This window comes from Hordeum vulgare, chromosome 6H (genome assembly GCF_904849725.1).
Source record: "Hordeum vulgare subsp. vulgare chromosome 6H, MorexV3_pseudomolecules_assembly, whole genome shotgun sequence".
NCBI classification, from domain to species: domain Eukaryota; kingdom Viridiplantae; phylum Streptophyta; class Magnoliopsida; order Poales; family Poaceae; genus Hordeum; species Hordeum vulgare.
The window spans coordinates 10,214,499-10,286,587 of NC_058523.1; the positions used below are offsets into that span (position 1 = coordinate 10,214,499).

The 72,089-nt window shown below is 43.4% G+C and overlaps 1 protein-coding gene and 1 pseudogene across 2 annotated transcripts in view; one reads left to right on the top strand and one right to left on the bottom strand.

Moving 5' to 3' along the window:
* The first annotated feature begins 34,558 nt into the window (after nucleotides 1-34,558).
* Nucleotides 34,559-42,420, top strand: LOC123401531 (DExH-box ATP-dependent RNA helicase DExH12). Its single transcript, XM_045095359.1, has 4 exons — nucleotides 34,559-35,304; nucleotides 35,426-37,675; nucleotides 38,522-38,911; nucleotides 39,013-42,420. Exons 1-4 carry the CDS (start codon nucleotides 34,588-34,590, stop codon nucleotides 42,184-42,186), a joined length of 6,531 nt encoding a protein of 2,176 aa, XP_044951294.1. The 5' UTR covers nucleotides 34,559-34,587; the 3' UTR covers nucleotides 42,187-42,420.
* A 29,640-nt stretch (nucleotides 42,421-72,060) lies between these two features.
* Nucleotides 72,061-72,089, bottom strand: part of LOC123404557 — a 4,728-nt pseudogene continuing 4,699 nt past the window's right edge. The window contains exon 4 of the transcript XR_006611841.1: nucleotides 72,061-72,089. This exon is cut by the window's right edge and continues 1,359 nt beyond it. The product of XR_006611841.1 is annotated as a wall-associated receptor kinase 3-like (transcript).

Consider the following 72,089-nt stretch of genomic DNA (forward strand, 5'->3'; position numbering starts at 1 on the left):
GAAGAAGGATTATGTCCTTAATGCTGCGCTAGGAGATGAACCACCCGCTACGGCTGACCAGGATGTTAAGAACGCTTGGTTAACACGTAAGGAGGACTACTCAGTAGTTCAATGTGCAGTCTTGTATGGCTTAGAACCGGGACTTCAACGTTGCTTTGAGCGTCATGGAGCATATGAGATGTTCCAGGAGTTGAAGTTTATCTTTCAGAAGAACGCCCGGATCGAGAGGTATGAGACCTTGCAAGATGGAGGAGAATTCGTCTGTCAGTGAACATGTGCTCAAAATGTCTGGGTACTCAAACCGTCTAGCTGAGCTGGGGATTGAACTCCCGCAAGAAGCTATCACTGACAGAATCCTTCAATCACTGTCACCAAGCTATAAGGGCTTTGTGTTGAACTACAACATGCAAGGGATGAACAAGTCACCCGTCGAGTTGTTTGCGATGCTGAAAGTCGCAGAGTCTGAACTCCGTAAAGAGCATCAAGTGTTGATGGTGAATAAGACCACTAGTTTCAAGAGAAACGGCAAAGGCAAGAAGGATAATTCAAAGAAGAGCGGCAAGCCTGTTGCCAATCCGACGAAGAAACTCAAAGCTGGACCTAAGCCTAAAACAGAGTGCTACTATTGCAAGGGTATGGGTCACTGGAAGCGCAACTACCCCAAGTATCTGGCTGATAAGAAGGCGGCCAAAGAAAAATCAGGTATATTTGATATACATGTTATTGATGTGTACTTAACCGGCTCTCGTAGTAGTGCCTGGGTATTCGATACCGGTTCTGTTGCTCATATTTGCAACTCGAAACAGAAACTGCGGAATAGACGAAGGCTGGCGAAAGATGAAGTGACGATGCGCGTAGGAAATGGTTCCAAGGTTGATGCAATCGCCGTCGGCACAGTTTCACTTCAGTTACCATCAGGATAAGTTATGAACTTGAATAATTGTTATTTAGTGTCTGCGTTGAGCATGAACATTATATCTGGATCTTGTTTATTGCGAGACGGTTACTCTTTTAAGTCAGAGAATAATGGTTGTTCTATTTCTATGAGTAACATCTTTTATGGTCATGCACCCAATGTGAGAGGATTGTTCATATTGAATCTTGATAGTGATACACATATACATAACATTGAGACCAAAAGAGTTAGAGTTAACAATGATAGCGCCATATTTTTGTGGCACTGCCGCTTAGGTCATATTGGTGTAAAGCGCATGAAGAAACTCCATGCCGATGGACTTTTGGAGTCACTTGACTTTGATTCACTTGACACGTGCGAACCATGCCTCATGGGCAAGATGACTAAAACTCCGTTCTCCAGAACAATGGAGCGTGCCAGTGACTTGTTGGAAATCATACATACCGATGTGTGCGGTCCGATGAGCGTAGAGGCACGCGGCGGATATCGTTATTTTCTCACCTTCACTAACGATTTGAGTAGATATGGTTATGTCTACTTAATGAAGCACAAGTCTGAAACATTTGAAAAGTTCAAGCAATTTTAGAGTGAAGTTGAAAATCATCGTAACAAGAAGATCAAGTTCCTACGGTCTGATCGTGGGGGTGAATATCTGATTTCGAGTTTGGTGCTCACTTAAGACAATATGGAATTGTTTCACAGTTGACACCGCCTGGAACACCACAGCGTAATGGTGTGTCCGAACGTCGTAATCGTACTTTATTAGAGATGGTGCGATCTATGATGTCTCTTACCGATTTGCCGTTATCGTTTTGGGGTTATGCATTAGACACAGCTACATTGACTTTAAATAGGGCACCATCAAAATCCGTTGAGACGACGCCATACGAACTGTGGTATGGCAAAAGGCCAAAGTTGTCGTTTCTTAAAGTTTGAGGATGTGATGCTTATGTCAAAAAGCTTCAGCCTGAAAAGCTGGAACCCAAAGCGGAAAAGTGCATCTTCATAGATTACCCAAAAGAGACAGTTGGGTACACCTTCTATCTCAAATCCGAGGGCAAAGTGTTTGTTGCTAAAAGCGGAGCTTTTCTCAAGAATGAGTTTCTCTCGAGAGAATTGAGTGGGAGGAAGATAGAACTTGATGAGGTTGTCGAACCTCTCATCCCTCTAGATGGTGGCGCAGGGCAAGGGGAAACCTCTGTCGTTGCGACGCCCGTTGAGGAGGAAGTTAATGATGATGATCATGAAACTACGGTTCATGTTCCTGTCGAACCACGCAGGTCGACGAGACCACGTGCTGCTCCAGAGTGGTACGGTAATCCCGTTTTGTCAATCATGTTGTTAGACAACAATGAACCTGCAAATTATGAAGAAGCAATGGTGGGCCCAGATTCCAACAAATGGCTAGAGGCCATGAAGTCCGAGATAGGATCCATGTATGAAAACAAAGTGTGGACTTTAGAAGTACTACCTGAGGGCCGCAAGGCTATTAAGAACAAATGGATCTTTAAGAAGAAGACGGACGCTGACGGCAATGTGACCTTTTATAAAGCTCGACTTGTGGCAAAGGGTTTTTCACAAGTTCAAGGAGTTGACTACGATGAGAAATTATCACCCGTAGCGATGCTTAAGTCCGTCAGAATCATGTTAGCAATAGCTGCATTTTTCGATTATGAAATCTGGCGGATGGATGTCAAAACGGCGTTCCATAACGGTTTCCTTAAGGAAGAGTTGTATATGATGCAACCCGAAGGTTTTGTCGATCCTAAGAATGCTGACAAGGTGTGCAAGCTCCAGCGATCCATTTATGGACTGGTGCAAGCATCTCAGAGTTGGAACAAACGCTTTGATGAGGTGATCAAAGCATTTGGGTTTATACAAGTGGTTGGAGAATCTTGTATTTACAAGAAAGTGAGTGGGAGCTCTGTGGCGTTTCTAATATTATATGTGGATGACATATTGCTGATTGGAAACAACGTAGAGTTTTTGGAGAGCATAAAGGATTACTTGAATAAAAGTTTCTCTATGAAGGACCTAGGAGAAGCTGCTTACATTCTAGGCATTAAGATCTACAGGGATAGATCAAAACGCCTGATAGGACTTTCACAAAGCACATACCTTGATAAAGTTTTGAAGAGGTTCAAAATGGAACAGTCCAAGAAAGGGTTCTTGCCAGTTTTACAAGGTACGAGATTGAGTAAGACTCAGTGCCCAGCAACTGATAAGGATAGAGAGCGTATGAGCACCGTCCCCTATGCTTCAGCCATAGGTTTTATCATGTATGCAATGCTGTGCACTAGACCGGACGTTAGCCTGGCCATAAGTATGGCAGGCAGGTTCCAGAGTAATCCAGGAGTGGATCACTGGACGGCGGTCAAGAATATCCTGAAGTACCTGAAAAGGACTAAGGAGATGTTTCTCGTGTATGGAGGTGACGAAGAGCTCGCCGTAAAGGGTTACGTCGATGCAAGCTTTGACACAGATCCGGACGACTCTAAGTCGCAGACCAGATACGTATTTATTCTTAATGGGGGTGCGGTAAGCTGGTGCAGTTCCAAGCAAAGCGTCGTAGCAGATTCTACATGTGAAGCGGAGTACATGGCTGCCTCGGAGGCGGCTAAGGAGGGTGTCTGGATGAAGCAGTTCATGACGGATCTTGGAGTGGTGCCAAGCGCACTGAATCCAATAACCTTGTTCTGTGACAACACGGGTGCCATTGCCTTAGCAAAGGAACCATGGTTTCACAAGAAGACCAGACACATCAAACGACGCTTCAACCTCATCCGCGACTACGTCGAAGGGGAGGACGTAAATATATGCAAAGTGCACACGGATCTGAATGTAGCAGACCCGCTGACTAAACCTCTTCCACGGGCAAAGCATGATCAACACCAGAACTGTGTGGGTGTTAGATTTATTACAATGTAATTCGCATGATGATGTGAGGGCTAGATTATTGACTCTAGTGCAAGTTGGAGACTGTTGGAATTATGCCCTAGAGGCAATAATAAATATAGTTATTATTATAATTCCTGTATCAAGATAATCGTTTATTATCCATGCTATAATTGTATTGAATGAAGACTTATATACATGTGTGGATACATAGACAAAACATTGTCCCTAGCAAGCCTCTAGTTGGCTAGCCAGTTGATCAAAGATAGTCAGGGTCTTCTGATTATGAATAAGGTGTTGTTGCTTGATAACTGGATCACGTCATTAGGAGAATCACGTGATGGACTAGACCCAAACTAATAGACGTAGCATGTTGATCGTGTCATTTTGTTGCTACTGTTTTCTGCGTGTCAAGTATTTGTTCCTATGACCATGAGATCATATAACTCACTGACACCGGAGGAATGCTTTGTGTGTATCAAACGTCGCAACGTAACTGGGTGACTATAAAGATGCTCTACAGGTATCTCCGAAGGTGCTAGTTGAGTTAGTATGGATCGAGACTGGGATTTGTCACTCCGTGTGACGGAGAGGTATCTCGGGGCCCACTCGGTAATACAACATCACACACAAGCCTTGCAAGCAATGTGACTTAGTGTAAGTTGCGGGATCTTGTATTACGGAACGAGTAAAGAGACTTGCCGGTAAACGAGATTGAAATAGGTATGCGGATACTAACGATCGAATCTCGGGCAAGTAACATACGGAAGGACAAAGGGAATGACATACGGGATTATATGAATCCTTGGCACTGAGGTTCAAACGATAAGATCTTCGTAGAATATGTGGGATCCAATATGGGCATCTAGGTCCCGCTATTGGATATTGACCGAGAAGTCTCTCGGGTCATGTCTACATAGTTCTCGAACCCACAGGGTCTGCACACTTAAGGTTCGACGTTGTTTTATGCGTATTTGAGTTATATGGTTGGTTACCGAATGTTGTTCGGAGTCCCGGATGAGATCACGGACGTCACGAGGGTTTCCGAAATGGTCCGGAAACGAAGATTGATATATAGGATGACCTCATTTGATTACCGGAAGGTTTTCGGAGTTACCGGAAATGTACCGGGAAAGACGAATGGGTTCCGGGTGTTCACCGGGGGGGCAACCCACCCCGGGGAAGCCCATAGGCCTTGGGGGTGGCGCACCAGCCCTTGGTGGGCTGGTGGGACAGCCCAAGAAGGCTCTATGCGCCATAGGAAGAAAATCAAAGAGAAAAGAAAAAAAAATAGGAGGTGGGAAAGGAGAGAAGGACTCCACCTTCCAAACCTAGTTGGATTTGGTTTGGAAGGGGAGGAGTCTCCCCCTTAGCTCGGCCGACCCCCTTGGGGCTCCTTGAGCCTCAAGGCAAGGCCCCCCTATCCCACCTATATATACGGAGGTTTTAGAGCTGATTTGAGATAACTTTGTCACGGCAGCCCGACCACATACCTCCACGGTTTTGCCTCTAGATCGCGTTTATGCGGAGCTCGGGCGGAGCCCTGCTGAGATTAGATCACCACCAACCTCCGGAGCGCCGTCACGCTGCCGGAGAACTCATCTACCCCCTCCGTCTCTCTTGCTGGATCAAGAATGCCGAGATCATCGTCGAGTTGTACGTGTGCTGAACGCGGAGGTGCCGTCCGTTCGGCACTAGATCGTGGGACGGATCGCGGAACGGTTCGCGGGGCGGATCGAGGGACGTGAGGACGTTCCACTACATCAACCGCGTTCACTAACACTTCTGTTGTGCGATCTACAAGGGTACGTAGATCGAATATCCCCTCTCGTAGATGGACATCACCATGATAGGTCTTCGTGCGCGTAGGAAATTTTTTGTTTCCCATGCGACGTTCCCCAACATGAAATTCCTTCAACTTTCAGACAGGCAGTCAAGGAAGAGCGGTGATGTTGAGTTCAGGTAACTCTTATGTGTGACATCCAATATGAGTTATTCATTTTGACGCAGGTCAGTGATCGGTGTGTGATAGTGATGGATACTCTGGAAGTTGGGAGCGTAATTAGAGTAATGTGGAGCTTAATTTTGCTCGAGGGTTGATTGTGAAGAAGACGAGACGGGACTACAGTTGCAGGTGGAGCCACATGGAGTCTGGAAGTAGCAGTGGTGCTCATGGCGTATCTCAAGTCCAATGTACATAAAAGTTTGACGCATGGATGAACTCAAGGTGGTGGAGAATATTCGCTAAGGTGGAGTTTGTTAGAGTTGTGTCGAATATGGTGTACACGGTAGGTTACAGTTGGACTCTGAGTAGTATTGTGTTTAGACAGGATATGGAGTCGTGTCCTGATAGGACACTTGTATCCTAGGCCTCTCATATATAGCGGGGCTAGACACAAGATGTAACTTATGCCAGCATAATAGCATAGGTACGCGGGGGAGCCGGCGGCGTGTGCCGGTGCCCGGACAGCCGGGGTGCGGTATTGTGACGGTGTCACGGGGAGGAGCGCCCGTAGTCAAGCCCCGGGGATGTAGCCATATCGGTGAACCTCGTTAACAAATCTCGGTATTGTGCTTGTGTGATTGCTTGGTCCTCGGTAGATCGACGAAGTACCTCGGATTAATTCTAACAAAAACACGGATCATCACAACATTGAAAAAAAAAGAGGACGGATGATGCCCATAGTAGATCCAACGATGCCAACGATGCGGCCTGAGACAAAGGGTTCTACGCTTCGTCATATGGTCATCAGAGCCCTTCCTCTCGACGCCTAGCTACCGAGAAGAGAACTAGCTCCATCGATCGTGAAGAGAGGCGACGATGTCAGGCCGCACGCTTTCCACCGTTGCATCTACCCCGATTGCATCTGCTGCGCCCACATCCTCCTCCAACACCTCGCCCTCTCTCGGTCCACCTCCATCGGAGAAGCTCACCAGAACGAACTTCCTCCTCTGAAAGGCCGTCGTGCTACCCGAGATAAGGAAGCACAGATGAAACACTTCCTCTGGAAGGCGTGGCGGACACGGCCCGTGTGCGGGTCAGACGGGCCAAGGATGTCGTTGCCGTGCTCCTCCTTGATCTTCTCTGAGAGTAGGTAGCCGAGCTCGTGCTCGAGCTTTGGCAGGAGGATGACACGGTCGGTGCGGTTGGTGTAGGGCACGGTCTCCTTGTACCAACTGCGTGCACGGTGGCTCGACTGGGCATGTAAAAATGCTAGACGTACCCAATCGGAAGCCGAATCTGGGAAGGAAGCCGGCAGTGGCGGCGCCGGGGTTCGAGAGAAGGCTGCGGGTCGGAAGAGAAGCCCTCGGATGGAGTCAAGGACGTCGGAGCTGGATCGAGGAGCCGGCGAGGTGTGCGTGGGGTTGAGGTAGCGGCGGAGGGTCATGAGCCGGGAGAAGACGGACCGGGAGTTCCTCAGGCAGTTCATGCCGGCCGGCGATCACCTGCACATGTAGCAGCGGCGGCGGTGTCTGAAGCTCGATCGATGGATACGGCGCATAGCTATGGCGTTTTATGAGAGACCCACCCGACGCACGTACGAAGTAGACCCGGATTCGCCTCCCGTTTGGGTACGAGAGAAGTAGACCCGGACGCAGGTACGATCAATCAACGCTGGCACCTCATCTTGCAGTCACTCAATCCGATTCTCCCTAATAAACTTTTGCTTGCGTGCATGAATGAATGCATACTGCATTAGTGCAGTTGCACAATCTTTAACTTCCTTTTGTCATGTAAAATTTCCAGTAGGCGACTGGGCATGCATAAACCTCTTTCGTTCATCTTTGTTTTGGGTTCACAAAAATGCTAGACGTATGGATAATTTCGGAGGTTCTACAAATTAAATCTGCACACACCAGTCCGTCTGTAATTCTCTGTAAAATATTTCCGTATGTCTAGCCAAGCTCGTTTCATAAGGGAATGCAATGCCCCCTTATCTTCACCGTTTGCGAGTGATTAACAGAGAAAGCTCCTTTGATAAACCTTGGCCGGCCACGTGACATGCTGCCTTCGAACGTCCACGTAAAATCGTTCCGCACGAGACGCGTGCTGTTGTGCGTCTGTCTGAACATTATCTACTTTCCCCGTACATTATCTACAACCACCTGTCGGGTGAAGCTGCATCCATCTGCGGCTCACAACGGAGAGCTGCAACCATGCACATGGCAAGGCGCGGCACATGACATGACTCATCTTTTACTCTCACAATGTTAGAACTGGCTCTTAACTAAGAATTCGTTTACCTTCTTTCTCCTCTTCTATTTTCTTCAACTAAGCAAAAATATACTATTTTATTTTTTATAACTGACTGACTTAGTTTTATTGTACTTGCTCTAAGATGAACGGAGCGGCTAGCGATGCCATGGGCGAAGGTGCAGGCAAGGTGGCCGCCGACGGATTTGGGTGCGAAGGTGCGGCAACCACCGGTGGAGGAGGGTGCTACAACCACCTGTCGGGTGAAGCTGCATCCATCTGCGTCTAACGACGGAGAGCTGCAACCATGCACATGGCACGGCGCGGCAGGTTCTCCGACCATGGGAGCGCCACCATCCACACCCTCTGCATTGTTCCCGTCGACGGTGACAAGTGTTGCAATCAGCAATTGCGGGTGCTGGAGATCTGGCAACGTTTTCTTCTTTTCTTTTTCTTTTTTGCTGGAACCCGCTCTAAGTTTTGCCACCAACGTCTTCTGTTTTTGTTAGAACCAACCCAGATTCTGCTACCACGTTCTTTTGGCTGGAAGAAGAGAACCAATTTGGTACCATATTCTTCTTCGGTTTTGGTGGAACTAACCAAAATTTTGCTGCCATATAGTTTTCCTGGTACTATTTTGTACCACTTTTGTTACAACTGCTTCTTGGTTTTGCTACTACAGGCGTTGTCAATCGTTGCGTCGATTTTTATGAGGTTGCCGAGACCCACGACTATGTTTATTTTTGCTGCAACAGTTGTCGATATTTGTTTTTAAATATAAGTTTTTTTACAGGTTTCAGTATGAACTACACACAAATGTATATAAATATACTTTAGAGAGTAGATTCACTTATTTTGCTCCGTATGTAGTTCGTAGTGGAATCTCTAAAAATACTTATATTTAGGAACAAAGGAAGTATATATTTGGGCCACTAGCTGGTCTGGTTGTATTCTGACCGTCTCTTGTGTTTTTTTTGCCGTTTTCCCCAAATGATGATATATATAAACAACAAACGAATCTGATGAAACATCTGTCTGCGATTGTATCTCAAACACACGACTGCGCCGGACTAACCGTGTGTGATGTCCGTTGCCCTGTATAATCAGCTTAGCGTGTGCTACTTGTAAACTATGTTGGGGTTTTCCTTGAAGGGGGAGAGGAGATGCAACACAAAAATGATAAGATTTTCTTAGTGAGAACCAAGGTTATCGAACCAATAGGACAATCATACAAACTCCCGTCGTCATCAGCACCTACAAAGAGAATCAAACACTTGCACCCAACGCGGACAAGACGGTTTTTATGCCCCTTGAACTCATTACTTGCAAGGATTAAATATTGATAGTTGGTAGATATATATAAATATAAAATAAAATAACAGTAAATAAAAGGCATCAATATTTTTAGGGTTTTAGTAGTAATATTTATGTAGACTCAGGGGCATAGTTTTTACTAGAGGTGTCTCTCAAGAAGATAGCATACGGTGATAGACAAATTACTGTTGGAAAATTGATAGAAAAGTGCATAGTTACTCAATATTTATTCATGGCAATGATCATGTCTATAGGCATCACGTTCATAAACAAATAGACCGACTCCTGCCTGCATCTACTACTATTAATCTACTCAACGACGACTATCTAGCATGCATGTAGAATATTGAGAGTATTAAGTATGAAACAGAGTAATACTTGGAGCAACATAACACGATGTAGACAAAGTAAACTAAACTAATATGAATAAACTCCATCATTTTATCCTTAATAGCAGCAATATAATGTGTGTCATGTCTCCTTCTGTTACTGGGATTGAGCACCGTAAGATTGAACCCGTCATAAGCATCACTCACACTGAAGATAAATCAATCTAGTTGGTCAAACCTAATGATAGATCTGAAAGAAGTACAAAGCTATAACAATCATGCATAAAATAATTGAGAGGTGACTCAATTAATATTCATGAATAATCTGATCATAAACCCACAATTCATCGAATCCCAACAAACACACAGCAAAGAAGATTACATCGAATAGATCACCGCGGGAATCGCGGTGAGCTTTGTATAAGATAAAAGAGAGAGAGAGAGACATATCGGTACTAGCTATGGACCCGTAGGCCTGTGATGAACTACTCACACATCATCATTGGAGCAACAAGGTTGATGTAGAGGCCCCTTCGTGGTTTATCCCCTCTCCAGCAAGCACATTAGTACAGCATCGCGCGTCAGCACAACAACAATCTTCCAAAAATTACTAGTGGCACGCTCAACTAAGTAGTGTTTAGTTCATCCCACAATGAATTGTCGTCAGACCAAAACACAATATGCATCATGATATAAGCTAGAATTTGCTTGTTTGATCGGTGTGTCAGAGACGAATAAGTGATGACGGATGGTTGGTTAGGCTGTCACGGACGAGAGTTCCTATTTCCCGCATTCTGTGGCAAATAGTTGGAGCAACGCACATAGCTGCCTCCACTGGACCGGCCCATCAGCAGACCACGGGCGCATCACTAAAAAAAGATGTAAAAATAGAGATATTACAAGGATTCAAACTCGTGACTTTGGATTGGAGGTGAATGCCGCAAGCCACTAGACCAAACGTGCGCAACTTATTATAGGTAGCGTGATAACTATAAGAACTCGAACCCGTCTTCACATATGAAACCATATTTGGAAAAAATCAAAACATTTCCTGAAAATATGATTTTTTTTTGACTTACGAATATTTTTAAAACAGGAGCATTTTTTGAAAATGATGAACATTTGTTTTTGAAATGGAACATTTTTTGAAAATGTTGAACAATTGCTTTTTACATGGGAACAATTTTTACAATATAGAAAAAACAAATACGCACATACTTTGGTACGCACGAACAAAACTCGAAAACATGAATATTTTTTAAATTTGTGAACAATTTTTAAAACTGGAACATTTTTAAACTCCCAAAAAACTGAAACTGTGCACATTTTGTTAGAAACTTGAACATTTTTTGATACTCCTAGAAAAGTGCAAATGTGAAGATTTTATAGAATTTGTGAACAATTTCTTTATATGAGAACATTTTTAGAAAAGTTGTGAAAATCGACCTAAAACATTCCAAAGATTTTTTGTAAAATAGAACATTTATATATTCCCAAATTTTGAAAACACGGACATTTTTTAGGAAATTTAACGTTTTCCAAATGCAGGAACAGTTTTTAAAAGTTCTGAACCATTTTCGACACATGAACCTTTCTAAAAATAAAAGTAAAGTTGAAAAAAAATGAACCGTGAAAACTAAACTAAATAAAAATAAAGTTGGGCCAATAACGCTTGTCTTCCCTTCCTACGAAACAAATTGTGTGGGAAGGCCCACAGATTGCGCTGCTCTCGGTTGCTATTTCTCAGAAACAAATAGTACCACATTGCCTAAGGAAAGGAAAGGAGAGCAGCTTATATACCGGCCTACGGGCGTGGTTGTCACCCCATGATACATGAGGTTAGCAAAATCAAAAATTCATATAGAATTAAGATTTCTCCAAAGGCATGCTTGTTTCGGTCATTAGGTTGGTTGTCTCATTACATGCCTGTTAACCACTGGATAGCATCTATTTATCAACCATCAAATCTTATGTCTACCTAATTTGGCCCATTAGGAAGTGTTTGCAAACACTCCGACATGGAGTGCTTGCTTTTCTTGGCGCTTTTACCTATATATTTAATCATAATTACCTAATTTTGCACATTTATCCGGAGAAGTTTTTACGGATAGCATCTTTTTTTCAACCATCAAATCTTATGTCTACCTAATTTGGCCCATTAGGAAGTGTTATAAACACTCCGACATGGAGTGCTTGCTTTTTTCTGACGCTTTAACCTATATATTCAATCATAATTACCTAATTTCGCCCATTTATCCGGGGAAGTTTTTACGGATAGCATCTATTTTTAGCATCTATTTATCAACCATCAAATCTTATGTCTACCTAATTTGGCCCATTAGGAAGTGTTTGCAAACACTCCGATATGGAGTGCTTGCTTTTATTGGCGCTTTTACCTATATATTTAATCATAATTACCTAATTTTGCCCATTTAACCGGAGAAGTTTTTACGGATAGCATCTTTTTTTTCAACCAGCAAATCTTATGTCTACCTAATTTGGCCCATTAGGAATTGTTATAGACACTCCGACATGGAGTGCTTGCTTTTTTCTGGCGCTTTAACCTATATATTCAATCATAATTACCTAATTTCGCCCATTTATCCGGGGAAGTTTTTACGGATAGCATCTATTTATCAACCATCAAATCTTATGTCTACCTAATTTGGCCCATTAGGAAGTGTTTGCAAACACTCCGACATGGAGTGCTTGCTTTTCTTGGCGCTTTTACCTATATATTTAATCATAATTACCTAATTTTGCCCATTTAACCGGAGAAGTTTTTACGGATAGCATCTTTTTTTTCAACCAGCAAATCTTATGTCTACCTAATTTGGCCCATTAGGAAGTGTTATATACACTCCGACATGGAGTGCTTGCTTTTTTCTGGCGCTTTAACCTATATATTCAATCATAATTACCTAATTTCGCCCATTTATCCGGGGAAGTTTTTACGGATAGCATCTATTTTTCAACCATCAAATCTTATGTCTACCTAATTTGGCCCATTAGGAAGTGTTTACAGACACTCCAACATGGAGTGCTTGCTTTTTTTGGTGCTTTTACCTATATAATCAATCATAATTACCTAATTTTGCCTATTTATCCGGAGAAGCTTTTACGTATAGCATCTATTTTTCAACCATCAAATTTATGTCTACCTAATTTGGCCCATTGGGAAGTGTTTACAGACACTCCGACATGGAGTGCTTGCTTTTTTTGGCGCTTGAACCTATATATTCAATCATAATTACCTAATTTCGCCCATTTATCCGGAGAAGTTTTTACGGATAGCATCTATTTTTCAACCATCAAATCTTATGTTTACCTAATTTGGCCCATTAGGAAGTGTTTACAGACACTTCGACATGGAGTGCTTGCTTTTTTTTGGCGCTTTTACCTATATATTCAATCATAATTACCTAATTTTGCCCATTTATCCGTAGAAGTTTTTATGGATAGCATCTATTTTTCAACCATCAAATCTTATGTCTACCTAATTTGGCCCATTAGAAAGTGTTTACAGATAGTATGAACTCGAAGCCAAATTATTAGTTGAACACCAGCTTTTGTGTGAAATGCTGAAATGCAGGCGCATAGTGTTCACATCTCATGCGTTGATTTATCTGGGCGCCTTGCTTATGGGAATCAACACATAATTATTCGCCCGCGCAACCGCGTGGCATCTAGTACTTCCAAATCGTCAAATCTCAAATGTGCTTAATTTAGTCTATTTATCATTTTTTGGTGCTTTTTTTTGCATCTCTTCTATTATTCTTTGGAAAAGACAGCCGCAAGATGATAGTACCTTAAAGCATCTTCAATTATAATAACCTAATTTGGCCCATTTATCCGGGGAAGTTTTTATGGATAGCAGGCCTTTTATTCTCTGGCCCATCCATGGCATCTATTTTTCAACCATCAAATCTTACACTTACCTAATTTGGCCAATTAGAACGTGTTTACAAACAGTGGGATCTCGACGCTATTTATTCATTGAACACCGGATTTTGTGTGAAATGCGGAAATGCAGGCACCCTTTGGATTGTCGGGTTGTGATGGGGGTAGCTTTCCGATGCATAAGTTAACTATATATACATCATACATTTGGAAAAAAGTGTGGCATCTGCATAAAACTATGGACTTACGATAATCGAAGTCACTTGTTTTATGTGTTCTCTGATAGACTGAGTCTTGATAAAGTCTTTGTTACATGTTGTTGCTTTCTTCTATTTGGTAATTGTTTTCTTGAGATTTTATAAACATACAATTTGATAAGGGTAATACGGGTGTTACTTTTGATCTATAGGACGTGTTTGGTTGTGTGTATTAGGCCCAATCAGGCCCGGGTAGCAAGAAACTTGGTTATTTGGTTACCTGCATTTACTGTTGGGCCTGCATCGTATGGAAGTTAAATTGACCCTGGGCTTGGCTCACTAGACACACTCAGATTGGCAGTTTCTTGCGAGTCAGGCTGAGCTGAGCCACAAGGAGCGCACATTGGTGGGCCCTTTGCACGAGAGGAGGCTAGAGGGATGTAAGATCTCTACGTGCTTCTTCTTCTTCTACCTATACTAAGTTCCTTCCTAATCTTCTTTCTTCCTTCTCCCTTCTAATCTACATAACGGTGCTTCGATCGAGATAATCTCTGATACGTCTCAAATGTATCTAAACTATTTGATTATTCCATACTATTATATTATCATTTAACCTCTCAACAAGAGGGTCGGTTGGAATTTCCGGTTCACATACCTCATAGATAAAAACACTCATGTCACGTTGGTCGGCATAATTGTCATAAACACTAAATGAAACAAATAGGTATAAAAGATAATATACCACGTCCGAATCATAGGCCGGACGAGGGCCGACGTGGGCGGATACCAAAATCATCGCACTATATAATAACAAACAATAATAAAAAAGTAAGAAATTTATACAAGTATCTATCTAAATCATACAAGTAAGATTTTTTTTCTTTTTAAAAGAAGATAAGAACAAGAGGCCGGCCATGGTGGTGCCGGCGACGAGATCGGCGCAGGCAATGGACAACGGTGAGGACGGGGACGGGACGACACCCTACACATGTGCAGACTCTAAGAAGTTAATTTGAGCTCAAATTATGCATCTAAATCAAAAAAAACTCCCACATACACTCCTACACTAAAACCCATAAACCACTCTACTTCTAGAGCATTTGAAATGAGCTAAACTAGCAGTGAGAGATGAAAGGATGAAGTAGATAACCTTTTAGGACACTTGTGTAGTTGGTGCATCGCCAAACTATACAAATCTTGAGGAAAATGGAGATTGGAGGTCGAGCTTGGAGAGGATAAAGCTTAAGTGTGACTCGGGCATTTCATCGAACACCTCATGTACATGCATAGAACGGTGAACAGAGCAGGGCAGGCACACCTCCCACATGGCCAAAAAACAAAGGAGAGGTTGGACAAGGGCGAGGGTATATATATGCATCTCTTTGGTCCCGGTTGATGGCCAGAACCGGGACAGAAGACTGACCTTTAGTCCTGGTTCGAGCCACCAACCGAGACTAAAGGTGCTTGATACGTTTATTTTGCATCATGTTTTCATGTTGATATTTATCGCTTCTTGGGCTGTTATTTCACTTCACGATACAATACTTATGTCTTTTCTCTATTATTTTGCAAGGTTTACATGAAGAAGGAGAATGCCGGCACCTGGAATTCTGGCCTGAAAGTGGAGCAAGTTTGAGATACCTATTCTGCGCAACTCCAAACGCCGTAAAAATCAACGAGGATTTTTTTCCGGATTTATAAAAAATACTGGGCCGAAGAAGCGTCAGAGGGGTGCTACTGCAACAAAAGACCTTCCAACGGCGCCAGAAATAGGAGTGTTACTTGATACTCCTCAGCAACGGCACCAGAAATACTTCTGATGTCAGTTGTGCTTCCCTGGCAACGGCGCCAGGAATAGTCGTGTCGACGGCACCAGGAATCCTTCTGCTGCGGCTACGCCTTAAGGGACTTCCTAGGCAAATATGCAAAGGATTTCCCCCGTGGCCTTGGAGCCTTGCGTTGGTGTTCCCTCAAAGCGGAAAGGGTGATGTAGCACAACGGTGGTAAGTATTTCCCTCAGTTTGAGAACCAAGGTATCAATCCAGTGGAGGAGTATCTCAAGATCCTGCACAAACACAAAAGCTTGCTCCCAACGCTATGAAGGGGTTGTCAATCCCTTATAGATTGTTTGCCAAGTGAGAACTGAAAGCAACAAAGTAACAAAGCAAAGTAAAAGCGGAGATGTAAACGATGGATGTGAATAGACCCGGGGGTCGTAGTGTTTACTAGTGGCTTCTCTCATGAAAGCAAGTAGACGGTGGGTGAACAAATTACTGTCGAGCAATTGATAGAACCGCGCAAAGTCGTGACAATATCTAAGGCAATGATTATATCTATAGGCATCACGTCCAAAACAAGTAGACCGATACTTTCTGCATCTACTACTATTACTCCACACATCGATCGCTATCCAGCATGCATCTAGTTTATTAAGTCCAAAAGAACAGAGTAACGCCTTAAGCAAGATGACATGATGTAGAGGGATAATCTCAAACCAATGATGAAAACCCCATCTTTTTACCCTTGATGGCAACTACTTAATGTGTGCCTTGCTGCCCCTACTGTCACTGGGAAAGGTCACCACATGGTAGAACCCAAAACCAAACACTTCTCCCATTGCAAGAATCATAGATCTAGTTGGCCAAACAAAACCCAAGACTCGGAGAGACTTACAAGGATATCAAATCATGCATATAAGAAATCAGCAAAGACTCAAATATATATCATAGATAATCTGATCACAAATCCACAATTCATCGGATCTCGACAAACACACCGCTAAAGAAGATTACATCAGATAGATCTCCATGAAGATCATGGAGAACTTTGTATTGAAGATCAAAGAGAGAGAAGAAGCCATCTAGCTACTAACTACGGACCCGTAGGTCTGAAGTGAACTGCTCATGAGTCATTGGACGGGCGATGCTGATGATGAAGAAGCCCTCCAACTCCAAAGTCCCCTCCGGCAGGGTGCCGGGAAGGGTCTCCAGATGATATCTCCCAGAAACAGAAGCTTGCGGCGGCGGAAAAGTATTTTCGAGGCTCCCCTGATTTTTTGCTGAATATTTGGGAATATATAGGCCAAGGATCTAGGTCAGGGGGCGGCCAGGGAGGCCACAAGCCCTGACACCGCCGCCTCGCCCCTCGTGGTGGAGTGGGAGCTTGTGGGCTCCCTGGAGCACACCTGGCTTGGCCAAGAGGCCCCTTGATCTTCTTCCGTTCGGGAAAAAATCATTTCAGGATTTTTATTCCGTTTGGACTCCGTTCCAAAATCAGATCTGAAAAGAGTCAAAAACACAGAAAAAATAGGAACTAACGCTTGGCACTGAATTAATAAGTTAGTCCCAAAAAATATATAAAAGGTACATAAAACATACAAAGAAGACAAGATAACAGCGTCAACCATCAAAAAATTTAGATACGTTTGAGACGTATCAAGGGGCGCCAACAGGTGGCCACAAGCCTGCTAGGCGCGGCCACCCCCTGGTCGCGTCTAGGGGGCTTGTTGGCAGGCTGTTGGCCCACTGGCCCCCCTCTTCTGCTATATGAAGGGTTTCGTCCGGAAAAAAAATCAAGGAGGAGCTTTTTCGTGGATTCGCCGCCGGCACGAGGCGGAACTTGAGCAGAACCAATCTAGAGCTCCGGCAGGATGATCTTGCCGGGGAAACTCCCTCCCAGAGGGGGAAATCGTCGCCATCGTCATCACCAACACTCCTCTCGTCGGAGGGGACTCATCACCATCAACATCTTCATCAGCACCATCTCATCTCCAAACCCTAGTTCATCACTTGTAACCAATCTCCTTCTCGCGACTCCGATTGGTGCTTGTAAGGTTGCTAGTAGTGTTGATTACTCTTTGTAGTTGATGATAGTTGGATTATGCTACTGCAACAAAAGACCTTTCAACGGCGCCAGAAACAAGCGTGCTGACGGGAGACTCTTCTTGTCTTGATACTCCTCAGCAATGGCACCAGGAATCCTTCTGCTACGGCTACGCCTTTAGGGACTTCCTTGACAAATATGCAAAGGATTCCCCCGTGGCCTTGGAGCCTTGCGTTGGTGTTCCCTCGAAGCGGAAAGGGTGATGTAGCACAGCGGTTGTAACTATTTCCCTCACTTTTGTGAACCAAGGTATCGATCCAGTGAAGGATTATCACAAGTACGTGCACAAACACAAAGAGCTTGCACCCAACGCTATGAAGGGGTTGTCAATCCCTTATAGATTGTTTGCCAAGTGAGAACTGAAAGCAAAAAAGAAACAAAGCAAAGTAAAAGCGAAAATGGAAACGATATGTGTGAATAGACCCGGGGGCCGTAGTGTTCACTAGTGGCTTCTCTCATGAAAGCAAGTAGACGGTGGGTGAATGAATTACTGTCGACCAATTGATAGAACCGCGCAAAGTCGTGACGTTATCTAAGGCAATGATTATATCTATAGGCATCACGTCCAAAACAAGTAGACCGATACTTTCTGCATCTACTACTATTACTCCACACGTCGACCGCTATCTAGCATGCATCTAGTGTATTAAGTCAAAAAGAACATAGTAACGCCCTAAGCAAAACGACATGATGTAGATGGACAATCTCATATCTACGATAAAAGCCCATCTTGTTACCCTTGATGGCAACAACACGATGCGTGCCTTGCTGCCCCTTCTGTCACTGGGAAAGGTCACCACACGGTATGAACCCAAAACCAAGCACTTCTCCCATTGCAAGAATCATAGATCTAGTTGGCCAAACAAAACCCAAGACTCGGAGAGACTTACAAGGATATCAAATCATGCATATAAGAAATCAGCAAAGACTCAAATATATATCATAGATAATCTGATCACAAATCCACAATTCATCGGATCTCGACAAACACACCGCCAAAGAGGATTACATCAGATAGATCTCCATGAAGATCATGGAGAACTTTGTATTGAAGATACAAGAGAGAGAAGAAGCCATCTAGCTACTAACTATGGACCCGTAGGTCTGAAGTGAACTACTCACGAGTCATTGGAGGGGCGATGATGTTGATGTAGAAGCCCTCCAACTCTAAAGTCCCCTCCGGCAGGGCACCAGGAAGGGTCTCCACATGAGATCTCGCGGAAACGGAAGCTTGCGGCGGCGGAAAAGTGTTTTCGTGTATTCCCTCATTTTTTCTGTATTTTAGGGAGCTAGGTGAGGGGGGCGCCAGGGAGGGGGGCGCCAGGGAGGCCACAAGCCTGGTAGCCGCCCCCCTGGTGGCGGCTACAGGGCTTGTGGGCCCCCTGTGGCTCTCCTACCTTGGCCTCAAGTCCCTTGATCTTCTTTCGTTCTGGAAAAATTTATTTTGGGGATTTTATTCCGTTTGGACTCCGTTCCAAAATCAGATCTGAAAAGAGTCAAGAACACAGAAAAAACAGGAACTGGCACTTGGCACTGAATTAATAAGTTAGTCCCAAAAAATATATAAAAGGTACATAAAACAACCAAAGATGACAAGATAACAGCATGAAACCGTAAAAAATTATAGATACGTTGAGACGTATCAAGCATCCCCAAGCTTAATTCCTGCTCGTCCTCGAGTAGGGAAGTGATAAAGAATGAATTTTTGATGCTTTCATGCTACCTAGCATAGATGTCCTTTGTAACTCCTCTTATGTGACGTGAATGTTCAGATCCATTAGATTCAAAACAATAGTTTGCTATTGACGTGGAAACAATAATACTTCAAGCAAACTAGCAAGGTAATCATGAACTTTCAAAATAGCAAGGCCAAAAGAAAGTTATCCCTACAAAATCATATAGTCTGGCTATGCTCTATCATCATTGCACAATGAATTTAAATCACGCACAACCCCGGTATTGGCCAAGTAATTGTTTTCACACCTTTACTTTCTCAAACCTTTTCAACTCTCACGCAATACATGAGCGTGAGCCATGGTTTTAGCACTATAAGTGGTGTGGGTGTGGTGGAGGTTGCAAGACAAACAAGGAAAAGATGATCACATTAACTAGGCATATCAATGAGCCGTGGAGATGCTCATCAATAGATATCAATGTGAATGAGTAGGGATTTCCATACAAATGATGCACTAGAGCTAAGAGTATGTGAAAGCTCTTAAAGAAAACTAGTGGGTGTGCATCCAACTTGCTTGCTCACGAAGATCTAAGGCAAATTTGAGGAAGCCTATCATTGGAATATACAAGCCAAGTTATATAATGAAAATTTCCCACTAGCTATATGGTGGTGACTAAACGAGAGACTCTCAATCATGAAGATCATGGTGCTTAATAAGCACAAGTGTGGAAGGATAGTAGCATTGTCCCTTCTCTCTTTTTCTCTCATCATTTTTTTTGGTGGGCTCTTTGGCCTCTTTTTTTTTGGTGGGCATCTTTGGCCTCTTTTTGTATATGGGATTCGTTGGCCTCTTTTATTTCCGCACATGGGACAATGCTCCATCAATGATGATCATCACGCTTTCAACTCAAAACTTAGAACAATAATGACTCTATATGGAATGCCTTCGGTAGTGTACCGTGGCAATGATCTAGCATGGCATAGACATTAATGGAAACATCATGCTAGCTATCTTACGATCATGCAATGGCAATGTAGAAGTGGTGGCACATGTCATGGTGGTAGTTGCATGGCAATATATCTCGAAATGACTTTGAAAAAGCCATAGTAGGTAGGTATGGTGGCTGTTTTGAGGGAGGCTAATGGTGGGTTTTGTGCACTGATGACCCACAAGTATAGGGGATCAATCATAGTCCTTTCGATAAGTAAGAGTGTCGAACCCAACGAAGAGCAGAAGGCTCTGATAAACGGAATTGAGCAAGGTAATAACTACAAGCACTGAAAGTAGCGGTAACAAGTGATTGTGTAGCGAGGTGAAATGTAGCAAGCAAAAAGTAACAAGTAACAAGTAATAGCAATGGTGCAGCCAGTGGCCCAATCCCTTTTGTAGCAAGGGACAAGCCTGGACAAAGTCTTATAGGAGGAAAAACGCTCCCAAGGACACACGGGAATTTCTGTCATGCTAGTTTCATCATGTTCATATGATTCGCGTTTGTTACTTTGATAGTTTGATATGTGGGTGGACTGGCGCTTGGGTACTGCCCTTACTTGGACAAGCATCCCACTTATGATTAACCTCTCTCGCAAGCATCCACAACTACAAAAGAAGAATTAAGACAAAGTCTAACCATAGCATTAAACTAGTAGATCCAAATCAGCCCCTCACCAGCAACCCGTCATCTACTTACTACTTCCCAATGCCTTCCTCTAGGCCCAAATATGGTGAAGTGTTATGTAGTCGACGTTCACATAACACCACTAGAGGAAAAACAACATACAACATATCAAAATGCCGAACGAATATCAAATTCAAATGACTATTATCAGCATGACTTATCCCATGTCCTCAGGAACAAAAGTAACTACTCACAAAACATAATCATAATCATGATCAGAGGTGTAATGAATAGCATCAAGGATCTGAACATAAACTCTTCCACCAAGTAATCCAACTAGCATCAACTACAAAGAGTAATCAACACTACTAGCAACCTTACAAGTACCAATCGGAGTTGCGAGAAGAAGATTGGTTACAAGAGATGAACTAGGGATTGGAGAGGAGATGATGCTGATGAAGATGTTGATGAAGATGCCTCCCCTCCGACGAGAGGAGTGTTGGTGATGACGATGGCGACGATTTCCCCCTCCGGGAGGGAAGTTTCCCCGGCAGGATCGTCCTGCCGGAGCTCTAGATTGGATCTGCTCAAGTTCCGCCTCGTGGCGGTGGCGAAACCACGAAAAAGCTCTTGTCTGATTTTTTCTGGACCAAGACGCTTCATATAGCAAAAGAGGGGGCTAGTGGGCCGTCAGGGAGCCCACAAGCCCCCACTCCGCCACCAGGAGGGTGGCGGTGTCAGGGCTTGTGGCGCCCTGGCAGCCCCCCTCCGGTAGTTCTTTCGCCCAGTATTTTTTATATAATCCCAAAAAAATCCATGTAACTTTTCAGGGCATTTGGAGATGTGCAGAATAGTGGACTAAGATTTGCTCCTTTTTCAGTCCAGAATTCCACCTGCCTGAATTCTCCCTCTTCAAAGAAACCTTGCAAAATAAGAGAGAAAAGGCATAAATATGGTACCACAAGTAATATAACAGCCCCAAAAGCAATAAATATCAACATGAAAGCATGATGCAAAATGGACGTATCATGCACCGGCGAAAGTTGCACGACACTAAGAAGATAGTGATGGTGGAAGGTAAAAGTGCATCTAAACCATGGACTCAACATTAGTCATGAAGAACTCATATACTTGTTGCAAAAGTTTTAGTAGTAATCGAAACAAAGTATTCAACGCATACTCTTAGGGGAAGGGTTGGTAGGTATAAACCATCGCGCGATCCCGAACGCCACACAAAGGATGACAATCAATAGACTAATCATGCTCAGACTTCATCACATAGCGGTTCACCATACGCGCATGCTACGGGAATCACTAACTTCAACACAAATATTTCTAGATCCACAACACCTTACTACCATAAATTCAATATTACCACAACCACAACTCAAAACTAATTGAGATGAATCAAACTTCTCTAACTATTCAATGCACATGAAGGTGGAAGTCTTCATATCCCTTTGGATAACTACCCCTTTTGAGACTACATTCAAAGCATAGATCAACTACCAAGCCACGCACCGCCGTGCTCTAAAATATATAAGTGAAGCACATAGAGCGAAATCAACTAGCTCAAAAGATATAAGTGAAGCACATGTGAGCTGAATTGTTTACCAAAGGATATAAGTGAAGCTCGACAAAATCACGGTGAGTGCATGTCTCTCTCTCTAGGCGTGCAGCAAGGATGATTGTGACACAACAAAAATAAAAGACTCCTACGATACAAGACGCTCAAAGCAAAACACATAACATGTGGTGAATAAAAATATAGCCCCAAGTAACGTTACCGATGGATTGAAGACGAAAGAGGGGATGCCTTCCCTGGGCATCCCCAAGCTTAGGCTTTTACGACATCCTTGAATCATCTTGGGTGCCTTGGCCATCCCCAAGCTTGAGCTCTTGCCACTCTTTATCTCTTTGTCCATAAGAACTTCACCCAAAACTTGAAAACTTCACAACACGAAACTTAAACAGAAACTCGTGATAACATTAGTATAAGAAAGCAAACAACCACTTCCTTAGATACTGTAGAAAACTTAAATTCTACTTATGTTGATGTTGGGTTACTGTATTTTCACTCTTCCATGGCTAATACCCCCAATACTATCCATAGTTTCATCAAAATAAGCAACCAACTCAACAAAAACAGAATCTGTTAACAGCAGACCAGTCTGTAGCAATATGTATACTTCGTATACTTCTCGTACTTCACAAATTCTGAAAACTTACGACAGTTTGAAGAATTTGCGGAGCAATCAGCAGAAAAAAGAATCAACTCAAAAGCTCTTACAGAAAAAAAATGAAAATTCTTTTCGTGAGCAGAAAGTTTCTGTCTTTTCCAGCATGACCAAACGATCATCCCCAAGACTAATCATAACGGTTTTTCTTGGCACAAACGCAAAAAGAAACATAAAAAACACAATAATAACATAATTATGAAAGTGTGGAAAACACAAAACAGAAAGAAAAATGATAGATTCATTGGGTTGCCTCCCAACAAGCGCTAATGTTTAACGCCCTTAGCTAGGCAAAAGGTGATGAAATCACCTATAGTCATCTTTGGTGCTCAAACCATAAGTAGCGTGATCATTTACCATCTTAAGATCTTCATCTTTATTGGATGACTCACCACTAGCTTTAGGAACAAAAACAGACTTGACGGTCTTTTTGAGAGTGAGATTTGGAGTATTTTGCACAACGGCAAAACCGGAACCCAAGTTGGTTATGACATCTTCTAGTTTGCCAATTCTAGAGGAATCATTAACTATAGGTTCCTTCTCCCTTAAATTTTTCAACACCATTCCCACTTTGGATCCTGATACGTCTCAAACGTATCTATAATTTTTGATGGTTTCACGCTGTTATCTTGTCTTCTTTGGTTGTTTTATGTACCTTTTATATCTTTTTTGGGACTAACTTATTAATTCAGTGCCAAGTGCCAGTTCCTGTTTTTTTCCGTGTTTTTGACTCTTTTCAGATCTGATTTTGGAATGGAGTCCAAACGGAAGAAAAACCCCGAAATGATTTTTTTTTCGAACGGAAGAAGATCAGGGGGCCTTAGGGCCAAGACAGCTGGGCTCCAGGGAGCCCACAAGCCCCCACTCTGCCACCAGGGGGAGGCGGCGGTGGGCAGGCTTGTGGCCTCCCTGGCCGCCCCCTGACCTATAAATTCCCAAATATTTCGCAAAAAATCAGGGGAGCCTCGAAAATACTTTTCCACCGTCGCAAGCTTCCGTTTCCGCGAGATCTCATCTGGAGACCCTTCCCGACACCTTGTCGGAGGGGACTTTGGAGTTGGAGGGCTTCTTCATCATCATCATCGCCCCTCCAATGACTCGTGAGTAGTTCACTTCAGACCTACGGGTCCGTAGTTAGTAGCTAGATGGCTTCTTCTCTCTCTTGGATCTTCAATACAAAGTTCTTCATGATCTTCATGGCGATCTATCTGATGTAATCTTCTTTGGCGGTGTGTTTGTCAAGATCCAATGAATTGTGGATTTGTGATCAGATTATCTATGATATATATTTGAGTCTTTGTTGATTTCTTATATGCATGATTTGATATCCTTGTAAGTCTCTCCGAGTCTTGGGTTTTGTTTGGCCAACTAGATCTATGATTCTTGCAATGGGAGAAGTGCTTGGTTTTGGGTTCTGCCATGTGGTGACCTTTTCCACTGACAGTAGGGGCAGCAAGGCACACCTCAAGTAGTTGCCATCAAGGGTAAAAAGATGGGGTTTTTATCATTGGTTTGAGATTATCCCTCTACATCATGTCATCTTGCTTAAGGCGTTACTCTGTTCTTATGGACTTAATACACTAGATGCATGCTGGATAGCGGTCGACGTGTGGAGTAATAGTAGTAGATGCAGACAGTATCGGTCTACTTGTTTTGGACGTGATGCCTATAGAAATAATCATTGCATAGATATCGTCACGACTTTGCGCGGTTCTATCAATTGCTCGACAGTAATTTGTTGACCCACCGTCTACTTGCTTTCATGAGAGAAGCCACTAGTAAACACTACGGCCCCCAGGTCTATTCACATCCATCGTTTACATCTCTGCTTTTACATTGCTTTGTTACTTTGTTGCTTTCAGTTCTCACTTGACAAACAATCTATAAGGGATTGACAACCCCTTCATAGCGTTGGGAGCAAGTTTTTGTGTTTGTGCAGGATCTTGAGATACTCCTCCACTGGATTGATATCTTGGTTCTCAAACTGAGGGGAATACTTACCACCGCTACGCTACATCACCCTCTCCGCTTCGAGGGAACACCAACGCAAGGCTCCAAGGCCACGGGGGAAATCATTTGCACACTTGCCTAAGAAGTCCCTTAAGGCGTAGCCGGAGCAGAAAGATCAAGCCAAGTATTCTCCCGTCGACGTGCCTATTTCTGGCGCCGTTGGAAGGTCTTTTGTTACAGTAGCATAAGTATTTCTGGCGCCGTTGCCGGGGAGGAGAAATCAAGTTCTATCCAAGTAGGTCTCACAAACTCTTCTCTTGCATTTACTTTTGTTGCCATTTGCCTCTTGTTTTCCTCTCCCCCACTTCACATTTGTCGTTTTCATTCGCCTTTCGCCTTCGCCGTTTTCTTTTGCCTTTGCCGGTTTTCTTGCTTGCTTGTGTGCTTGTTTGTTTGTTGAAGTCATCATGGCTGAAAACACCAAACTTTGCGACTTCTCGAGCACTAATAATAATGATTTTATTAGTACTCCGATTGCTCCTGCCACTAGTGCGGAATCGTATGAAATCAACGCATCTTTGCTGAATCTTGTTATGAAAGAGCAATTCTCTGGCCTTCCTAGTGAAGATGCCGCATCCCATATCAATACCTTCATTGAGCTTTGCGATATGCAAAATAAAAGAGATGTGGATAATGACGTGGTTAAGTTGAAACTTTTTCCTTTCTCGTTGCAAGATCGCGCAAAAACTTGGTTTTCTTCTTTGCCTAAAAATAGTATCGATTCTTGGGATAAGTGCAAAGATGCTTACATATCCAAGTATTTTCCGTCGGCTAAGATCATCTCCTTACGTATCGATATCATGAATTTCAAGCAACTTGATCATGAACACGTTGCACAATCTTGGGAGAGGATGAAGCTTATGATTAGAAATTGTCCCGCTCATGGCTTGAGTTTGTGGATGATTATACAAATCTTTTACGCTGGCTTGAATTTCTCTTCTCGCAATATCTTGGACTCCGCCTCAGGTGGAACGTTCATGGAAATCACGTTAGGATATGCTACAAAACTCCTAGACAATATCATGACCAACTACTCTCAGTGGCACACTGAAAGGTCGCCTGCTAGCAAAAAGGTGCACGCTATAGAAGAGATTAACTCGCTTAGTGCTAAGATCGACGAGTTGATGAATTTGGTTGCTAGTAGAAACGCTACCGTAGATCCTAATGAAATGCCACTATCTTCTTTGATTGAGAGTAGCAACGCTAGTTTGGACGTGGATTTTGTTGGTAGGAACAATTTTGGCAACAATAATGCTTTTAGAGGAAACTATGTCCCTAGGCCTTTTCCTAGTAACTCCTCTAACAATTATGGCAATTCCTACAACAACACTTATGGAAATCACAACAAATTACCCTCTGATTTAGAGAGTAATATCAGAGAGTTCATCAACTCTCAAAAGATTTTCAATGCGTCCATAGAGGAAAAACTACTCAAAATAGACGATTTGGCTAAGAACGTTGATAGGATGTCTTGTGATATTGATGCTTTGAAAGTTAGATGCGCTCCTCCCAAGGTCAACTTGGATGAAACTTTGAAAGCTATGCGTATCTCCATGAATGAGAGCAAAGAAAGAACCGCCCAAATTCGCGCTATACATGAATGGTTTAAAAGGGTGTGTTCTAGTGATGCAAATCACGAAGATCTTAAAGTGCTTGGTGTGTCTCCTCTTGAATATTTGTTTTCGCGTGTCAAACCTACTTATGGAGGGGCTGGATATGAATCCACTTTGGTTGAAAAACGCCCCAATGATTCGGAGTCCACCTATCTTGATGATAAAGGTGTGGAGAGTGGAGTAGAAGAAGTCAAAATTTTGGGTAGTAATGAAACTCCCACTTTGGATTTCAAGGAATTCAATTATGATAATTGCTCCTTGTTTGAATGCATTTCTTTGATGCAATCCATTGCAAACTCTCCACATGCTTATAGCCAAAGCAAAGCCTTTACCGCGCATATCGTAGATGCTATGATGAAATCTCTTGAAGAGAAGCTCGAACTAGAAGTCTCTATACCCAGAAAACTTCATGATGAGTGGGAACCTACTATCAAAATCAAGATCAAAAACTATGAGTGCAATGCTTCGTGTGATTTGGGTGCTAGTGTTTCCGCGATTCCAAAGTCTTTATGTGATATTCTTGGTTTTCATGAGATTGAAGAGTGTTCTCTTAATTTGCATCTTGCGGATTCTACTGTCAAGAAACCCATGGGGAGGATCGATGATGTTCTTATTGTTGCATATAAGAACTATGTACCCGTGGATTTCATTGTACTTGACATAGATTGCAATCCTTCATATCCCATTATTCTTGGTAGACCTTTCCTAAGGACTATTGGTGCTATCATCGATATGAAGGAAGGGAATATTAGATTTCAATTTCCTTTAAAGAAGGGCATGGAGCACTTTCCTAGAAAGAAAATAAGATTGCCTTATGAATCAATGATGAGGGCTACCTATGGTTTGAGCACCAAAGATGACTATACGTGATTCCATCACTTTCGCCTAGCTAAGAGCGTTAAACAAAAGCGCTTGTTGGGAGGCAATCCAACGAATCTATCATTTTTATTTATGTTTTGTGTTTTCCACACTTTCATAATTCTGTTATGATTGTGTTTTTGTGTTTCTTTTTGCGTTTGTGCCAAGCAAAACCGTTATGATTAGTCTTGGGGATGATCGTTTGGTCATGCTGGAAAGACAGAAACTTTCTGCTCACGAAAAGAATTTTCATTTTTTTTTCTGTAAGAGATTTTGAGTTGATTCTTTTTGCTGCTGATTGCTACGCAAATTCTTAAGACTTCCGTAAATTTTCAGAATTTTTGAAGTACCATAGGCCATAGGTATACGAAATATACAGATTTCTACAGACTGGACTGCTGTTAACAGATTCTGTTTTTGTTATGTTGGTTGCTTATTTTGATGAAACTATGGATAGTATCGGGGGGTATTAGCCATGGGAGATGGAAAGTACAGTAACCCAACATCAGAGCAAGTGGAATTTAAGTTTGCTACAGTACCTAAGGAAGTGGTGGTTTGCTTTCTCATACTAATGTTATCACGAGTTTCTGTTTAAGTTTCGTGTTGTGAAGTTTTCAAGTTTTGGGTGAAGTTCTTATGGACAAAATGATAAAGAGTGGCAAGAGCTCAAGCTTGGGGATGCCCAAGGCACCCCAAGAGATTCAAGGATGCCGTAAAATCCTAAGCTTGGGGATGCCCCGGGAAGGCATCCCCTCTTTCGTGTTCAATCCATCGGTGTTACTTGGGCTATATTTTTATTCACCACATGTTATGTGTTTTTTGCTTGGAGCGTCTTGTATCGTAGGAGTGTTTTATTTTTTTTGTGTCATAATCATCCTTGCTGCACACCTAGAGAGAGAGACATGCACTCACCGTGATTTTGTCGAGCTTCACTTATATCTTTTGGTAGACAATTCAGCTCACATGTGCTTCACTTATATCTTTTGAGCTAGATACTTTTGCTCTATGTGCTTCACTTATATCTTTTAGAGCACAGCGGTGCGTGTCTTGGTAGTTGATCTATGCTTTGAAAGTAGTCTCAAAAGGGGTAGTTATCCAAAGGGATACGGAAACTTCCACCTTCATGTGCATTGAACAGTTAGAGAAGTTTGATTCATCTCAATTAGTTTTGAGTTGTGGTTATGGTAATATTCAAGTCATGCTAGTAAGGTCTTGTGGATCTAGAAATACGTGTGTTGAAGTTAGTGATTCCCGTAGCATGCACGTATGGTGAACCGCTATGTGATGAAATCTGAGCATGATTAGTATATTGATTGTCATCCTTTGCGTCGTGGTCGGGATCGCGCGATTGTTTATACCTACCAACCCTTCCCCTAGGAGTATGCGTTGAATGATTTGTTTTGGTTACTAATAAAACTTTTGCAACAAGTATATGAGTTCTTCATGACTAATGTTGAGTCCATGGTTTAGATGCACTTTCACCTTCCACCATCACTATCTTCTTAGTGCCGTGCAACTTTCGCCGATGCACAAAATCCACCATTAGCCTCCCTCAAAACAGCCACCATACCTACCTACTATGGCTTTTTCAAAGTCATTCCTAGATATATTGCCATGCAACTACCACCATGACATGTGCCACCACGTCTACATTGCCATTGCATGATCGTAAGATATCTAGCATGATGTTTCCATTGATGTCTATGCCATCGTAGATCTTTGTCACGGTACACTACCGAAGGCATTCCATATAGAGTCATAGTTGCTCTAAGTTTTGAGTTAAAAGTGTGATGATCATCATTAATGGAGCATTGTCCCATGTGAGGAAATAAAAGAGGCCAAAGAAGCCCACCAAAAAAAAGTGAGGCCAAAGAGCCCACCAAAAAAATAAAAAACAAATGAGAGAAAAAGAGAGAAGGGACAATGCTACCACTTTTTCCACACTTGTGCATATTAAGCACCATGATCTTCATGATTGAGAGTCTCTTGTTTTGTCACCACCATATAGCTAGTGCGAAATTTTCATTATATAACTTGGTTTGTATATTCCATTGATAGGCTTCCTCAAAATTGCCTTAGGTTTTCGTGAGCAAGCAAGTTGGACGCACACCCACTAGTTTTATTTAAGAGCTTTCACATACTCGTAGCTCTAGTGCATCATTTGTATGGCAATCCCTACTCATTCACATTGATATCTATTGATAAGCATCTCCACGGCTCATTGATATGCGTAGTTAATGTGACTATCTTCTCCTTTTTGTCTTGCAACCTCCACCACATTCCACACCATCTATAGTGCTATAACCATGGCTCACGCTCATGTATTGCGTGAGAGTTGAAAAGGTTTGAGAAAGTAAAGGTGTGAAACAATTACTTGGCCAATACCGGGGTTGTGCATGATTTAAATTCGTTGTGCAATGATGATAGAGCATAGCCAGACTATATGCTTTTGTAGGGATAACTTTCTTTTGGCCTTGTTATTTTGAAAGTTCATGATTACCTTGCTAGTTTGCTTGAATTATTATTGTTTCCACGTCAATAGAAAACTATTGTTTTGAATCTAATGGATCTGAACATTCACGTCACATAAGAGGAATTACAAAGGACATCTATGCTAGGTAGCATGAAAGCATCAAAAATTAATTCTTTATCACTTCCCTACTCGAGGACGAGCAGGAGTTAAGCTTGGGGATGCTTGATACGTCTCAAACGTATCTATAATTTTTGAAGGTTTCACGCTATTATCTTGTCTTCTTTGGATGTTTTATGTACCTTTTATATATCTTTTTTTGGACTAACTTATTAATTCAGTGCCAAGTGTCAGTTCCTGTTTTTTCTGTGTTTTTGTCTCTTTTCAGATCTGATTTTGGAACGGAGTCCAAACAGAATAAAAATTCCGAAATGATTTTTTTCCAAACGGAAGAAGATCAGGGGGCCTTTGGGCCAAGCCAGGTGGGCTCCAGGGAGCCCACAAGCTCCCACTCCGCCACTAGGGGGGAGGCGGCGGTGTCAGGGCTTGTGGCCTCCCTGGCCGCCCCTGACCTAGATCCTTGGCCTATATATTCCCAAATATTCAGGAAAAAATCAGGGGAGCCTCGAAAATACTTTTCCGCCGCTGCAATCTTCCGTTTCCGCGAGATCTCATCTGGAGACCCTTCCCGGCGCCCTGTCGGAGGGGACTTTGGAGTTGGAGGGCTTCTTCATCATCATCATCACCCCTCCAATGACTCGTGAGTAGTTCACTTCAGACCTACGGGTCCGTAGTTAGTAGCTAGATGGCTTCTTCTCTCTCTTGGATCTTCAATACAAAGTTCTCCATGATCGTCATGGCGATCTATCCGATGTAATCTTCTTTGGCGGTGTGTTTGTCGAGATCCGATGAATTGTGGATTTGTGATCAGATTATCTATGATATATATTTGAGTCTTTGCTGATTTCTTATATGCATGATTTGATATCCTTGTAAGTCTCTCCGAGTCTTGGGTTTTGTTTGGCCAACTAGATCTATGATTCTTGCAATGGGAGAAGTGCTTGGTTTTGGGTTCTGCCATGTGGTGACCTTTCCCAATGACAGTAGGGGCAGCAAGGCACACATTAAGTAGTTGCCATCAAGGGTAAAAAGATGGGGTTTTCATCATTGGTTTGAGATTATCCCTCTACATCATGCCATCTTGCTTAAGGCGTTACTCTGTTCTTTTGGACTTAATACACTAGATGCATGCTCGATAGCGGTCGACGTGTGGAGTAATAGTAGTAGATGCAGAAAGTATCGGTCTACTTGTTTTGGACGTGATGCCTATAGATATAATCATTGACTTAGATATCGTCACGACTTTGCGCGGTTCTATCAATTGCTCGCCAGTAATTTGTGCACCCACCGTCTACTTGCTTTCATGAGAGAAGACACTAGTAAACACTACGGCCCCCAAGTCTATTCACATCCATCATTTACACCTCTGCTTTTATTTTGCTTTGTTACTTTGTTGCTTTTAGTTCTCAGTTGACAAACAATCTATAAGGGATTGACAACCCCTTCATAGCTTGGGAGCAAGCTTTTGTGTTTGTGCAGGATCTTGAGATACTCCTCCACTGGATTGATACCTTGGTTCTCAAACTGAGGGAAATACTTACCACCGCTGTGCTACATCACCCTTTCCGTTTCGAGGGAACACCAACACAAGGCTCCAAGGCCACGGGGGAAATCCTTTGCATATTTGCCTAGGAAGTCCCTTAAGGCGTAGCCGTAACAGAAGGATTCTTGGTGTCGTCGACACGACTATTCCCGACGCCGTTGCTAGGGAAGCACAACTGGCATCAGAAGTATTTCTGGTGCCGTTACTGAGGAGTATCAAGTAACACTCCTATTTCTGACGTCGTTGGAAGGTCTTTTGTTGCAGTAGCACATGGTATCATATAATTGAGTTTCATCATAATGCTACCATAAAGAATGATATGAAGATCCTCCTTCGTAATTTTTATATAGGTCTAGGGATGTCTCATAGACAGGTTCTAGACTTCGCTGCAAAAGGAAATTTTATCGAATTGGATCCCACTGTTGCATATGAAATAGTAGAAAGAATGGTAGGAACTCCTCCATCTCTCCCTAATAATAAAGCACACAATGCTTCTTTCGTCCATCGTGGTCGTTTTGCAGAAAACCCCCTAAAGTTTCCCAAAATCAACCCGCAGTCCAGATTTAAGTGAGAGATGAATCGTTTTTTCGTTTTTACAGGAAACCCCTGTGCTTTCCCGAAATCAACCCGCAGTACATAACACAGTGAGAGAACGAATCATTTTCTAGATTTTTTATAGAAACCTCCTTCAGTTTTCATAAAATAAACCCGCAGTACATACTTGAGTAAAAAAAACCAATCATTTTCCGTATGTTTCCGAAAACACTCCTACAGTTTTTTAATTAATTAATCTATAGTTAAATTATAAGTGCAAAATACTTTTAAAAAATATGTCTTTTAAACAGTAACTCCAATTTTACATTATTATATATGAAATTTTTAGAAAAATATGTAAAATCTGAATATAATGTTAGTTTATCTATTTAATTTTTTAAAATTCTGTTTATAATGTAATTTAAATCAATAGTGATGCGCACAATTTAAATATAATATTATTTTATTTATTTAATAATTTTTAAATAATATTTATGCTGTAATTTTAATCAATAGTGTACAATCCATTTTTCATAAGGAGGCCAATCCATGTTGTTAATTAATCCACGGTCCAATTATAATTAACAAATACTATAAACAATTTTATCTTTTAAACTGTAACTTTAATTTTAAATTATTACATATGAACTTTCATTCAAAAAATGTGTTGAATCGAAATCTAATGTATCTTACCTATTTAGTTTTTAAATTTCTATTTGTAATGTAATTTGAATCTATAGTGATGTGTATAATCTAAATATGATGTTATTTTACTTATTTAACATTTTTTAAATTCTATTTATGCAGTAAGTTTAAATAAAGATCTCAAGTCATGATTATTAGGTTAAGACGTGTTGTATGGTTTGCTTCCGTTGCAACGCACGAGCTCTTTTGCTAGTTACCTCAAACATATTCTTTTACACATGAGGACATCCAAATATTAGAGAAGCTAGGAGATTTGCAAAAGAATATTACTGCAATACAAAAGGTTAACGAACCCATTAAAACATCAGGGCCTAGGCTTCATCACATGAACTCTTTTCTTACCACCGCCAATAAAAAACATGAGTCCCTTGACAAATTGGTGACTTCACTTTCAGAGGTCATTAATAAACGAAAGGAATCTCCGGGATCCGATAAGGGTCCCACCAATAAGGAGAACACTTAGAACTATGCATTATGCCTAGCTAGGGACGTAAAACAATAAAGCTTGTTGGAAGGCAACCCAATAATTATCTTATTTTTTCTTGTTCTACTTTCAGTTTGTGTCAGATAACAATATTACTGCTGTTGTAATTATTGTGTTTTTATATTTAAATTAGTGTTTGTGTCAAGTAAAGCCTTTTGAATGATTGTGTGATCCTATCCAGAAGATATGCATGTTGCAGTTCAGATATTGCCATATCTGAAGATATGCATGGAAGCCATTATGAAAGAAGATGCGAACCACCGAGTTTATGGAGTACAATAATGTAGACATTTAATAACTTCTACATGCACACTGCAATTCTAACATTCAACCGGCATGTGGCTCCATCTGCACGAAAGCCATTCTAAAATAAGATACTATGAAGAACCAAATCTATACTTATTAAAGTTGTTTGCACATATGCATATGGATTTCCAACATACTCCGATAGTTACCGCATAATTTGGGACCATCTATTTTTTGTTTTGGACCATTGCACACCGCTACATATTACTCCCTCAGTCTGGAAATATTCGTCGGAGGAATGGATGCATCTAGATGCGTCTTAGTTTCAGATACATTCATTTTTATTCATTGTCGCGACAAGTAGTCTCGGACGGATGGAGTACATTTGATAGGTCATATTTTTCTTACAACTACTTAGATGGTTAACATGTAAACATCTTATTATCCCCTCTCAGGGCCCACCAAGCAAGGCGGGCCGGCCCAGGAGCCGACATGGGCATGGTCGGTTCGTAGGCAGGCCTCTCGTCTCGAACCGACCCGGCCTGAGCCTGACCTAGGCTAATATTCCTCCCCCAAAGTCCAATCCAATCTCCGCCCCGCCGCATCTTCTCTCCCCCCAAATCCACCCCCCTTCTCCCCCGTCTCCGACGCCGACGACGCCGCCGCCCCCACCACCCGAGCCGGCGGGAGCCGCGCCCGCTAGCTCCGCCCGCCGGCCGACCCACCCACAGGTAACAACAGCCAGCACGCCCCTCCCTCGCTCCCCTCCTCAGAACCCCAGCCGCTTCCAAAACCCTAGCCGCCGCCTGACCGCTCCCCCTCCTCCTCCTTGACCCCGCAGCGGCGGGATGGCGAACCTGGGAGGCGGCGCGGAGGCGCACGCGCGGTTCAAGCAGTACGAGTACCGCGCCAACTCGAGCCTGGTGCTCACCACCGACTCGCGCCCGCGGGACACGCACGAGCCCACGGGCGAGCCCGAGACGCTCTGGGGCCGGATCGACAAGAGGAGCTTCGGGGACCGCGCCGTGCAGGCCAAGCCCCCCGAGCTCGAGGACCGCCTCACCAAGTCCCGCAAGAAGAAGGAGCGCGACGCGGCCTCCGCCGACGCCGACGCCGACCAGCCCCGCAAGCGCAGGCGCCGCTCCGCCGCCGCCCAGCGCGAGGAGAGCGTGCTCTCCCTCGCCGACGACGTCGTCTACAAGCCCCAGACCAAGGAGACGCGCGCCGCCTACGAGGCCATGCTCAGCGTCATCCAGCAGCAGTTTGGCGGCCAGCCGCTCGACGTGCTCGGCGGGGCTGCCGATGAGGTGCTCGCCGTCCTCAAGAACGACAAGATCAAGAACCCTGACAAGAAGAAGGAGATCGAGAAGCTGCTTAACCCCATCTCCAGCGCCATGTTCGACCAGTTCGTCTCCATCGGGAAGCTCATCACGGATTTCCACGACGCCAGCGACCCTGCTGCCGTACCTTCTGGTGATGGTGGGGACGCTACCATGGATGATGATATCGGAGTTGCTGTTGAGTTCGAGGAGGATGAAGATGACGAGGAAAGTGATTTTGATCAGGTATACATATGCGTGTAACCTTGCAGTATTACGGTGTTCCACTTTCTCTTGCCTGTTCCTGATTGGAACATCCCATATGTATACTTGTGTGTATAACCTTCAACGTTTTTGCCTGGATCAGGTGCAAGATGATTTGGATGACGATGATGATGATGTGGCTGAGTTGAACCGTCCTGGAGGTATGCAGATGGGTGGCGAGTTGGATGACGATGATATGCAGAACTCCAACGAGGGGCTCAACATAAATGTGCAGGACATTGACGCTTACTGGCTGCAGAGGAAGATAACACAAGCATATGAAGATATTGATCCCCAGCAGAGCCAGAAGCTAGCCGAGGAGATATTGAAGATAATTGCTGTGGGTGATGACAGAGATGTAGAGAATCGCCTTGTCATGGAGTTGGACTATGAGAAATTCGATCTCATTAAACTGGTATTGCGCAACCGGTTCAAGATAGTCTGGTGTACCCGCTTAGCCAGGGCTGAAGATCAGGAAGAGCGGAAGAAGATAGAGGAAGAGATGATGGATGACCCAAGCTTAGCCCCAATATTGGAGCAGCTACATGCAACGAGAGCCTCTGCAAAGGAGAGGCAGAAAAACTTGGAGAAAAGTATCAGGGATGAGGCCAAGAGGCTTCTTAACAATGACAGTGCTGGCACTGATGGTCCAAGGGAGCGTCGGGCAGTTGAGCGGGATACAGAGAGTGGATGGCTAAAAGGCCAGAGGCAGCTGCTTGATCTTGATAGCCTCTCCTTCCACCAAGGTGGTCTCTTGATGGCCAACAAGAAATGTGAACTTCCCGAGGGATCGTTCAGAACCCCTCATAAGGGGTATGAGGAAGTCCATGTGCCAGCGTTGAAACCTAGGCCATATGGAACTGGAGAGAAGATTGTGAAGATATCTGATATCCCAGGGTGGGCACAACCGGCTTTTGCTGGAATGCAGCAACTGAACAGGGTCCAGAGCAAGGTTTATGATACTGCCCTGTTCAAACCAGACAACATCCTTCTCTGTGCTCCAACTGGTGCTGGTAAAACCAATGTGGCTGTGCTTACAATTCTTCACCAGATAGGTTTGCATATGAAGGATGGTGAGTTTGATAATAGCAAGTACAAAATTGTCTATGTGGCCCCAATGAAAGCTCTGGTTGCTGAAGTTGTTGGAAACTTGTCGGCACGGCTTAAAGACTTCAATGTTAATGTTAGGGAGCTCAGTGGAGACCAGAACCTGACAAAACAACAGATTGATGATACACAGATCATTGTCACCACACCTGAGAAGTGGGATATTGTCACGAGGAAATCTGGGGACAGAACATACACTCAAATGGTAAAGCTTCTGATCATCGATGAGATCCATCTGCTTCATGACAACAGAGGGCCTGTCCTGGAGAGTATTGTGTCTAGAACAGTACGGCAGATTGAGACGACCAAGGAACATATTCGCCTAGTTGGCCTCTCCGCAACTCTTCCAAACTATGAAGATGTTGCTGTATTCCTGCGTGTTCGCTCTGAGGGTCTCTTCCATTTTGACAACAGTTACCGGCCTTGCCCTCTTGCTCAGCAGTACATTGGGATCACTGTGAGGAAGCCACTGCAGAGGTTTCAGTTGATGAATGAGATCTGTTATGAGAAAGTGATGGCTTCTGCTGGTAAGCATCAAGTGCTTATTTTTGTGCACTCCAGGAAGGAGACATCGAAAACTGCTCGAGCAATCCGAGACACTGCCTTGGCGAATGATACATTGACTCGCTTTCTGAAGGATGAGAGTGCAAGCCAGGAGATCCTTGGCAGTCATACAGATATTGTCAAAAGCAGTGATCTTAAAGACCTTTTGCCGTATGGGTTTGCTATACATCATGCTGGGATGGCAAGGGTAGACCGTGAACTTGTTGAGGAACTTTTTGCTGATAAGCATATACAGGTTCTTGTTTCGACAGCCACCCTTGCATGGGGTGTCAACTTGCCTGCACATACTGTTATTATAAAGGGCACACAGATTTATAATCCGGAAAAAGGTGCTTGGACAGAATTAAGTCCTCTGGATGTCATGCAGATGCTTGGTCGTGCAGGTAGGCCTCAGTATGACACACACGGAGAGGGAATAATCTTAACTGGCCACAGTGAATTGCAATACTACCTCTCCCTTATGAATCAACAGCTGCCTATTGAGAGTCAGTTCATATCCAAGTTGGCAGATCAGTTAAATGCAGAGATTGTTCTGGGTACTATTCAGAATGCTCGGGAAGCATGCTCTTGGCTTGGCTACACTTATCTCTACATCCGGATGCTCCGGAATCCAACACTGTATGGCTTACCAGCAGATATCATGGAGACGGACAAAACGCTAGATGAGAGGCGAGCTGACTTGGTAAGTACATGCTATACTCTGTTTTTTCTGAAACTGCATAATCCCATCATCCTGGTGATTTATTTTCAAGCATAGTTTCAGCCGTTGCACTTACATATATGGACTAGCTATACATGGCGATGTTGTGCATGGGCACATAATCTTTTGTAAATAATCAATTGTTAAATTTGTTGTCTGTATGTTGTGGTGTTCAGTATTTATGTGCGGAGAATAGTATAGCCAACATGTTTCTACCCGACTACGGCAATTGCATCCAGGGGAACGTGTCTTGTGTTCGTACTAGTCTTTTGTTTCTTCAGTATGGTTTATGCCAGATGCACTGCAGTTGCCCATTTTGTAGATTGCTAAACAAATATCCTCTTTGGTAATTAGTATCCGTTTGATTTCTGTGTATCAGTAATAGCATAATAGCCCGGACAAATGTGGCATTCTAACGGAAATTTGTTTCTAATTTTTCTAACAGTCAAATATGGGTAGGCATGTAGATATAAAATTTATCATGGATAATTTTTTGTAATACAGCACGCATTTGCTTGAGTTTAGTTTTTAGAATTGGGAAAAATGAAGGTGGAATAGGCTTCATCCTATCAGTAAGGTGGTATTGGGTATTTTATGGTTATAGGAAAAGAAACTCACAGCTATTTGCTTTTCATTGGATGAGTTCCTTATTAATTTATTTGGAAGTTATATGGGCATCTTGATACTGGTCCCATATCTTAGAGAAATATCAGAGTAAAATTAGTTGGCAGTTAGCTTATGATTTCATTATCAATATTGTTCTTTAGACGCTCTCTTGATTTTGTACTTCTTGCTGTTCCACTGCTGATTCTTGGTGTGCTGCTTCAGGTGCACTCCGCTGCAAATTTGCTGGATAGGAATAATTTGATAAAGTACGACAGGAAAACAGGATACTTTCAGGTTACTGATCTTGGAAGGATTGCCAGTTATTACTATATTAGTCATGGGACTATATCGACGTACAATGAGTATCTGAAGCCCACGATGGGTGATATTGAGCTGTGTCGATTGTTCTCTTTGAGTGAAGAGTTTAAGTATGTTAGTGTCAGACAAGATGAGAAGATGGAGCTGGCAAAGCTTTTGGATCGTGTGCCAATTCCTATAAAAGAGAGTTTAGATGAGCCCAGTGCAAAGATCAATGTGCTGTTGCAAGCATATATATCTAGGTTGAAACTGGAGGGCCTCTCCCTTGGTTCTGATATGGTCTACATCAGACAGGTAACATGTTCTCTACGTTCCATACAATAACTGAGTTTGAACTTTGAACTGCTTGCTTATTTTGTCTAGTATTCTTACAACTCTTATTCTCAATGTTACAGAGTGCTGGCCGACTTCTACGAGCACTTTTTGAGATAGTTCTGAAGAGGGGATGGGCTCAGTTAGCAGAGAAGGCTCTGAATCTTTGCAAGATGATTGATAAGCAGATGTGGAGTGTCCAAACACCCTTGCGCCAGTTTCCTGGTATTCCAAAGGAAATTTTGATGAAACTGGAGAAGAAAGAATTGGCCTGGGAGAGGTACTATGACCTGTCATCGCAGGAAATCGGTGAACTAATCCGGTTTCAAAAGATGGGGAAGCAGCTGCACAGGTGCATCCACCAGTTGCCGAAGTTGAACCTTTCTGCCCATGTTCAACCTATTACTCGCACAGTTTTGGGTTTCGAACTGACTATAACGCCTGATTTCCTATGGGATGATAAGGTACATGGATATGTTGAGCCCTTTTGGGTTATAGTTGAGGACAATGATGGAGAGTACATTCTTCACCATGAGTACTTCATGCTTAAGAAACAATACGTGGATGAAGATCACACACTTCACTTTACAGTGCCGATATATGAGCCACTGCCTCCTCAGTATTTTATACGTGTTGTATCTGACAAGTGGCTTGGTTCTCAGACGATTCTCCCTGTTTGCTTTAGGCACTTGATTCTTCCAGAAAAATATGCTCCACCAACTGAATTGCTTGATCTGCAGCCACTACCTGTCACTGCATTAAGGAATGCACGATATGAAGGTCTTTATAGTGCTTTTAAACATTTCAACCCCATCCAGACTCAAGTGTTCACTGTCTTGTATAATAGTGACGACAGTGTCTTGGTTGCTGCACCAACTGGTAGTGGGAAGACTATCTGTGCGGAATTTGCTATACTAAGGAACCACCAGAAGGCTGTATCTGGTGAAACCAACATGCGTGTTGTGTATATAGCACCTATTGAGGCTCTGGCCAAAGAAAGATACAGAGACTGGTCAAAGAAATTTGGTGAATTTGCCCGTGTAGTTGAGCTAACAGGCGAAACTGCAGCTGATTTGAAACTTCTTGACAAAGGGGAGATCATTATTAGTACTCCTGAAAAGTGGGATGCACTTTCTCGTCGGTGGAAGCAGCGGAAACCTGTCCAGCAAGTCAGCTTATTTATTGTTGATGAGCTTCATCTAATTGGATCTGAGAAGGGACATGTCCTGGAAATAGTTGTCTCTCGGATGAGGCGTATTTCAAGTCATATTGGCACTAACATCCGGATTGTAGCCCTTTCAGCATCACTTGGAAATGCTAAAGATCTTGGAGAATGGATTGGCGCTACTGCTCATGGTCTTTTCAACTTCCCCCCAGCAGTGCGGCCAGTTCCACTGGAAATACACATTCAGGGTGTGGATATAGCAAATTTTGAGGCAAGAATGCAAGCAATGGCGAAGCCAACATACACTGCTATCACTCAACATGCAAAGAGTGGTAAGCCTGCCCTGGTGTTTGTGCCGACACGGAAGCATGCAAGGTTGACTGCATTGGACCTGTGTGCATACTCAAGTGCTGAGGGTGCCGGTACACCATTCCTTCTTGGGTCCCAAGATGAGATGGATACTTTCATTGGAGGTGTCAATGAAGAAACGCTTAAAAATACGCTGAGATGTGGTGTGGGCTACTTGCATGAGGGTCTTAGTGACCTTGACCAGGAACTTGTGACTCAGCTCTTTCTTGGTGGGAGGATCCAAGTGTGTGTTGCAAGCAGCACGATGTGCTGGGGGAGATCATTGCCTGCTCATTTAGTTGTTGTGATGGGAACCCAGTATTATGATGGCCGGGAGAGTGCTCATACTGATTATCCAATCACTGATCTGCTGCAGATGATGGGTCATGCTAGCAGGCCTCTTCAAGATAACTCTGGGAAATGCGTTATATTGTGCCATGCACCTCGGAAAGAGTACTACAAGAAGTTCCTTTTTGAGGCCTTCCCTGTGGAGAGTCATCTCCATCATTTCTTGCATGACCATATGAATGCTGAGGTTGTTGTGGGTGTTGTAGAAAACAAACAAGATGCAGTGGACTATCTTACATGGACTTTCATGTACAGGCGGCTGAACAAGAACCCTAACTACTACAATCTGCAGGGTGTAAGTCACAGGCATCTGTCAGATCATCTTTCTGAGCTAATCGAGACAGTGTTGAATGACCTGGAGTCAAGCAAGTGTGTGGCTGTAGAGGAGGACATGTACCTGAAGCCGCTCAACCTTGGTCTCATTGCTGCGTACTACTACATCAGTTACACCACTATCGAACGGTTCAGTTCGATGCTAACTCAGAAGACTAAGATGAAAGGTCTCCTGGAAATTCTAGCTTCGGCATCAGAATATGCAGAGCTTCCAAGTCGCCCAGGCGAAGAGGAATACATTGAGAGGCTAGTCCGTCACCAGAGGTTTTCTATTGACAAGCCCAAGTATGGCGATCCACATGTCAAGGCCAACGCCCTGCTGCAATCCCACTTTGCAAGGCACACGGTGGTAGGGAACCTGGCAGCAGACCAGCGGGAGATCCTCCTTTCCGCCCATAGACTGCTCCTGGCGATGGTTGATGTCATCTCCAGCAGCGGATGGCTCACTCTGGCTCTGAATGCAATGGAGTTGAGCCAGATGGTGACGCAAGGTATGTGGGATCGTGACTCTGTGTTGCTCCAACTCCCACACTTCACCAGGGACCTGGCCCGGCGATGCCAGGAAAACGAAGGGAAACCTGTAGAGAGTATCTTTGATCTGGCTGAGATGAGCATCGATGAGATGCGGGATCTGCTGCAGCTGTCAAACTCTGAGCTGCAGGACATCGTTGAGTTCTTCAAGCGGTTCCCCAACGTCGACATGTCTTATGAAGTCCGCGAGGGTGACGACATAAGGGCCGGCGACAACGTGACCTTGCAGGTGACTCTGGAGCGTGACATGACCAACCTGCCCAACTCTGAGGTCGGCCCGGTGCACGCCCCCAGGTTCCCCAAGACCAAGGAGGAAGGTTGGTGGCTGGTGGTCGGCGACAGCTCCACCAAGCAGCTGCTGGCGATCAAGAGGGTCACCCTCCAGAAAAGGGCCCGTGTGAAGCTTGAGTTCACCGCCGCCACCGAGACAGGGAGGAAGGACTACATGATCTACCTGATGTCAGACTCCTACCTCGGCTGTGACCAGGAGTACGAGTTCACCGTCGACATCAAGGAAGCTGGAGGTGACTGATTTAGATCACCAAAAACTCTTTTTTATACCTTTTTTTTCCTGCTCTTATGCAGAGATTATTATGTGACCTGAAACTTGTTATCATCTTCTTGTCTGTAATGTAACACCTGAAGTTTAGCTTTGATTCAGTGTAACCTGATGCACATGTTTTCGCTTTTTTTGTATCAACAAAGGAGGATCTGCACTAATTGTGGGATTTTGCTTGTGTTTATTGGCCTGATGATGTTTTGGTGATGAGTATGTGTCGTTCATGATACTTTGATGTGAATTATTGGTTTGATTTGTTAGTGGAGTTGTGAATTGACCCACAAGGATTTAGCACTATTCCCATGGTAGAAGAATAATATGTTACGTTGGTGAAGTAATAAATTCCAGAAGTTGATGGCCCAATATTTGCTGTTTTGTGATATTCTTTGCTTTTATACTGTTCTTTTTTTGGCTCTTATTATGCAGAGATTGTTATGTGACCTGAATTTTATTATCGTCTTCTTGTAACCTGATGCACCCGTCCGTTATTGTGTCTTCTGCACTGGTTGCGGCATGCATGGAGTTATGCATCTGTTTTAACACCTTTCTTACCCTGATGATGTTTTGCTGATGAGTATCCATCTGTTTTAACTGGGTCAATTTTAAGCGCCGACCCAGTTCCCCTTTTTCTGAAACATGGCAAAAGATTTGCTACATGTATTAATTTAATTAAGAAGGGAATAGAGTGCTTTTGCTACAACCTCCTTTTTGTTTGGGTTGTAATTAGTTTGGTGACTAAGAGCCGAGCCATCTGGCCTGTAGGGAGGCTCTTTTTCTTGCTTTTGTGAGCATGCTTGGTTTGATGTCAAAAACCAGTAAGCCAATATATGGCGATTCGCCAAATAATGTCAGTAATTGGTTGATTAGCAAGTCTTCCACCAGCTGCGTTGCCGGTCACTAATTTCTCTGCATTCAATCCATCAGCTGCAAATGTGGGGTCACTCGGTACTCATCACCGATCGCCCAACCAACCAACAGTACGGAGGTGGTTTTCGCTCCGGCGTCCAACTTCTCGCTCATGGCCGACGGTTGCTGTCGTTCGGAGATGGTGAGAAATCCAACTTTACCCCCCATGTAACAGCGACGACAAGTGCAAACGTCCAAGACGACGCAGTGCCGGCCGCTCATTACGAGGGCCAGGGTTTCCCGGCGGCGAAGCTTGCCTAGCGATTGGAAGCGGTGGGAGCCGGACGGCGACCCGCGGTGGCTCTACAGTAGCAGGCGCGCGACAGCGGCGCTTCGGTCGCGGACGCGATGGCGGTTCCAATGGCGTCGCCACTGCGATGGTTCCGTTCAACAGCCGCGCTTTGCGCCGCGCGCAAAAAACCTGTTTGCCGCGCGCTTCGGCTGGTTTAGCGTGGCCGCCAGCGCTGGCTCCAACAGACACGCTATAATGCACAGTGCGCGCCGCTCCAGCAGCGTGCAAAAATACAGCGCGTGCAGCACGTACAAACTACATATACATTTCAGAAAAAAGGAGCAAAAATGATCAAACAAACAAAATAAATCAACAATAAATAGTCATTACAACTCCAACAAATAGTTTATCGTTCAGTACAACAAATAATGCAATAAACACAACCAATATTTCATAAACAATACAATGTCGAATGCAGAAATCATGCTCTTTATCGTCCATGCCATGCCCACCACTCTTCAATCAGATCTTTCTGAAGTTCATTGTGCGTTGCGGGACGCCGAATGACATGATAGGAGGCAAAAGAATGGGCTACCCTTTCAGCCCTCCGTCGCACTCGCACGGGATGTTTCAAGAGCTCATACTGTGAGTAGTCTAAATCTTGGCCACGCTCATTTTCGATGATCATTTTGTGCATGATCATACAAGCGTGCATGATGTATCGAAGCATTTTTTGATCCCAAAATCTAGCCAGTCCTCTCACAATAGCAAATTGGGTTTGCAAAATCTCAAATGCTCTCTCCACATCTTTTCTAGCCGCCGCCTGAGCATTGTTGCTACAACCTCCTTTTTGCTACAACCTCCTTTTTGTTTGGGTTGTAATTAGTTTGGTGACTAAGAGCCGAGCCATCTGGCCTGTAGGGAGGTTCTTTTTCTCTCTTTTGTGAGCATGCTTGGTTTGATGTCAAAAACCAGTAAGCCAATATATGGGGATTCGTCAAATAATGTCAGTAATTGGTTGATTAGCAAGTCTTGCGTGAGAGAGATACGCGGGGCCAGGCCTCTCCTATGATTCCGGAAGACATGTGTGACAAACAATGAAACAAATCTAGCACTTCCTTCGGCTTTATAAACCATCCACGTGTTTTAGGTTGACAATTTAACTAGCTATATATGTGTATTATATTTGATAAAAAATATATTTTTAGAAATTATATTTGATTAAGAATCAAATGATATATTTTTGATGACATATAATTCATATTTAGTTAGTCAAATTGGTGATCTAGAACCACGTCCTATAACCCAAGATGGAGTAACCATGATATCAAGAAACAGTTGATAATAAACAGGTTGAGTAAAAATACACGGCGCCCACACTTCAATTATCAACCTCTAGAGGGTTAGGGCATCTCCAGCCGCGCCCCTAGGTCACTTTTCAGTCGTCGGCGGTAGAAAAAAGTCTCAGTCATGCCTGAGGGACGTTGTTTTTGCGTCGGATTTGAGCAAAACTAGCCCCGACGACCTAGGCCAAACTCATCCCGAGCCTTTTGAGGGCATTTGGGACATCGCTATTTTTGCATGTACAAGCCTCACCGGTTAGTCTTTTATTTTTATTTTTTCTGTTAGGCCCATCCATGTACATGTAAAAAAAGAATTTCTTTCTCTCTCGGCATGTGTTCAGCTGGATGGGGCGATTGGAATTGATGGGAGTCGGACGGCGACCTGCGGTGGCTCTATCGCGGCAACGACGCTTCGGGCGTGGAGAAGGCGGCGGTTCCGTTCCGGTGTCGAGGCGGGGCGCGGTCATGGGGGCGGGATCGTGGCTGTGGCCCAATCACCAAACCAAGAACGCAGTGTCCGGGCCGACGCCTTCTTGGTACTCATTTCTCTGTACTCGATCCACCAACTGCGTTGTCGGTCACTAATTTCTCTGCATTCAATCCATCAACTGCAAATGTTGGGTCACTCGGTACTCATCACCGATGGCCCAACCAACCAACAGGACGGAGGTGGTTTTGGGCTCCGGTGTCCAGCTTCTCGCTCATGGCCGACGGTTGTTGTCGTTCGGAGACAGTGAGAAATCCAACTTTATGTCAGGATCGCCTCCTCTGTTTCTATGTGCCGGATGAACCAGGTGAGTTGATCTCACATCCAACGGTTGGGAAGAGACGATACCGTTTCGGCAATTGAACAAGCAACGACCGCTGATCCTGCATCCGACGACTAGGCTAGACTCCCGCGTCGCTATTCATTTTCAGACAAGGCGCACTAGCTAGTGTTCTTTTTTACTTTGTTGCTTTTAGTGAGTTGGCTTATAAATGCCTCTCATTCCAGCCCTTATAGGCATGTAAAAAGTGTATGGGTACAAACCCTAAGCCGCCTGTGGCGAGCTCTACCTACTTTCCCCATTTTCGAAGCAATAGAAACCCTCCTCGAGCTAATTTTGATTTGTGAATTTAGTTGCCGATGAGTGTTTCTGCTTGAGTCAGTTGCTAGAGCCTGACAATTGGTATCTAGAGCCAATCGATTTTTCGGCCGGAGGTGAAGCAGAGAGGAGAGGTGAGCTAAAGCTTCTCGACGTGATTCAGATCCAGATCCAGAACAAGGTAATTGCATCAATCCCACCACCCACCCTGTTTTGAGCAGCGCCATGACGGGCCAAACAGACTCGGTTGTTACTGCGGATCTGCAACTAGCATCATTGGAGTTAGATATCAAGACCCCGCAGAACAACAGAGAGGGGGATCAAAAGGAGTTTCAGGAGTTCCGGGCGATGGTGAACAAGAATTTTGTCACGATGCAAGGTAATTTCGACAAGATCAAGATAATTTCAGGAAATTGCTGATGGATCATGGTTCAGAGGAAGAGCAACTTGAGCGCTCTGAGCATGGTAGTACCCAGAGGAAAGTAGATGAGGTGCACTCGCCAGTAATTCCTGCAGGCAGGCCGAAAGCAGTTGGTCAATTTTACACCACCTTCAGTCCATGGCCAGGAGAAGGAAGCACCGGTGGTAGTGGGCACAACTGTGTTGAGGGATCCCACAGGAAAGGAGCTTAATTTAGATGGTACAAACAAAGCCCCATATAGGCATCCTAACTTCACCAACAAAAAAAATGAGGGACAACAAGCAGCTGGGCATCACCAACAGTTGCAGTTGCAACCAGTGGAGACAGGGGCAATAGAGGAGTGGCCTGATGGGAAGAGACACAGGTAATATTCCCCTTCTGACAGTAGAAGACTAGTTCTCACAGTGAAGCGTGCAAAGGTGAACATTTCTGAGTTTGAAGGATTGGATCCCGAAGCATGGATTCAGAATTTAGACCAATACTTTGCTACTGCAAGAACACCGTACCAATTGAACATAGAACAAAATTGGCAGTTTCTTACTTAAAAGGTCTTGCTGTTCAGTGATGGAGACGAACTGGGTATGCTCCTAACAATGTACCCTGTCACAAGTTTTGTTCCTACTTATCTCAGAGATTTGCTGTTGATTCAGCTTGTGACATAGTGAGTTCATTCCATGCAGTGCATCAAACTTCCACCATGCCAGCTTATATTGAACAGTTTGAGCACTTAATGAATGTAATGAGAAGAGAGAATCCTGGAATTCCAGATAGTTACTACGTAACTAGTTTTGTGTCTGGCCTGAATATTTACATCAAGAGCCATGTGGAGTGTTTTAAACCAAAGGATATGCAGACTGCTATGTGGTATGCTGGAAGGATGGAAAAAGTTTAGCCACAAGTGCAAGTGGTGCAAACGAAGGACTATGTGCCACAACCTAGGAGGCAGGGTACTTTTGAACAACCAAAAATTGAAGGTGGTGCTATAGTGCAAAATAGGAATGCAGTAATCCAACTAGCAAAACAGAATCATGTTTGTTACAAATGTAGGGAACCTTGGGTCCCAGGGCATAGGCAAGTGTGCAAAATGAGTCAGAAAGCACAGATCCAAGCTCTGCACGCACAGGAGGAAGAAGTGCCTGAAACTATTTATGTAATTGATTTTGCTGATCCACAACTAGAGAACATGGACCAGTTCCTAGCTGATACACTTCCGCAATTATCTATGCATGCAGCTATGGGGATTGGAGCTGTCAAGAACACTTCTGTTCTAACAATCAAGGTGGGAAACACTTCTGCAACAACCTTAGTGGACAGTGGCAGCACATCTACATTTGTGTCTCCTGAAATGGCAACCTAGCTCCAAGTTAAACCCAAGCCCACCCCTAGAGTGAGAGTAGCTGTAGCAAGTGGAGAAGTATTGTGGAGTGAATTCATGGTGCAGGATTGTATGTATGAGATACAGGGTAAGCAGTTTACTGACAGTTTTAGAGTTCTGCAGTTAAAAGGTTATGATATGATACTAGGAGTGGATTAGTTGAAAGAGTACAGCCCAGTGCACATGGACTTCATTAAGATGGAAATGAAAGTGTCTGCTTTAGATGTCCACCTAGTCACATTTGCCGATGAAACAGTGCCCAGGGTACAGCCTGAAGAAGCTAAGGACTGCACTGATAAGCTGATGGAGCAGGTAGTGTGTGGTTTTGTGCTGTTTACTGCTTGTGCTGTGGAAGTAGTAAGCACAGCTAAAGAGTTACCTGATGAGTTGCAAACTCTGTTGCAGAAATATGAACAGCTCTTCCAGGAACCAACTGAGTTGCCTCCAAGCAGACCATGTGATCACAAAATTCCTCTGATAGAAGGGGCCAAAGTAGTGAACCAAAGGCCTTACAGAATGCCACATCACCAGAAGGAGATCTTGTAATTGCTGAAGTCTGGAGTGATCATGCCCAACACAAGCCCCTTTTCCTCTCCCGTGTTACTTGTGAAAAAGAAGGATGGATCCTGGAGGTTGTGCATTGATTACAGGAAGCTGAATGCTATAACAATCAAGAATAAGTACCCAATTCCAATCATTGAAGATTTGCTAGACCAATTGAAGGGGGCTAAGTATTTTTCCAAAATTGATCTCAGAAATGGATATCACCAGATCAAAATGGCAGAAGAGGATATACACAAAATAACTTTTGTCACTCATATGGGTTTATTTGAGTACTTAGTTATGTCCTTTGGTCTGACTAATGGCCCCCCTAGCTTCCAAGCTTTAATGAATTTTTTATTTGGAATGCTGAAGTTTGTGGTAACATTCTTTGATGACATACTGGTTTTCAACACTTCCTTAGAAGAGCACAAGGACCACCTTACTCAGGTGTTTGACATTCTACAGAAGAACAAGTTGTATGCAAGATTGGAAAAGTGCTCTTTTGGTCAGACTGAGGTGGAGTATTTGGGCCACATAATTAATCAGGAAGGGGTTGCTATTGATCCTTCCAAAATTAAAGCAATCCAGGAGTGGCCTGCTGATGACCCACAAGTATAGGGGATCTATCATAGTCCTTTCGATAAGTAAGAGTGTCGAACCTAACAAGGGGCAGAAGGATCTGACAAGTGGTTTTCAGCAAGGTAATATCTGCAAGCACTGAAATTATCGGTAACAAGTAGTTGTGTGGTGAGATGATTTGTAGCAAGTAGCAAGTAACAAAAGTAGCAACGGTGCAACAAAGTGGCCCAATCCCTTTTGTAGCAAGGGACAAGCCTGGACAAAGTCTTATAGGAGGAAAAACGCTCCCGAGGACACACGGGAATTTCTGTCATGCTAGTTTTCATCATGTTCATATGATTCGCGTTCGTTACTTTGATAGTTTGATATGTGGGTGGACCGGTGCTTGGGTACTTCCCTTACTTGGACAAGCATCCCACTTATGATTAACCCCTCTCGCAAGTATCCGCAACTACGAAAGAAGAATTAAGACAAAGTCTAACCATAGCATTAAACTAGTGGATCCAAATCAGCCCCTTACGAAGCAACACATAAACTAGGGTTTAAGCTTCTGTCACTCTAGCAACCCATCATCTACTTACTACTTCCCAATGCCTTCCTCTAGGCCCAAATAATGGTGAAGTATTATGTAGTCGACGTTCACATAACACCACTAGAGGAAAAACAACGTACAACACATCAAAATATCGAATGAATACCAAATTCACATGACTACTTATAACATGACTTATCCCATGTCCTCAGGAACAAAAGTAACTACTCACAAAGCATAATCATATTCATGACCAGAGAGGTAATGAGTAGCATCAAGGATTTGAACATAAACTCTTCCACCAAGTAATCCAACTAGCATCAACTACAAAGAGTAATTAACACTACTAGCAACCTTACAAGTACCAATCGGAGTCGCGAGACGGAGATTGGTTACAAGAGATGAACTAGGGTTTGGAGATGAGATGGTTCTAATGAAGATGTTGATGGTGACGAGTCCCCTACGATCAGAGGAGTGTTGGTGACGACGATGGCGACGATTTCCCCCTTTGGGAGGGAAGTTTCCCTGGTGGATCGTCGTGCCGGAGCTCTAGATTGGTTCTGCTCAAGTTCCGCCTCGTGGCGGCGGCGAATCCTCCGAAAAGCCTCCTCTTAATTTTTTCCAGACCGAAACCCTTCTTGTAGCAAAAGAGGGGGGGCAGTGGGCCAGCAGGGAGCCCACAGGCACCCTAGGCGCGGCCAGGGGGGTGGCCGCGCCTAGCAGGCTTGTGGCCACCTGCTGGCGCTCCTCTGGCACTTCTTCGGCCCAGTATTTTTTATAAATCCAAAAAAAAATCATCGTTGATTTTTACGGCTTTTGGAGTTGCGTAGAATAGGCATCTCAAACTTGCTCCTTTTTCAGGCCAGAATTCCAGCTGTCGGCATTCTCCCTCTTCATGTAAACCTTAAAAAATAAGAGAGAAAAGGCATAAGTATTGTACCGTGAAGTGAAATAACAACCCAGGAAGTGATAAATATCGACATGAACACATGATGCAAAACTGACGTATCAACTCGCCCAAGCTTAGATCTCGCTTCTCCTCAAGCGAAAGCCTAGATCAATAAACATGCCCACATGTTTAGGGAGAGAGGTGTCGACAAAACAAGATACGAACATGCATGCATCATGATCATGATCAGAACAACAATACCATCATATGAACTTTTATGCTAAAGTAACAATTCCTTCATAAAGTAAAGCATGGATCAAGAACCTTACTGAGAAGTAACAACCGATAGCCTTTAGTCATTGAAGCAATTGCAATTTATCACAATATCGGAAAGAGTCAAATAAGATCTTGTAAAGCAAATCCACATACTCAATCATCCTTTCGTTCTCTACAATTGCTACAACTCACATGGTACTCATGAGATCAAAGTTTCAGCTGGACACAGAGAAAGATAGGGGCTTATTGTTTTGCCTCCCAACCATTTACCTCAAGGTTAATGTCAACAATAATAATTCATGAATACTTACTTCCAAGTTGACATATGAATATAGATCTTTCCCAAGCATATGACGTTAGCCAAGATAAAGGCGAGATAAGGAATTGGTGAAGATCACCATGACTCTTTCAAGGGAAAAAAGTAAAGGTACAAGATAGGCCCTTCGCAGAGGGAAGCAGCGGTTGTCATGCGCTTTTGAGGTTTGGATGCGTGTCCTCTTAGTGTGGAGGAACGCCCCTTTATATTGCCTCCTGTAATAAAGAACTTTATTATGCAGTCTGTCGCTTTTATGTCTTCCTCATCACATGTCTGTACAAAGCTTATTTTCCACACACTAATAGATCATACATATTAGGGAGCAATTTTTATTGCTTGCACCGATGCCAACTTACTTGAGGGATCTTATTCAATCCATAGGTAGGTATGGTGGACTCTTATGGCAAAATTGGGTTGAAGGTTTATGGATGCACAAGTAGTATCTCTACTTGGTGCGGAAGTTTTGGCTAATATGAGGTGGAAGCAATTGTCACATGCTAAGGGATCTCTAGTCATATAACATTGCTCGGAACCAAGCAAACACAATTCATTATGTTGTCTTCCTTGTCCAACATCTACTTCTAAGCATGCGATAGTTTAGTGAGTGTTCACAATCATAGATGGTGTCAAAGATGATATATTTATATGTGAAACTCTCCTTCTTTATCACTTCCTATTAATTGCAACAATGACCAAGTTCTACGTTTGTCTACCCTCAACAAGTTTCAATCATCATTCTTTTTATATGTGAAGCCATCACTTTCCATAAGATCATTACATGATCTTTCATGCTTTTGTTCTTTTCTCACTCTTTTGATCATGGCATGAGGCAAGGCACTTCAACTAAGACACTCTTTATTATATGGCTCACGAGCTCGAATACATCGGGGGTGACACAAAGCAAAACTCAAGCCTAAAACATTAAGACTTTTATTCTACTAGATAAAGAGAAAACTGAAAAGGAACAAACTAAAACAAAGGTAAAGGCAAAATATGTGATGGTGATACGATACCGGGGCAACTGCCCCAATCTTGGCACAAGCTAAGGGGATTGCCCATACCCATGCTTAGTTGTCTTCCTTTGGAGGTGATGGTGGTGAAGTTGTTGCAACATGGTTTTGATCCTCCGTCTTCCAAGGCATAGGTGCTCCATCATGGAAAGATGAACGAGTCTTTGAAATCCTCAAATGTGCAGCCAACTATATTGATTTAAATCAATAATCATACTCACAGTTTTGGTTCTGCAAGTCATAGATCTGGGCCTGGAGGTGATCAATCCTGTCATAGAGCCTGGAGAGGTGCTTCCCAATGTCATTGGCATCGATCCTGTGCTTGTTGGTGAACTCCGTGATCACCATGTGGTTGCCTCTCGTTTTCCTCTCCCCCACTTCACCAATTCGCCTTTTCGTTCGCCTTTTTCGTTCGCCCTTTTTCTCGCCCGCTTTTTTGTTTGCTTCTGTGCTTGCTTGCATGCTATGGCCCGAATGGCCCCATTAAGGGATTTTGATGCTCGCTTTGCGAAGTTAGAAGAGATTGAAACTAGTGTTAAAGGCTTTATGTCTACACACTTTGAATATAATAGTTACTTCCGTAGAGAGTTGAAGGAGCAAAATTCTTTTCTGGATTTTATGAGTAGAGAAGTTGATGATATGGCCAAAGAATTCCTTGCGCTCAATTCTCAGTTTGCTCGTCTTGAAAAGCTAGTAGGCCAAATTTCTGATAAAGCAAGCTACTTTAGTCAATAAAATGGCTGCTAAACCCGAAACTCGTGATGAGAATCACGAAGATCTTAAAGTGCTTGGTGTGACTCCCATTGAATCTTTGTTTACTTGTGTCAAACCTAATGATTATGGGGCTGGATATGAATCCACTTTGGTTGAAAAGTGCCCCAATGATTTGGAGTCCATCTATCTTGATGCTAAAAGCGTTAAAAGTGGAGTAGAAGACGTTAAACTTTGAGTAGTAATGAAGTTACTACCGTGGATTTCAAGGAATTCAATTATGATAGTTGCTCCTTGATTGAATGCATTTCTTTGATGCAATCCATGTTAAACTCTCCGCACACTTATAGCCAAAACAAAGCCTTTACCGATCATATCGTCGAAGCTATGATAAAAGCTGTTGAAGAGAAACTTGAATTGGAAGTCTCTATCCCTAGAAAGCTTCATGATGAGTGGGAACCTACCATCAAAATCAAAATAAAAAACTATGAGTGCAATGCTTTATGTGATTTGGGTGCTAGTGTTTCTGCGATTCCAAAGTCTATATGTGTTGTTCTGGGTTTTAATGAGATTGAAGAGTGTTCTCTTAATTTGCATCTTGCTGATTCTACTATCAAGAAACCCATGGGAAGGATCAATGATGTTCTTATTATTGCAAATAGGAACTATGTACCCGTGGATTTCATTGTGCTTGACATTGATTGCAATCCTACATGCCCTATTATTCTTGGTAGACCTTTCCTAAGGACTATCGGTGCTATCATCGATATGAAGGAAGGGAATATTAGATTTCAATTTCCTTTAAGGAAGGGCATGGAACACTTTCCTAGAAATAAAATAAGATTGCCTTATGAATCCATGATGAGGGCTACTTATGGTTTGAGCACCAAAGACGACGATACATGATTCTATTGCTACTATGCCTAGCTAAGGGCGTTAAACAATAGCGTTTGTTGGGAGGCAACCCAATGAATTTATCTTATTTCTTTCTGTTTTGTTACGTCCACACTTTCACAATTCTGTTGTGATTGTGTTTTTTGTGTTTCTTTTTGTGTTTGAGCCAAGCAAAACCTTTATGATCGGTCTTGGTAATGGTTGTTTGATCTTGCTGGAAAAAGACAGAAACTTTTCGCTTACGAGATGATTTTTCATTTTTATTCAGAAAGAGTGTTTGAGTTGATTATTTTTGCTTCTGATTGATATGCTTTTTCCCTAGACCTTTGTAATTTTTCAGATTTTTTTGAGGTACCAGAAGTATACGAAGTATACAGATTGCTACAGATTGGTCTGTTTTTTATAGATTCTGTTTTTATTGAGTTGGTTGCTTGTTTTGATGAAACTATGGTTAGTATCGGGGGGTACTAGCCATGGAAAAGTGAGAATGCAGTAGCTCATCATCAATATGGATGGAATTCAAGTTTGCTACAGTACCAAAAGAAGTGGTAGTTTGTTTTCTTGTACTAATGTTATCATAAGTTTCTGTTTAAGTTTTGTGTTGTGAAGTTTTCAACTTTTGGGTGACGTTCTCATGGACAAAGAGATAAGGAGTGGAAAGAGCTCAAGCTTGGGGATGCCCAAGGCTCCCCAAGCCAAATTCAAGGTCACCAAAAAGCCTAAGCGTGGGGATGCCCCGGGAAGGCATCCCCTCTTCCGTCTTCAATCCATCAGCTATAATTTTATTCACCACATGATATGTGTTTTGCTTGGAGCGTCTTGTATCATAGGAGTCTTTTCTTTTTGTTGTGTCACAATCATCCTTGCTGCACACCTTTTTGAGAGAGAGAGACATGCACTCATCGTGATTTTGCTAGAATGCTCATAGTGCTTCACTTATATCTTTTGAGCTAGATACTTTGCTCATAGTGCTTCACTTATATCTTTTGAGCTAGATACTTTTGATCTAGTGCTTCACTTATATCTTTTGAGCTAGATACTTTTGCTCTAGTGCTTATATATTTTGAGCTAGATACTTTTGCTCTTGTGCTTCACTTATATCTTTAGAGCACGACGATGCGTGATTTGGTAGTTGGCTTATGCTATGAAAGAAGTCCCATGTGCTATAGGTACCCAAAGAGGATGCAAAAAACTCTATCTTCATGTGCATTGAGTAGAAAGAGAAGTTTCGATTCCTCTCAATTAGTTTTGAGACACGGATTCGGTAATATTGAGAGTTATGTTAGGAGGGTGTTGTGAATCTAGAAATACTTGTGTTGAAGTTAGTGATTCCCGTAGCATGCACGTATGGTGAACCGCTATGTTAGGAAGTCGGAGCATAATTGATCTATTGATTGTCATCCTTTGTGTTGAGGTCGGGATCGCGCGATGGTTTACACCTACCAACCCTTCCCCTCGGAGTATGCGTTTAGCACTTTGTTTTGATTACTAATAAAAACTTTTGCAACAAGTATGTGAGTTCTTTATGACTAATGTTGAGTCCATGGTACAGATGCACTTTCACCTTCCACCATTGCTAGCCTCTCTAGCGCCGCGCAATTCTTGCCGGTGCACAAACCCACCAAATTCCTTCCTCAAAACAGCCACCATACCTACCTACTATGGCATTTTCATAGCCATTCCGAGATATATTGCCATGCAACTACCACCGTTCCGTCTAATGACTTGTGCCGTCACTTTAATATTGCCATTGCATGATCATACTAGATCGTTGCACATCCCGGTACACTGTCGGAGGCATTTCCTATGGAGTCATCATCATTGTAATTTTTGAGCTTTGAGTAACTAAAAGTGTGATGATCATCATTATTAGAGCATTGTCCCATGTGAGGAAAAAAAGAAGAAGAGGCCAAAGAGCCCAAAAACAAAAAAAAGGGAGAGAAAAGAAAAAAAGGCCTAAGGGCCCAAATAAAAAAAATGAGAGAAAAAGAGAGAAGGGACAATGCTACTATCTTTTTCCACACTTGTGCTTCATAATAGCACCATGTTCTTCATGACTGAGAGCTTCTTGCTTTGCCACTACCATATGCTAGTGGGAATATTCGTTTTATAACTTGGCCTGTATATTCCAATGATGGGCTTCCTCAAAATTGCCCTAGGTCTTCGTGAGCAAGCAAGTTGGATGCACACCCACTACTTTTCCCTTGAGCTTTCACATACTTATAGCTCTAGTGCATCTCTTGTATGGAAATCCCTACTCATTCACGTTGATATCTATTAATGGGCATCTCCATAGCCTATTGATACACCGAGTCAATGTGACCATCTCCTCCTTTTTGTCTCACAACCACCACCACACTCTATTCCACCTATAGTGCTATATCCATGGCTCGCGCTCATGTATTGCGTGATAGTTATAAAAAGTTTGAGAAAGTAAGAGTGCGAAAATAATTACTTGTCCAATTCCGGGGTTGTGCATGATTTACATTAGTTGTGTGAGGATGATGGAGCATAGCCAGACTATATGATTTTGTAGGGATAACTTTCTTTGGCCTTGTTATTTTGAAAGTTCATGATTACTTTTCTAGTTTGCTTGAAGTATTACTGTTTTCATGTCAATAACAAACTATTGCTTCGAATCGTACGGATCTGAATATTCATGCCACGTGAAAGAAGTTGCAAAGGACAACTATGCTAGGTAGCATTCCACATCAAAAATTCGTTCTTTATCACTTCCCTACTCGAGGACGAGCAAGAGTTAAGCTTGGGGATGCTTGGTACAACTCCAACCTATCTATAATTTTTGATGGTTTCATGCTATTATCTTGTCAAACTTGGGATGTTTTGCATTCCTTTTATTTATTTTCTGAGACTAACTTATTAACTCAGTGCCAAGTGTCAGTTCCTGTTTTTCCATGTTTTTGACCCCTTTGAGAGAAGATTTTGAAATGGAGTCCAAACGGAAGAAAATCCCCGAAAAGATTTTTTTCTGGAATGGAAGAAGATCGGAGAGCTTGGGGGCCAAGCCAGAAGAGCCCCAGGGGCCCCAGAAGCCCCCACCCCGCGGCCAGGGGGGCCGCGCCATGCAGGCTTGTGGGCTCCCTGGAGGTCCCCTAACCTAGATCTTGCGCCTATAAATTCCCAAATATTCCCAAAAAAATTAGGGGGGCATCATAATCACTTTTCCACCGCCGCAAGCTTCTGTCTCCGCAAGATCCCATCCGGGGCACGTCCTGGTGCCCTGCCGAAGGGGGGATTCGGACACGGAAGGCTTCTCCATCAACACCATGACCTCTCCGATGATGCGTGAGTAATTCACCATAGACCTACGGGTCCATAGCTAGTAACTAGATGGCTTCTTCTCTCTCTTGGATCTTCAATACAAAGTTCTCCATGATCTTCATGGAGATCTATCCAATGTAATCTTCTTTTGCGATGTGTTTGTCGAGATCCGATGAATTGTGGATTTATGATCAGATTATCTATGAATCTTATTTGAGTTTCTTCTGATCTCTCTTATGCATGATTTCATATCCTTGTAGTTCTCTTCGAGTTGTGGGTTTTGTTTGGCCAACTAGATCCATGATTCTTGCAATGGGAGAAGTGCTTGGTTTTGGGTTCATACCGTGCGGTGACCTCACCTAGTGACAGAAGGGGTAGCGAGGCACATATCCTGTTGTTGCCATCAAGGGTAAAAAGATGGGGTTTTCATCATTGGTTTGAGATTATCCCTCTACATCATGTCATCTTGCTTAAAGCGTTACTCTGTTCGTCATGAACTCAATACACTAGATGCATGCTGGATAGCGGTCGATGTGTGGAGTAATAGTAGTAGATGCAGAAAGTATCGGTCTACTTGTCTCGGACGTGATGCCTATATGCTAGATCATTGCCTTAGATATCATCATGACTTTGTGCGGTTTATCAATTGTCCGAAAGTAATTTGTTCACCCACCGTGATATTTGCTATTTTGAGAGAAGCCTCTAGTGAACACTATGCCCCCCAGGGTCTACTCCACACCATATTTTTAGCCTTACACTTTTTACTTCGTTGCACTTTCCGCCTTCAAATCTCACTTTTGCAAACAATCTTGAAGGGATTGACAACCCCTTTGAAGCGTTGGGTGCAAGTTTGTTTGTTTTTGCTCAGGTACTTTGGACTTGACGAGGCCCTCCTTTTGGTTCGATACCTTGGTTCTCAAACTGAGGGAAATACTTACTGCTCCTGTGCTGCATTATCCTTTCCTCTTCAAGGGAAAAACTGACGCAAACCAGAGAAGTAACAAGAAGAATTCCTACGCGCCAGGGAAGGACTTTTGTTGCCGCAGCACCCGTATGCAATTCCCTTTGTCTACCGGTATGATACTTGCCCAAGATTCGATCATCGATATCCCTATACCTTGTTCAATCTCGTTACCGGCAAGTCTCTTTACTCGTTCCGTAACACATCATCCCGCAACTAACTCCTTAGTCACACTGAGCTCAATATGATGATGGATTACTGAGTGGCCCCAGAGATACCTCTCCGTCACACGGAGTGACAAATCCCAGTCTCGATTCGTACAACCCAACAGATACTTTTGGAGATACTCGTAGTGCACCTTTATAACCATCCAGTTATGTGATGTTTGATACACCCAAAGGATTCCTACGGTATCCGGGAGTTGCACAATCTCATGGTCTAAGGAAATGATACTTGACATTTAAAAAGCTTTAGCACACGAACAACACGATCTAGTGCTATGCTTAGATTGGTTCTTGTCCATCAAATCATTCCCCAATGATGTCATCCCGTTGTCAATGACATCCAATGTCCATGATGAGGAAACCATGATCATCTATTGATCAACGAGCTAGCCAACTAAAGGCTCACTAGGGACACATTGTGATCTATATATTCACACATGTATTATGGTTTACAGTTAATACAATTATATCAAGAATAATAGATAATTATCATGAACAAGGAAATATAATAATAACCAATTTATTATTGCCTCTAGGCCATATTTCCAACAGCCACCCCAACATCCACCGCCATAGACCACAACAAGATCCAACACAACTTCCACAGATCTGCCGCCCCACAATGTCAACCACAGATCTGCCGCCCCACAATGTCAAAGGATTCCAAGGTGGCACGTTCAACAAGGTAGTGACATCGGCGTCAGCGTTGCCCGCTGGAAGTGAGCATGAGTTTTCACCTAAAGATCACTTGACATCACGAAAAAGAAGAGGCAAACCCCACGATGAGGCCTTCAGGAAGGAATAGAGTGACAAAGGTGTCGTCCTCATCGGCACCAAAATATGTAGAAAAATGTAGGTTAAGTGTATGCTTGTTGGAGGGACGCGTTGCGTGTTATATAGGTTGAAGCCATCGAGACTACATGTAAGATTTACATATGGTCTGTTGGGTCGATTGATCTGCAAGGATTCTACCTCAACAACCAACAACCTAGCAACTTAAACCTTACATATACAATTTATACAAACACCGTAGATTACATGTTGTTTAACATCCCCCTCAATCAAAACTATTTAAGTTGAGATTGTGTCTAAATAACTCTAGCTCATGAAGAGTAAGAGGCTTAGTAAAGCCATCTGCAACTTGATCACCAGTAGGTATGAACCTGATATATATTCAGCAACTTCTCAGCTAGTCGCTCGCGAACAAAGTGATAGTCTATCTTAATATGCTTTTTGCTGGCATGGAAAACAAGGTTAATAGATAGATATGTAGTGCCGAGATTATCACACCAAAATGATGCTGATTTTGTAAGGTAGACACCCAACTCAATCGACAAATTATGAACCCAAATTATCTCAGCAGTTGCATTTGCTAAGGCCTTATACTCAGCTTCTATGCTGGACCTAGACACGGTGGGTTGTTTGCGTGCACTCCAAGAAACAAGATTTCCTCCCAAAAATATTGCAAAACCACCTGTAGACCTTCTGTCACTAGGGCAACATGTCCAATCCGCATCAGAGAATGCACTTACAAGCATTGAATCAGATTTCCCAAGTCCGAGTCCATGGCCCTTTGTTCGTTGGAGGTATCTAAGAATTTGTTTCACCGCTGTCCAATGTGAACTAGTGGGAGCATGTAAAAACTGGCATACTTTATTCACTGAATATGCAATGTCTGGGCGAGTTAATGTCAAGTACTATAGTGCATCCACAATACTACGATACCTGGTTGAGTCCACCATCCCAAGTGCCTCTCCATCATGAAGGGAAACCTTCTATGAAGTGGACAACAACGTGGAATATTGCTTACACCCTTGCATACCCATTATTTGAAGTATTTCCTGCACATATTTTTCTTGGGACATGATAATTCCATTTGGAACACTCTTCACCTCAATACCAAGGAAGAAATGTAGGCGACCAAGATCCTTGAGAGCAAACTCCCTGCCTAGATCTTTGAGGAGGGATTCTACTGCTTTGGATGAAGAGCTTGTAACAACTATATCATCAACGTAGATGAGCATAAAAATAATGGTGTCATGATTACGATAAAAGAACAACGAGGTATCTCCCTTGGAAGGAACAAAACCAAGAGATTGAAGTTTGGTGGATAGCCAAGAATACCAAGCTCGAGCTGCTTGTTTCAACCCGCACAATTCTTTATCAAGTTTGCAGACAAAACGTGATGAGCTCGGATTTTCATACCCAGGAGGTTGTCGCATAAACACTTCCTCTTCCAGAACATCATGCAAAAACGCGTTTGTCATATCTAGCTGTCTCATGCACCAATTTCTGGAAACGCAACTGAAAGAATTAAGCGGATGGTAGGAGCTTTGACCACGGACTAAACGTGTCCTCATAGTCAATGTCATACCTATCTTTGAACCCTTTAGCCACCAAGCTTGCCTTATACATGTCAATAGTACCATCAGACTTTCTGTTTACCTTATAGACCCACTTGCAGTCAATTATATTTCTACCCGTGATAGGTGGAACAAGACACCATGTTTTATTTGCCATGAGTGCCATGTACTATTCATCCATGGCTTGCTTCCACTTGGGTTTCATAAGAGCGTCTTGCAAATTCTGCCGTTCACCCATGGCACAAAAAGAGCCCCAACGAATGCATCCAACTTTATAAATCTTTGGCTTAATAATACCTCTTTGAGAACATGTTTGTGCACGCTCAGGAGGAGGCGGCATTGGCAGTTTGATTTGTTGATGTAGCCGGTTGGACGAGGAAGACACAACCGATCCAGAATTAGCCACAAAGAATACACCAGACAGCTCCTCTCCAGAAGAAGCACCATCTGGATCCGCGCCATATTTAGAACTTCCACTTGGTGCCTGTGAAGCGGAGGACAGGGGCGACGCAGTCGGTGGGACGCGCACCTGCGAATCACCGTCCGCGGATGGCCCGTGGGAGACAACGACCGCCGAGGATCTGGGCCCGTCACGACCAGGCACGGGAGCAGGCCTACCGGAGGCACGTGCGGGGGACCCTCCTGGTCCCGACGCAGGCACGTGGTGCGTGGCGCCTGGCCCACTGGTGTGTCGGACGGGCAAATCAGGGGCTAGAGCGGACCCTGCATGAGATCGCCCTGGAGCGCGTGCAACGCCCTACGAGCCCGATCCTAAGGAGGGGGCGCTAGGATGTACACCGGGGTGGGGAGCCCGGATCATCTGTGGCTGCTGTGGCATCTGCAGACAAAACTGTCATCAAAGGTATTACCATGAGACAAGTGTTGGGGAATGTTGCATGAGAAACAAAAAATTTCCTACGCACACGGAGACCTATCATGGTGATGTTCATATCCGAGAGGGAGATCGGATCCACATACCATTACAAATCGCTAAGCGGGAAGCGTTAAGAAACGCGGTTGATGTAGTGGTACAACTTCGTGATTCCAATCACCGTCGTCCCACGATCCGTCCCGATCTAGCACCGAACGGACGACACCTCCGCGTTCAGCACACGTACAACTCGATGACGATCTCCGCCTTCTTGATACAGCAAGAGAGACGAGGAAGTAGATGAGTTCTCCGGCAGCGTGACGGCGCGCCGGTGATGGTGATGATCTATTCCTGCAGGGCTCCGCCCGAGCTCCGCAGAAATCCGATCTAGAGGAAGAACTACGAGGTATAGGTTTGAGTTGCACGTGAAAAAGTTCTATCTCAAAAGCCCTAAAACCACCAACATATATAGGAGGAGGGGAGGGGATAGCCTTGGGGCTCAAGGGAGCCCCAAGGGCGCCGACCGAGAGGAGGAGGTGGACTCCCACCCCAATTCGGTTTGGGGAAGGAGGAGTCCACTCCTTCCTTCTCACCTCCCTCTTTCCTTTTTTTCCTTTGGTTTTTCTTCTTGTGGCGCCATAGCCCACTTGGGCTGGCCTCACCAGCCCACTAAGGGCTGGTGCACCACCCTAGTGCTATTGGGCTCACTCCCGGGTGGGTGGGCCCCTCCCGGTGAATACTCGGAACCCATTCGTCACTCCCGGTACACTGTCGGTAATGTCCGAAATCTTTCCGGTGACCAAATGAAACCATCCTATATATCAATCTTTGTTTCCAGACCATTCCAGAAACCCTCGTGACGCCCGTGATCTCATCCGGGACTCCGAACAACCTTCGGTCACCAACACATATAACTCAACTATACTAAAACGTCATCGAACCTTAAGTGTGCAGACCCAGCGGGTTCGAGAACTATGCAGACATGACCCGAGACACTCCTCGGTCAATATCCAATGGCGGGACCTGGATGTCCATATTGGATCCTACATATTCTACGAAGATCTTATCGGTTGAACCTCTGTGCCAAGGATTCATATAATCCCGTATAACATTCCCTTTGTCCTTCGGCATGTTACTTGCCCGAGATTTGATCGTTGGTATCTCAATACCTATTTCAATCTTGTTGCTGGAAAGTCTCTTTACTCGTTTCGTAATACAAGATCCCGTGACTTACACTTGAGTCACATTTCTTGCAAGGCTTATATGTGGTGTTGTATTATCGAGTGGGCCCCGAGATACCTCTCCGTCACACGGAGTGACAAATCCCAGTCTTGATCCATGCTAACTCAACAGACACCTTCGGAGATACCTGTAGAGCACCTTTATAGTCACCCAGTAATGTTGTGATGTTTGATACACACAAGGTATTCCTCCGGTGTCAGTGAATTACATGATCTCATGGTCATAGGAATGAATACTTTACACGCACAAAATAATAGCAACAAAATGACACGATCACATGCTACGTTCATAGTTTGGGTCTTGTCCATCACATCATTCTCCTAATGATGTGATCGAGTTATCAAGTGACAACACCTTGCGTATGGTCAGAAAACCTTAACCATCCTTGATCAACTGGCTAGGCAACTAGAGGCTTACTAGGGACATTGTTTTGTCTATATATCCACACATGTAACTATGCTTTCATTCAATACAATTATAGCATGGATAATAAACGATTACCTTGAAACAGGAAATATAATAATAACTATTTTATAATTGCCTCTAGGGTATATTTCCAACAACAAGGACATGTGATCATCAGTAGTATTAGCACCCCGTGATAGAAAAGTGGGAGATGGCAGAAGATGAGATGGCAAGAGAATGAGTTCCCTGCGAAGTTGTGCGCCGACATTTGGGTGGAGTTTGGAGAAGGGAAAGACATGCTCATCAAATACCACACCCCGCGTGAGATATAGACCCGACCAGATGCAATATCTAGACACTTGTAACCTTTGTGCATGGAACTGTAGTCCAACAAAACACTATTTGGAGCGAAATTCGAGCTTATGCTTATTGTAGGGATATAAGTTGGGCCACACAGCACACCCAAAAATACGAAGAAAAGGGTAATCTAGTTTTGTGTCAAAGAGATGCCCTAGAGGGGTTTGGTTGTTGATGACCCTACTGGGAACACGATTTATAAGATAAACAGGAGTGAGGAATGCCTCGTTCCAAAATTTTAGTGGCATAAAAGCATGAGCAAGGAAGGATAGACCAACTTTGAAAATATGTCTATGTTTATGTTTGGCAGAACCATTTTGATGATGTGTATGTGGACATGAATCATGGTGGATGATGCCAATTCGCTCAAAAAAGGAATGAGTTTTTCGTACTCACCACCCCAGTCAGTTTGCATAGTAAGAATTTTGCGATCAAAGAGGCGTTCAACATGTTGCTGAAAATTATGAAACTTCTCAAAGACATTGGACTTATTTTTGAGCAAGTATATCCAACTGAATTTGCTAAAACCATCAATGAAACTCACATAATACTTATGTCTGCCAACAGAGACGGGTCCAGGACCCCAGACATCCGAAAAAACAAGCTCTAAAGGAGCTTTTGACTCACTACTAGATCGATAGAAAGGAAGCTGATGGCTCTTGGCCATTTGGCAAGAATCACATACTAGCAAATGATCCTTTTTATTGGAAAATGGAAGGGAAAAATCTCACAGAATATTCTGGACCACCGGTAAGGTAGGATGCCCTAGATGTTTATGTCACCATGAGGTGGATGGCTTTATCATGCCAAGGACTTGACGATGCGGCACCTCTTGGTGGCCATGGACAGGAAAGAGCCCACCCCTACTCTTGCTTTGTAGAATGGTTCTCCAAGTTTCCTGATCCTTAACAAAAACAATTTCAGGGTAAATTCAAGAAAGGCATGATTATCAATCATAAGTTGGTAAGCAGATAGAAGACTCTTATTAGCTTGGGGAGCATGAAGGATGTTACTAAGATCTAGGGAGCCATAGGGAGTAGATAGAACTTAATGACCAACATGTGCAATGTTCATACCTTGACCACTCGCAGTGTGGATTGGTTCCGCGCCCGTGTGCCGATCACGGATGACAAGCTTCTCTAGTTCTCTGGTCACATGATCTGTTGGACCGGCGTCGAGATACCAATTGGTATCAACTCCATAGGAGCGATGGCAGCCACCACTTCTCGCGGGATTGCACACGTTGTTGTTGTAGCCACGATCATAACGCATCTTACAACACCACACACCGTGTCCAAGCTCCTTGCAGATCTGGCACTTCTCACGTTTTTGGTCGCCGCGGCCACCGTGGTCACGACCGCGCGTGGTCACCACCAAAGCCACCGGAGGAGTTGTCGGAGAAGCGGGCTCCCGTGTTGGTGTTGTTGTTGTAGCCACGGAAACCGCCGTTGCTGCCGGAGTTGTCATTTCCACGGCCAGAGCCGCCGCGGACGCCGCCCTTAGCGGCGAGGTTGGCAGAGTAGGCGGTCGTCTGAGCGGTGAGACGCGCCTCGACAACAAGTAGAAGCGAGAAGAGCTCACCGAGGCTGATGGGTTGGTCAGTGATGGTCTACGTAGAGATTGTGGTCACGAACCCGTTGTACTCCGGTTCGTGCATGAGTCCCTCGAGGATATGAGAGACTACGTCTTCTTCCTCCAGAGGCTTTCCGGCAGCAGCTAGCTCATCTGCAAGGCCCTTCATCTTGGTGAAGTAAACATCGGCATTGAGGTCCCCCTTCCGGGTGCTATCAATCTGGGATTGAAGCTGAATGATTCTGGCACAGATTGTGAGGAAAAACTTTGCAGCAGAGCAGTCCAAGTGGTGGCGGTGGTGGTGCAGTTTCTCACATGAAGCAAAACTTCGCGGGAGAGCGACGCTTGCAGAAAGGTCAATACCTGCTGATCTTGCGAGACCCAGACAACATGCTCGGGGTTGGGAACGAGGCTAGTTTCCTTCTTTCCAGAGATTTCCTTCTCCAGGAGGAGCTCGACAGCTGGTTCCTTGATCGAGCCATCAAGAAACCCCATCATGCCAGCGGCCCTTGGATGGGGCAGCACCTATACCCTCCATATGAGGAAGTTTTCACGGTCCAACTTGTTTGTGATGGTGTGGCCTTGCGTAGCAAGGGAGGGGACACCATGGCGATGGAGGAGGAGGACGAAGACATGTACCCTAGGTGCGATGGAAGAAAATAGCTTTGTATACCATGTAGAAAAACGTAGGTTAAGTGTATGCTTGTTGCAGGGACGCGTTGCGTGTTATATAGGCATCGAGATTACAGGTAAGATTTACATGGTTTGTTGGGCGGATTGATCCGCAAGGATTCTATCTCAACAACCAACAACCCGGCAACTTAAACCGCACATATACGGTTTATACAAACACCGTAGATTACATGTTGTTTAACAAAAGAGAAGGTGCTGGAATTTCAACCAGAGTGCAAAAGGATCCCGGGGGCACAACATTAGAAACAAAGGCATTGCAACCGGTCGACCACCAACCTGTGGCCTGCCATCCACATGACTAGAGCACCGAACACCAACCTCCACTGCCCGGAGCCTCTGTGGTCGACATTCGTACTCACCACAAACCAGGCACGGCCTGATCTAGAGCCATAACAGCAGATCCGAGCAGCAGCACCACAGCAGGACCAATGGAGACCACCTTCCTTGGCGCGCAGACACCGAGAGGCAAATGAACGCGTATCCCGTGGATCAACCCGGATCTAGGTGTGGGTGTCATATCCGCTGCTGAGGGAAGGCACCCACGCATGGGGAGTAGTCATTGCGAACGGGACATGCGAGACCGCCCATGGGAATGTATCCGGTGCATCCGTACTTGTTGTGCTACTGGTGCACCAAACGTTTTAAACATTCTGAAAACAATCTAGCATGTTAGCGCAACATCAATGTATGATGTCACAAAAATTCATATAAAAATTTAAAGTATTTTTTAAGATATGAAAATAACAAATTTGACATTAGTGTGATAATGGGCCGAATCTAAAGCCCAAGTTATGTTGTGTACTATTTAGTATTGAATTTGTCAAGTTATGTTTCGAATTTTGACTTCAAATTTTGTGACAACCTACATTAATGTTCTATGAGTGTGGTATTTTTTTCAAATTGTTTCAAACATTTGAAAAGCACAATGTAAGTTCGGCGCACCGGTAGCACCACAAGCTCCGGTGCACCAGATATTTCCCCCCTCCCATCCCAGTAGTTGGAGCATGAGCATCCACCATGACCATTTGCTCTCCCTGAGCCTCCTTTGGAAACTGGGGGCTGTCGCCACCTCAGCTAGGCCGACGACGATGGCAGAGGAGATGGGGCGCTGGAGGGGTTGACCTGCTAGCGGTGGCTATGGTTTTCCCCCGAACCGCTTGGGAGGAGTCAGATGGGGGCGTGAGCGGAGGGACAGAGAGGTATCCTTTTCCGTATCCACAATAGTGAAGTGGCTGTTAGATAAAAAAATTAACGAGACACGAGAGACACGGATTTTTACGTGAAAACCCTTGCGGGAGAAAACCACGGACGCATGAAGGCGCAATCATTATGAGGGTGGAGTATTACAAGCACGAGACGACATGCCGTCTTTAGGTGCAACTACATGAAGTATATATGAGGGGCAATACATGAGAGTCCTTGGAGGACAAGTAAACGAGTTGTACTCGTACGCGTCGGTACCAACGCAAAGGCCCACACCGTTTGTATTACGTCTAGTCCAATACGGTAGAATTTGGATCACAATTTAACAATCTCCACCTTGAGACAAATTCCCTCCAGTAGTCGAAGAAAGTGAATAACTCCATCCAAATCAGCATAAACACCTTGTGCGTCAAACTCCATAGGACTAGTGAGAAATAGCAACTAAGCCTGAGCATAGCTCAAACTTATTGGTAGGAACTCGCTTTGTCATCATATGAGCTGGATTATCATGAGTACTTATCTTGCATACCTTCAAATCACCTTTAGCAACAACATCTCGAACATAGTGAAATCTGACATCAATGTGTTTTGTTCTCTCGTGATACATTGGATTCTTTGTAAGATATATAGCACTTTGACTGTCAGAAAATATGGTAGGGCAAGATGAATCTCCACAAAGCTCAGTATACAAACCTCTCAACCAGATAGCTTCTTTGCATGCCTCAGAAATAGCCATATACTCGGCATCAGTAGTGGAACAAGCCACAATAGACTGCAAAGTTGCTCTCCAACTCACATAACAACCACCAATGGTGAAAACAGAACCTGTGAGCGATCTTCTCTTATCCAAATCACCAGCAAAATAAGAATCAACAAAACCAACAAGTCCATCTCCAGTTTTCCCAAACTGTAAATAAGCATTAGAAGTACCTCGCAGGTATCTGAAAATCCACTGAACTGCTTTCCAATGCTCTTTTCCAGGATTAGCCATGTATCTACTAACAACACTCAGTGCATAAGATAAATCCGGACGAGAACAAACCATGGCATACATAAGTGAACCAACTGCACTCGAATAGGGAACTCTAGACATGTACTCAATATCTGCATCTGACTCAGGACATAAGGCTGATGATAATTTGAAGTGTGCAGCTAACAGAGTACTTACTGGCTTGGCATTATGCATATTAAAACGACGAAGAACTTTATCAATATATCCCTTCTGACTGAGATGTAATTTTCCAAATGGTCTATCTCTGGATATTTCCATGCCAAGTATTTTCTTTGCTGCACCCAAATCCTTCATCTCAAATTCATTACTCAATTGCTTCTTTAGTTCATCAATCTCTGACATGCTCTTTGCAGCAATTAACATATCATCAACATAAAGGAGAAAATAAATAGCTGAACCATTGACAGTTTTCAAATAAACACAACTATCATAATTAGACCGATTGAAACCTTGAGAGAGCATAAATGTGTCAAATCTCTTGTACCACTGTCGAGGGGATTGCTTCAATCCATAAAGAGATTTCTTTAACTTACAGACAAGTTTTTGTTTTCCAGGAATAACAAAACCTTCAGGTTGTTCCATATAAATATCCTCTTCTAATTCTCCATGTAAGAATGCAGTTTTAACATCCAATTGTTCAAGCTCAAAATCATTCATGGCAACAATACTAAGTAAAGTGCGAATAGAGCTATGCTTCACAACAGGAGAAAAGACTTCGTTATAGTCAATACCTGGAATTTGGCTATAACCTTTAGCAACCAACCTTGCTTTATATCTTGCCTCATCATTAGGAGAAACACCTTCCTTTATTTTGAAAACCCACTTTCAACAAATATGTTTCTTCTCTCTAGGTAATCTTACTAAATCCCAAGTGCCATTCTTTTCAAGTGATTCCATCTCATCATGCATAGCAGTCATCCACTTATTACTATCACCAGAAATAATAGCCTCAGAATATGAAGAAGGCTCAGCATTACCTTCAATTTCTTCTGCAACAGATAAAGCAAAAGAAACAATATTGCACTCCTCAATTAACCTTTCAGGTGCATTAATACCCAGCCTAACTCTGTCACGAGCAAGATTCCAACTGGGTGGAACAATAGGCTGATTTGGAGTGACATTTTCATCATCAAAGACGGGTTCATCATGTGCATCAACATTTTCCTTATCAGAAGTATCACCTGAATCGATAACATGCTCCACCTGAACAATAGGCTGCTGAACAGTAGACTGCTGTTCACACTTAAGAGGAACATTAGTAGATGGAACATCATGTAACATAGCAGATTCATTAAAGATAACATTTCTGCTAATAACAATCTTTTGTGTTTCAGGATTCCACAGTTTAAAACCTTTAACACCAGATTTATAACCAAGAAAGATGCACTTAACAGCCCTAGGCTCCAACTTCCCATTATCAACATGAGCATAAGCAGTGCAACCAAAAACTCTCAACTGTGAATAATCAGCAGGTGAACTAGACCATACCTCAATTGGAGTTTTCTTATTAAGAGGAATAGATGGTGAACGGTTGACGAGATAACAAGCAGTGGAAGCGGCCTCACCCCAAAAACGCCTATGCAAACCTGCATTGGACAACATGCAACGGGCTCTGGAAATAATGGCCCTGTTCATACGCTCAGCAACACCGTTTTATTGAGGAGTATAAGGAACGGTGTGGTGTCTGACAATGCCTTCAGACTTGCAATAATTCCTAAATTGCTTAGAACAGAATTCCATACCATTATCAGTGCGAAGTATTTTTACCTTCTTTTCAGTTTGTCTCTCAATCATAATCTCCCACTCCTTAAAAGCTGAGAAAGCTCGCCATTTATGCTTCAAGAAATAAGGCCAAACCTTTCTCGAATAATCATCAATAATAGTCAACATGTAACTAGCACCACCTAGTGAATTTTTGCGAGATGGTCCCCATAAATCAGAATGCACATAATCAAGAATACCTTCAGTTGTATGAGTGGAAGTGTTGAACTTCACCCTCTTGTGCTTGCCGAAGATACAATGCTCACAAAATTTCAATTTATCAGTTTGGTATCCTTTGAGAAGACCTCTCTTATTTAACTCTGCCAACCCAAGTTCACTCATATGTCTAAGACACATATGCCAAAGGTTAGAAGCATCACAACCAGAATTCTTTGAAATAACTGGAGTAGCGTTACCTGAAACGGTAGAACCTCGAAGGTAATAAAGACCATTGGTCGAACTTAAGTCACCTTTCATCACAATGAGAGAACCTCTGGTGACCTTCAAAACGCTATCTCCACCTGAATACTTGTAGCCCTTTGCATCAAGGGCACTCACAGAGATAAGATTTCTCTTCATCTTCGAAATATACCGAATATCTGTCAAAGTTCTGATTGTGCCATTAAACATCTTGATTCGAATGAAACCTATGCCTTCAATCTTGCATGGTGAATTATCAAAACCCAAAACGGAACCAGCAGCAGTAGTAGAATCAAAAGTAGTAAACCAATCTCTATGCGGGCACATATGAAAAGTACACGCAGTGTCAAGTACCCACTCATCATTGGTCTCAACACATCCAGCAATAACAACAGGAGCATCATCGGAACTTTCATCACGAGCAACATTAGCAGAATTTTCACCTTGTTTGTTACCTTTCGGTTTATACGTACCATTCCTCTTTTCCTTGTTCTGCAACTTGAAACATTCTGAGATGTCATGCCCGTCTCTCTTGCAATACCTGCAAGACTGCTTCTTGTCTCTGGATTGCGACCGGCCCCTCTGGCCGTTCTTACTTTTGCCACGGTTTCTATTATGTGAGTTCTTCTCCTTTGTCCTGCCACGAACAGATAATCTCTCGGCTTGGGATGAACTTGAACCATCATGAGGCACCATTAATTTCATCTTCTCCTTAGAGTTCAAAGCTTCATAAACTTCATTTAGCGTGAGAGTATCACGACTATATAATATGGTGTCTCGAAAATTGGTATAAGAACTTGGCAGCGAACAAAGTAACATTAAAGCAGTATCTTCTTCATCATACGTAACCTCCATTGCAGCTAGATCGGATATGATCTCTTTAAATTCTGAAATATGAGTCAAAACATTACCTCCCTCGGGTAACCTGTGCATGAATATTTTTTGCTTCAAATGCATCTTGCTGGTGAGATCTTTTGTCATGCAAATCCCTTCCAGCTTTAACCATAGAGCGGCGGCAGTTTTCTCGCTCAAAACTTTCTGCAAAATATTATTATGCAAATGGAGTTGAATTTGTGACAAAGCCTTACGATGCCTTCTTTTCTCATCAGCAGTCCAGTCCTCAATTCTGTTCTTTCCAAAACTATCCAGTGCATCATCATAGTCGGCCTGTGCCAATAACGCACGCATCTTGAATTGTCATAGGGTAAACCTTGTGTCACGGTCCAGCAACGGAAGATCATACTTCATGGATGCCATGAGTAAATAAATCTGTGTACACAAAGTAGTAAAAGCCGGTAGAAAAATTCTTGATAGAATTAATTTACGGATCAAACGGAATAGGATAAATAGCACCTGGTAGTATGTCTCGGATGTAGACGTAGCAATTGGAGAAAAAAGAAACAAAGTCGAACTACTAGTTAGTCTTCACGAGCGGTTGGTATCTCCACGTCAAAATAGTGCACAAACTTTGCTTGATGGATGGTGCTCTGTGGCTGGGAAGTAGCAGCGCAGCGATACTTGATCTCCTCGGGACTTGAGCTTGATCAGCGATGGAACTCGGCGACTTGCAGCTTGTACAGCACGCGGCGATGCGAGAAAGCGAAGGCTGGTAAGGGCACTTGCCGCCGAAACCCTCGATCAAGACTTGTATCCTGTGCACGGCAGCGGAACTCGCAGATATATACTACGCCGCGTACGACAACTGCAGCAGCGTGTCGAACTCGGCTCCGTAATCGATCTGGCTTCGGATCGTCAGGTCGTGTCGGTGGCGGCTCACACGATGCCGAACCCTAGCTCTCGTCCCAAATATCGTATGTGTAGAACCTCTGCTATGTATACCACTTGTTAGATAAAACGAGATTAAGGAGACACAAGAGACACGGATTTTTACGTGAAAACCCTTGCGGAAGAAAACCACGGACGCATGAAGGCGCAATCACTATGAGGGTGGAGTATTACAAGCACGAGATGACATGCCGTCTTTAGATGCGACTACATAGAGTATATATGAGGGACAATACATGAGAGTCCTTGAAGGACAAGTAAACGAGTTGTACTCGTACGCGTTGGTACCAACACCGTTTGTACTACGTCTAGTTCAATACGATAGAATTTGAATCACAATTTAACAGTGGCATTACATTCATGCATTAATATATTTTTTGAATTTATTTGGGTTACTCCAAATAAAATACATTACTTCATTTAAACAACCATGGTGTCCGTTTCTTTTAATTGTTTTAACCCACGAAAATCAGGATGTTACAATTTACAATGCCCAACCGTCAGGTCCAGACATAATAATATGGTAGATCCGTAGCACTACACTTTTTTTGGGGCAATAACAAGAATGGAACTTTTTCAATCTGAATACGATAAACCGGACATTATTTACTGC

Coding starts and splice junctions, on each gene's coding strand:
- LOC123401531 (XM_045095359.1), top strand. CDS start 34,588: ATGGCGAACCTGGGAGGCGGCGCGGAGGCGCACGCGCGGTTCAAGCAG. Junction 35,305..35,425: donor AGGAAAGTGATTTTGATCAG/GTATACATATGC, acceptor TGCCTGGATCAG/GTGCAAGATGATTTGGATGA. Junction 38,912..39,012: donor ATATGGTCTACATCAGACAG/GTAACATGTTCT, acceptor TCAATGTTACAG/AGTGCTGGCCGACTTCTACG.